We start from the raw sequence: 72,089 nt of genomic DNA, 5'->3' as shown, positions 1-72,089 counted from the left end.
GCTTCGTTCACTGATTGGTACTTTGCCAGGAGACCTTTGAGCTCAGAAACTTCTTTCTCTAGCTCAGCTACTCGCCTCTCTGCAACCCATCTCTGAAGCTCTTCCGGCTTCAACTGCTCCTTTATCAGCAGAATTTTCTCAGACCTCTCTGTCTCCAATGCGCCCACTCGGCTCTCGACAGCCAGTCTCTCAAGCTTCTCTTGCTTCAAATGGGCTTGTAACGTCTCCTTGAGCTCCTTGATCTCGGCTCTTACATCCACCGAATCATCCAAGCTGGCATTATTCGAAGAGGCATTTGCTTCATACCTCCCTTCTCCGATAGACTCCTCCATCCTGCAGATTCTATCCTTAAGGAACGTCTCTGTCCTCTGGAGATCACCACAGAAAGTCTGCAGCGCCTTCACCTGAGCTTCCAAACCTGGGATCTTTTTCTGCGGAGATCATCATTCTCATCACAGGTGTCCTGTAGAGTAGTCTCAATCACTTGGTGTATGTGCTCTGCATCAGTTTTATCATCCTCTAGTTTTTCCTTAACCTTGAGGAGATCCTCATAGCCTCTCTTGATTTGTTGCAGTTCCCTATTGAACTTTCCATGCCTCTTTTCTGCCTCATGGTCGTGACCAGACACTTCATCTTTTATTGCCTCTTTCAGGGCAGATAGCTCCCGGTCTCGCTGGTACAGAGAGTCCACCAGCCGCTCCTTCTCCTGCATTAGAGGCTTTACTTGGTCCTGGAATTGCTGCATCTCCCTCATGAGTTCACCATACTCCTTCTTGGAGTCACACAGCTCCCGGTTGAACTGTTCGCGCAGTCGTTCTAGGTTTTGGTCACGTCCAGAAACTTCATCCTGCAGCGCCTCTTTTAAGGCAGACAACTCTAACTGTACCAGGGAAAAACGATCTTTCATCTCGCACAGCTCATCTTCAAACTCCGCTTTGTCTAGCTCCAACTGAAAAACCTCCTCTTTATTTTTCTGGAACTTTTCCTTCCAATTGTTGATGTGGCGCCCTTGAGGGTTCGACCGCCACAGGAATTCTGCACCTCTTCAATGGGGTGTGGTGTTCCTCCTTCGAGGTAATAACGGTGCAATGGTCAGGAGCCCACCTCCACATCCAACACCACACTTCACCCACCAGAGAGGGCTAGTAGGCACTAAGTGCTGCCCCTACTGGGAAAATGGGAGACTGGGGAACCAAAAGATAGGGGGAACCATGTAGTGGGTGAGGGTGTAGGACGTACATCTAGTTTACACTTAATATTTCATATTTAATAAACAGCCATCTTGGGCTCATGGTTCTTTGATTGTGATCTCCATCCCTGAACGTGGCTTCTGGGTGAACCTACAGCGGATGGAGACACGGCCCTCGTACCCTGGCCTTGAGTCGAGGGGCAGGTTGGAGTAAACAAATGTCTCAAACCCGGTCAAGGACCATAACCAAGAAGGCCTGGAGCTTAGGAGTGTAGCTCCACCGCAAAATGATCCCAGGGGGATGCAGACGGAGCAGTTTATGCCACCTGTCCTCGCTATTCCGGCCTAGTCAGAGGGATTCCGGCTGCAAGAGGAGTACCGGCCTCCAACACCTGACTTTGCTACTCTACGTCCTAGTCAGGGAAGCCCGGCAGGCCCAGAGGATCCCACCGGGTAACGGAAGGAGCGGAGCTGCCACCCGTACCCTTTTTCTGAGCGTAGTCCAGAGGGAGACCCGGCCTATCTACACACACACAGACAGGAAAGGACTCGGTCTGAAGTCTAGGAACACTCTGGTGCGGGGTCCTGATTAAGCACTTAAATTACTCTGAGGTTGTCGGACCCCTGTGCCTGGTGACCGCAGAACTCCGTGAGGAGCAGGGAGAAGCCTTGCAGCTGTACTCTCCAACGTGAGTAAAAACCCTGGAAGTCAACCCCTATGGCCTCCGGACTCTTTATTTCTGCACTGCACCGCACCATGTAGCACCAGACCTCCTACACTATAACTTCCTCCATCCTTGTCTCTGCCCTGAGGCCCTGCTCCGCCTGTGGGGAGTAGTATCAACGACGGCTGCCACAACATCCCGCCTCAGAGGACTGCAGCAGCGCTGGTGGCCTTCACCAGGTACCACAGGTGGCGTAGTCGATAGCAACCACTCAACCCTGATAGCCCGTACCACCCTTTTTAATGTGACGGCCCTGGGCACGGAGCGGGTCCAGGCCGCGACTGCTCCCCCAACATCTGACCCGGCTCCGAGTACCCCATTTCCCAGGGAGGGCTGTGAGCGTCACATTGACTTCTTCAGGTTTTTTCTTAGTTGCTGCACGTCACTCTGATACTGCTGCCTGACAGGCTCCAGCTCTTGGTCAGGATTGGCCACCTCCTCCTTCAGGGCTGTTGGTTCCTGATCCTTCTGTCTCAGTAGATCATCCTGCTTGTAACTAATCTGCAGAACTGCATCCAACTCTTCCTCCTTATCTTCTGCTTCTGAAGGAGGATCCACACTCGGAATAAAGGCACACAACCTTGCATTTTCTTTATTTTCCCTTTCAGCAAAGTCTACAGGAGCAACTTTTTTGTGGCTCTTGCACCGTCGACGACGAGAGGGGGACTTTCTCACCTCGTCTAGCTCCTCCTGACTGAACCCTCTTTCTACTTTCGTAGTGTCACCATCAGCTATGGGGTCCGTGTCACTCCCCATGGTGTTGTGGACCAACAAGTCACCTCCCACTTTGACGTCAACCCCTTCTACTGGAGCTACCCCATTATCAACGGTCAAATTTTCATTTTTAGGCGGTACCAACCCGCAACCAGTAAGCAATTTTGGTTTTCTATACTCCACGCTCTTTTGAAACTCTGCCCCTTTTGAGACTCCACCCCCTTTTGGACACTCACACATGTAGGGGGATTTTTAAGAAAAACCCACGCGATAGTCTTAGGACCCAGTTCACAACATCTCTTACCACCTCCCCGGGCACTCTGGGACAATACCGGTGCCCCAGGAGAACTCACAGAATGGACCGCTGCCGCCATTCTATACGGTGCCAACAGGTCCTGCCGTTCCTGCACCATGTCCTGTTGCTGTAATTTTAACAGGTACCTTAACTGCTCAGCAGCTTCAGTCTCATCTGCTGCTCCCTTCACAGCCATCTTTATCTGCTCTTGCATTTCTTCAGAACACTCTATTTTGCTGAAGAGTGTTTGCAGCCGGTCATCTAACCACTTCTCCATTCCATCTGGTGATACTGCTCCATTCATAGCCATCACGGTACACTGTTCACACTAGACACTTCACACCGCTCTCCCCGGAAAATTTTTGTGACCCCACCAAGCCACAGCAAACCAGGTTTGAGTGCGACGACAATTTTCGTAACCCCGCCGAGTTACAGCCAGATGCTTTAATCTTCGTGACCCCGCCGAGCCACAGCAAACCACGTTTGAGTGCGACGACAATTTTGGTAACCCTGCCGAGTTACAGCAAGATGCTTTAATCTTCGTGACCCCGCCGAGCCACAGCAAGATGCTTGCATCCACAATCGTCGTCCTGTGCCGTTACCCCTAGCAACCAGGCTGCCATTGCCGCATTCTCCACCACATGTAAGGTAGCGCTATTCATCACGCTGGGGTACTCGCTTCACCGGGTCAATTACAGCACACATGCAACATTTTCCGGTAATATGTAGTCCAGCAGTTTATTACACATCATAAACCGCACATAACATAGTCCATCTCAGTGGCTTGCAGGAATGTTACACATGTATCCTAGAGCCTTTTCAGAGGCAGCTATGACCGCTTGGCTTCAAATACAGACTTCAGCAAGGTACAGCAACAATATTCACTTATAGCGCCGATTTACCTTTGCTGGGTCTCAGCTGCTTCTATCAGCTCGGTTCTGCCACAGCTGTGGCTTTAACCCTCCGTCAGGGGCAATATGTTTCATAACGAGTTTAGGGGCATTGCGCCTGTCAGGCACAGGCTAGAAAATTGGCTATATTTTCCTTTTTTTAAAATTTCAATGCTCTAAAAGTGATCAGTTACCTTAATAGGAATGTAATAAATGGCTTCTCAGGTTTCACACAGCCTTTAAAGTTAGGAAGGTACTGGGAGGAGGGTGTTTCCCAGACAAACCACTGAAAATAGAGAAATGAAACTAAGTGAGCTGTGCCTGTCAGATCAGTTGCCCCTGACGGAGAGTTAAGGCTTCCCCGATGTGGCCTCCGGGCCACGTGCCTTCCAAGGCTACTGGTATCTCAAACACTGGGATCCAGCCTCTGCCTTCCAGGCCTCACCAGGCCTCTCTCTCTCTCTCTCTGTCTGTTTCAAACCATCAGGATTTATATATCCTTCTGTGCACACAGGACCTATGATGATGTCACAGTCATGTGATCAGTCACCTGAGGGGGAGATAAATGGTGAGCCAGAACACACCCCCTGGGCATTTTAGCAATGCAGCAAGCTGCTGCATTACAACACATAGGCGCATATCACACAAGTGCATGTATCAGATCTACAATACCCCTAGAGCAATAATCCAATAATTCATACCAGATAGGACCAGACTTAATACGCCGCTAGACGGCTGGGCACATTGCACAGCACTCCGACACACGTGTCGCTTTGTCAGGGGCTACAGAGAAAGCGGTGACCAAAAAGTTCAAATACACAAAGATGTGTTTCATCCATTAACTATACGAATATTACATGTGTGATTTTCTATACTGTTTATAATGGATTCGAAGACGCCTGATAAATGTATTCACGCACAATGGCTTAATAAAATAACACGATTTACTGGAATTATAATGAAAATTACATGCAAAAGATAATATAAAAAAATAAATAGAATATACCAAAGGATATACAATATATCAAAATATATAATGAACATGACGCGCACCCGGGGCAATGGGGTACTCGGCAGCCGGGCCTATGGATGCTGGTGGGGGTTAGGTCACAGTGGTGGGCCCGGTCCGTGGCCCAGGGCGGTCAACCAAAAAGGGGGATTGTAACTTGGATAGAAAATAAAAATAAAGTAAATAGTACGTGACGCCACCTGTGGTACCTGGTAAGGATTACCAGAGCTGCTGCAGACCTCCGGGGGGGGGTGGTGGGATGGCAGCTGAGGTGTTTCTGCTCCCCACAGGTGGAGTGGGCCCCTGGGACAGTGTGGAGTTAGATGGTGGTGATGCTGGGGCTTGTAGTGCAGGTGGTAGTGATGGCGCAGCTGAAATAAGGGACGGAGGCAGTGCGGTGCAGTCATCCGAGTCTTTACTCACAGTTCTCATGTACGTTCCACTGATACACTGCGCGGGTGCCAGCCTCCCACGTCGCGCTGCGTTCACCAGTCCGGGGGTTCAGCACTTCCTCAGGTAGATTAGGAGCACCTGACGGAACCCCGCTTTCTTATGTTCCTCTCTAGACCGACTTCACGCTGGGTCTTCTCCGTCCTGCCCTGCGCTTCTCCACTCACAGTCCCGTTCGAGTGCTCTGAAGTCCCTCTGGGCAACTTGGAGTTCCCGGACCTGTTTGACCCTCATGGAGACTAAGATGAGGCTGTGGCAACTGCACTATAAAAGCCAGAAGCCTCCGGTTTTTCCAGCCGAGACCTAAAGTAACACGGCTGGTCGAGGGGCCGGTCCCCTTCTTGCGGCCTGATCCCTCTGTCTTCTGACAGATTCGGGGCGTATGTAGCACCCTGAGGATTCGGCTGCTACAGGGGTATTACACCTCAAGCCAGAGGTGTGGTATTCCACTCCCGGGTAAGGATGGAGTGTGGAACTGAGCTCAGTTAGCTGCATGCACTACACACATCCCATTTCCGGGGAACAGACCGACGGTACTCCCACTAGAGAAATGTGCAGGTACGACAGTGTCTGTTCCTGGCTGGAGTGGGAGGGGGGTGGAACATCCCAGTAGTGTAGGGGCAGATAGGGGGAGCAGTCTGGGTAGTGCTAGGAGCTCATTGGGTGCTGGTCACCTGAGCTCACACATAGAGGGAGTATATAAGGTGGGAACCATCTTAGATCAGGGTCAGTCTGTCAGTCTTTGTAGAGGAAGAGAGCAGAGGAGAAGAGCAGCTCCAAGGCCAAGAGAGAGAGAGGAGAAAGAAAGACCCAGAGGGGGAGAAAGAAGGAACTCCAAGAGCCCAAATTAGACCAGAGGGTGAAGAGTTGGCAACAGGGTACCGGATCCCAAGCTGGCAGAGGCTATAGCACACCTTAGCCAGGAACCGGAGGTCGTGGGCAGGATCTGCCACGACCACCCACTAAATCCACCCAGAAGGCAGACCAGGAATAGGGTCAGGGAACCCAGAGACAAGGGTTTACCACCAAGAGGCCCGAGGGAGCCGGACATAGGTGGATCCCTGGTGGGGAAGGCCAGAGAAGAGGACAGGACAGAAAGGGAGCTCAGGACCACGCTCCAGAATCACCTGGGGTTTGGCCGAGTCCAGGACCTGGTGGACACAGCACGGCTCGGGTGGTCACTCAAGGCCGGAGTGACCAGAACAACTGCAGTAAGTAAACAAACCCTGAACTGCACAGCCCGACTCTGAGTCTCATTTCCATCCCCGCTGCACCACCACAACCCCCATCCTCTGCAACTGACCCCCTGAGGCTATACCCCTCCCGTTGGGGGTTATACTACCTGAGCTGCACATACATCACCAGCCTCAGCGGACCCTGCTGCAGCGGCGGCCGTATTGACCGCAATTCAACGGGTGGCGTAGTCGACACAAAAGAACATCTAGTAACATCATAAGGACTGCCACACACTGAGCTTGACACCCTGGGCACGGACCGGGTCACAGCCACTCGGAGACTACAACCCCCATCTGATCCGGCTCCGGGTATCCCTAACAGCACTGGCCCAGGGGGCGCGTCAACTTTGGCGTAGTCGGCAGGATAACGTGCCCGCAACAACCGGGTACTGCGTGCCTGAAGAAAAGTTCATCGTTACCTTAAAAAGAAGTCTCCTGCTGGTTCCGGAGGGTCCCCGCCATCGGGCCCCATCACAGGTCGTTTCCCGCCGGTTGTCCGCCATTTGCAGCTTTTTCCCGCCATCCATGGAGTTTCCCGCCACTGGGAGACGATTCCCGCCATTTCCAAAGATTTCCCGCCTTGGAAGAGCGGACGCCATTATGGGCGTGCCAGAGGGTGGCAAGAGGTCACCTCCCATCGTGGGCCAGGTCGAAGAATGGCGCCAAAAGCGGAAACCGCGCCCACCAACAGAGACTGTGATGCTGGAAGTGTCCATCAGCGTAAGAGAACTGCCCCTGGAACTGAAGTTGCCCCGGGACCACCCTCGATGTGGGCGGAGACAGAAGAAGAGAACGAAGATGGGTGCAGCCTGGAGGAGTCTAGAGAGAGCGCACCCGGAGACAAGACGTCTGGAAGAGAGTCCAGAGAGAGCCTACCCGGAGATGGAGAGAGAGTCAGGCAGCACCGACCCAGTGGTCAGGAGCCTGTTGCAGGTCGCCACTCCAGAAGGCCTGCTGGAGATCCTAGCACAGCTCCCCCGAGACCGGGAGTGTGCACAGACCGCGTTGGAGGGCCTCGCACGGAGGATGGCCCGGGTACAGCGAGAGACGTTGGCGGAGTGGAGCCGAGAGATGGCCCAACAGACCGAAATCCGTCAGCGGAACACGCCACCCGAGACGAGGAGACAGACCGCCTCTGAGGATGGCGCAGGAGGAATGAAGGCAGGAGACGGCGCCGAGAAGGGAGCTGAACGGACGGAGGCAGGTAAAGGGGACGTCTATACCCCGAGCCGGGAAACTGCGTGCCTGCCCCAGCTCCCCGTCGCAGAGCCCGAAATTCCCCCTGCCGTGCCCGTCGCTGCATCGTCACCGCCGCCGACTAGGCCTCAACCGGAAACCGCGGCCGCGACCCCTGTGACGTCACACGCCTCGACCTCGAGCGCGACCAAACAGGAAATACCACCGGCCTGGTCGCAAGGCCTGGTCAACCCGGGCGCCGCTACCATCAACGCGCCCTCAACATCTCGAGAGCCGCACCTGGGTGAAGATCTATTCGCCCAGCATACGTGCCCGGATGGGCAGCCCTTCATATGGCCCCAGGAGTACATTCAGCTGGAACTCCAGAGAGCAAGGCCCATGTGCGAGCCCCTGATTCCGGCTCCGAAGCCCGTAAAGAGGACCTCGCCCCCGCTGGAGGAGGCACAGTTTGAGTGGGACCCCACCGGAGAAGACCTCATGGGGTTCACTCAGGAGACTCGGGCGGCCGCAGCGGAGCGTGCAGAGTGCTGCCGCCAGCAGCTCGAGGTCTTCGAGAGGGAGCGGAGAGAGAGGCGGGTCCGGGAACAGCAAGCGCAGATAAGGAGCGCGGAGCAGAAGGGCCGGACCAGGAGGAATCCCCGTGCAGCTCATGGTCCCCCTTCCACCGGGACTGTGATAAAATTCAACATGCAGCACGGATGGGGCTTTATCAGAGACCATCAGACCCCCGGCGACGTCTTTGTAACCCGCAGAGACGTAGAAAGCCATCTGCCGGAGGGACACAGAGGTCGTGACCTGTACGTAGGGGACGAGGTCACCTTCACCCGGCACAAGTGTGCCAAAGGACCCTACGCCCTCCATGTGCATCGCCTGACGGAGGAGGAGCTGCGGTGTGAGGAGGAGCAAGAGGACCCGGACGGGTCTGAAGAATCTAAAGAAGGAGCAGGAGGACGCCGTCGTTGAAGTACGGTAGAGAGAGACTGTATAAAGTTACCCGTCAGGGTATAAGAACTGTTCTAGTTAAAATATAGTCCCCGTTGGGACCAGCCAAGAGTGAACTGTTAACCCCGTGTGTCCCTATTCCCACTGACCGAGGACTGAGAGCGGTCAATCCTCCCTAATACCTGGCCGAGGACTGAGAGCGGCCATATCCCCTTGTATATAGTTGCGCTTCCTAAAGCGCCCCCTACCGGTTTTAAAGGAAACTGTATTCTTCCAAGAGAGACTGTCGCACTTTACCCGGTCACAAGTTGCACCGTGACCGGAGGAACCAGAAACAAGAATGTTTATATGAAAAGTTTATTGCTGCTGATGATGTTTTATATGTTTTATATGTTTATGTTTTATGAAAAAAAAATGTATGTTTGTGGATGTTTATATCTTACAGCCCGAGGACGTGCTGTGATTTACCAGGGGGGAATGTAGCACCCTGAGGATTCGGCTGCTACAGGGTATTACACCTCAAGCCAGAGGTGTGGTATTCCACTCCCGGGTAAGGATGGAGTGTGGAACTGAGCTCAGTTAGCTGCATGCACTACACACATCCCAGTTCCGGGGAACAGACCGACGGTACTCCCACTAGAGAAATGTGCAGGTACGACAGTGTCTGTTCCTGGCTGGAGTGGGAGGGGGGTGGAACATCCCAGTAGTGTAGGGGCAGATAGGGGGAGCAGTCTGGGTAGTGCTAGGAGCTCATTGGGTGCTGGTCACCTGAGCTCACACATAGAGGGAGTATATAAGGTGGGAACCATCTTAGATCAGGGTCAGTCTGTCAGTCTTTGTAGAGGAAGAGAGCAGAGGAGAAGAGCAGCTCCAAGGCCAAGAGAGAGAGAGGAGAAAGAAAGACCCAGAGGGGGAGAAAGAAGGAACTCCAAGAGCCCAAATTAGACCAGAGGGTGAAGAGTTGGCAACAGGGTACCGGATCCCAAGTTGGCAGAGGCTATAGCACACCTTAGCCAGGAACCGGAGGTCGTGGGCAGGATCTGCCATGACCACCCACTAAATCCACCCAGAAGGCAGACCAGGAATAGGGTCAGGGAACCCAGAGACAAGGGTTTACCACCATGAGGCCCGAGGGAGCCGGACATAGGTGGATCCCTGGTGGGGAAGGCCAGAGAAGAGGACAGGACAGAAAGGGAGCTCAGGACCACGCTCCAGAATCACCTGGGGGTTGGCCGAGTCCAGGACCTGGTGGACGCAGCACGGCTCGGGTGGTCACTCAAGGCCGGAGTGACCAGAACAACTGCAGTAAGTAAACAAACCCTGAACTGCACAGCCCGACTCTGAGTCTCATTTCCATCCCCGCTGCACCACCACAACCCCCATCCTCTGCAACTGACCCCCTGAGGCTATACCCCTCCCGTTGGGGGTTATACTACCTGAGCTGCACATACATCACCAGCCTCAGCGGACCCTGCTGCAGCGGCGGCCGTATTGACCGCAATTCAACGGGTGGCGTAGTCGACACAAAAGAACATCTAGTAACATCATAAGGACTGCCACACACTGAGCTTGACACCCTGGGCACGGACCGGGTCACAGCCACTCGGAGACTACAACCCCCATCTGATCCGGCTCCGGGTATCCCTAACAGCACTGGCCCAGGGGGCGCGTCAGCGTACGGGTGCCGTCCTGCACTCGCCGTACCCCCTGGGATCCCTTTAATAGAACGGAGCCTTCCTCCTCTGCTCCCCTCCTGGGCCTCTAGCACTAGGCCCAACTTGTGGGGCAGAGCTCCTAAGGAGCCTCTGCTCCCAGACTGTCTTCACTCACTGACCTACTGAACTGTCCTCTCCGCCACCCTAAGATGGCTTCCCTTTATATACCTCCTTCTATGGTGCTCCCCTACTCTACTTCCCCTACCCACACCCACTACTGGTTCCCCCTATCTTTGGGTTCCCCCCACTCCAGCCAGGGACAGAGCTCAGCAGCTGCGCTCTGCATGTTGCCCCTCCAGCCGGCCTGGAGCAGTGTAGTGTTGGATGCAGGTGTTGGGGTTCCGGGCAGCACTCCCTCCTTACCTGAGAGAAGGAGACACCACACCTCTGGGTGAGGTGCAGTACCTCTGTGGCGACTGAACCCTCAGGGGCGCCACAAACAGTAATATACAAATCAATAGCAATAAATGTTTATTATAGTGAGCCTCCATATCTACTGCCCCGCAGCTCTGGAGAAAGCCATATTAATGATGGTAGTCTTCTCATCCTGCAGTTTCATTGGAACTCCGCTATTCTTTGTCTAAGCCCACGGCCCCACTATCAGTATTTGATCAGTGTCCGGTCAGTATTTTTTCTCAGGAGTGGGTGATAAATGCAGAATTGGTGACTTGTTTCTATTATACCTTTTCTCTGATTGTTCTTCACCTGGTTTTGGCTCCTGAGAAAAAATACTGACCAAACACTGACCAAATACTGATAGTGGCTCCGTGGCCTACCTCATACTTTTATCCCCTTCTCCCAGGCCCCTTGATGTTGCTGGGTAGAAAGCTATGACTAGTATAGATATTTCTAGAATCAATAAATCAAGTAATCATTCAGGAATGTGATCTAGCACCTTGCCAGTGCCTGGTATCTTTTTTTAAAAAGCTGCATCAAAACTGAAAAAAGGAGTAAACTCAAAGATAACAATGGAATTAAACCTTGCCCATCCCTTCCACCCCTGGTTCTACCACTTTAATACATTATCACCAAAATAGTATAAGCATTTTCACAACATTTATATAGTCTACAAAGCAATATATCAAAGAAATTACACAAATATTTCCAAGTTACCACAAAACCTTTCTCCGAAATTGTCCCCTCACCATTTTTAATGAAACCAATTCTTACTTTACAGGTTCCGAGCAGAAGTAAAACAATCTGGTAAAAATTAGGCTTAAAAAGTGAATAAATACTGAGAATGAAAAATTTTTTTGGTATCTTGGACTAACAAGTTATCTGGAAATGCAAATATATTTTTTTCTCCTGGTTTTCCTATGATATAAAAGTCTCTGGTGTAGATCTTCAGGTCTTCAGGAGAAGCTATGGCGCTTGGCTCTCACTCCCAGGCTCGCAGAATCGCAGGACCCAATCAAGTGGCCACTTCAATAGTCCGTGGACATTGGCCTCCTACCTGCCAGCATTCGCGGCTCTTCTTTTGATTAGCCGGCGTCACGTGTGTCACGCTGCAACGACTTCTCAGCAGATCGGCTAATCAATAGAGGAGCTGGGGATGCCGTCATGTAAGACATAAGTCACCTCAAAGGGCCCCATCCGGTGGCCACAGATTACTTCCAGAAGAGTCCAGCAAATTGGGGTTTGCCTACACTCAACCAAAAGGTGCTGTTTCTATCTTATTTGGTCCATTAAAATCCTAATTACAAGGTTTAAATGTCCCATTTTTACCTATTGAAAAGAGTGCAATATCAGCAGAAAAAGACAAATAAAAGTGTAAATAGCAAGCAGGGTATGAAGTGCATCTGGTCACCAGTTGGGCATGACGCTCGCATGAACGGCATCTGGTTACAAGTTGGCCATTAAGCTTGAATGAAGTGCATCTGGACACAAGTTGGGCATGACGCTCGCGTGAAGTGCATCTGGGCACCAGTTGAGCATGACATTCGCATGAACGGCATCTGTTCACAAGTTGACCATTAAGCTTGAATGAAGTGCATCTGGACACAAGTTGGGCATGACGCTCGCGTGAAGTGCATCTGGTCACCAGTTGGGCATGACGCTCACTTGAAATGCATCTGGTCACAAGTTGGGCATGAAGCTCGCGTGAAGTGCATCTGGTCACAAGTTGGGCATGACGCTCACATGAAATGCATATGGTCACAAGTTGGGCATGACGCTCGCGTGAAGTGCATCTGGTCACCAGTTGGGCATGAAGCTCGCATGAAATGCATCTAGTCACAAGTTGGGCATGACGCTCGCGTGAAATGCATCTGGTCACGAGCTGGGCATGAATCTCACGTGGAGTGCACTTGGTCTCAAGTTTGGGCATGAAGCTTGCATGAAATGCATCTGGTCACAAGTTGGGCATGACGCTCGCGTGAAGTGCATCTGGTCACAAGTTTGGGCATGACGCTCGCATGAAATGCATCTGGTCACAAGTTGGGCATGACGCTCGCGTGAAGTGCATCTGGTCACTAGTTGGGCATGAAGCTTGCATGAAGTGCATCTGGTCACTAGTTGGGCATGAAGCTCGCATGAAGTGCATCTGGTCACAAGTTGGGAATGACGCTCACGTGAAATGCATCTGGTCACGAGCTGGGCATGAATCTCACGTGGAGTGCACTTGGGCTCAAGTTTGGGCATGAAGCTCGCATGAAATGCATCTGATCACAAGTTGGGCATGACGCTCGCATTAAATGCATCTGGTCACGAGTTGGTAAAAATTAGGCTTAAAAGTGAATAAATACAAAGAATGAAAAAAACTTTTGGTATGTTGGACTAACAAGTTATCTGGAAATGCAAATATATTTTTTGCTCCTGGTTTTCCTATGATATAAAAGTCTCTGATGTAGATCTTCAGGTCTTCAGGAGAAGCTATGGTGCTTGGCTTTCGCTCCCAGGCTCGCAGAATAGCAGGACTTGATCAAGTGGCCACATCAGTAGTCCGTGGACATTGGCCTCCTACCTGCCAGCATTCGCGGTCACAAGTTGGGCATGACGCTCGCGTGAAATGCATCTGGTCACGAGCTGGGTATGAATATCACGTGGAGTGCACTTGGTCTCAAGTTTGGGCATGAAGCTCGCATTAAATGCATCTGGTCACAAGTTGGGCATGACGCTTGCGTTAAATGCATCTGGTCACGAGTTGGGCATGAATCTCACGTGGAGTGCATCTGGTCACAAGTTTGAAATGAAGCATGCAGGAAGGGCGTCTTGTCAGATGGGCTTCCAGTCAGACACCTCCACAGGTCTAATTGCAAAGTTTAGTGATTTTCTTCCTCATCAGTGATCAAAACAGCACCCTCCAGTGGCATCACCAGCGATCACACCATGGGTTACAATGTGACTGATTTTAATGGAAGCATTCTGTGGAAGAAACCCATCAGCGCGTTCTCCTCGGGTGACCAAACTACAGTCATCTCCTCTGACTTTTTAGGACTAAAAATCAGTTGTCATCTTTATTTCAGGCACTGCAACGAGAAAAGAAAAATAAACAAATTATCCTCACGAACAATGATAATTTGTAGTAAAGGTGCAAAATATGGCTACAGTCCTTGCTAGACACCAGCAGGGCCTATCGATGGGGGCTTGCCAAGGCAGAAAGCCCCTTTAAATTAAAATTGTGTGAGCAAAATGAGCAGAGATATATAAATTTTCACTTGCCCAGAAACTTATCTTTGGTCCCAGCTGGACTTTTCTGATCTCCTCAGCATCAATAGGTTCCAGTTTATAATATCCACTCTCCAATGGATTTTTGATGATAAGTCTCATATACTTCAATAAACCAGAACATTAAAACCACCTGTCTAACATTTTATCATGGCACCAAACAGCTTTGACCTCTTGAGGCATGGACTCTGCAAGACGTCTTAAGAAGTCCTGTGTCCAACAGCCATGACAGGGCCCAGCACAATATTGCCCAGAGCCTCCACCGACTTATCTTCTTCCCATAAATACATCCTGGTGCCAACCCTTGCCCAGGTAAGTGACGTGCATGCACATGGCTTTATACATGATATAAAACCATATCTCTAAGTTATCAGTCCCCTTGATAAGTTAAAACCCTCAAATAAATGCAGACCCCAAGCCCTCGATCGCCTCGATGCCACCCGAAGAGTCAGCAATACAGTGAGTGACTAGATGCAGTCATCCATCATATTGTGTACCTCAGCCTAAACCCATCTCCTGTGCCATAAGTTTACCTTTCCTGGTGCCATGCTTCTTGTAGAAAAAAAGGAAAAGGCGGGCTACAAATGATGTCACAAGACTCGACAGTCCAATTAGTAGAGTATCTATAACATTTGTGGCCACAGACGTGGCAAAGAGGCTTCTAGGCTGTGTCTGAGTTCAGCACTAAACAGAAACAGGCAGAAGAAGAGGACACTTCATGCAATTAATGGGCAGGACAGGAGTGGGTGTCATTCAACCCGCGGCCTTCTAGAAGATGCATGGTTTGCCTCCATTGGAGGAAGTTCTGATGCTCACGTGACTGTAGGAGCTTTTTGTCTTGGCACGCTGACTGATCTGTGCTTCCGCATCCCCATACACAGCAGGCTGCGATGCACCGTGTGCTCCGACACCCTCTTACACCCATAGCTAGCATTCACCTTTACGGCAATCTGTGCCACAGTAGCTCCTTTGTGGGATTCCTCCAGATGGGCTAGCCTTTCCTCCCCAAGCGCATCAATGAGTCTTGGACGCCCATGACCCTGTCGGCGGTTCACCGGTTCTCCTTCCTTGACCCACTTTTGGTAAGTACTAACAACTGCATACCGGGAACATCCCACAAGACCGGCCGTTTTTAGAGATGCTCTTACCCAGACGTCTGGCCATCACTATCTGACCCTTGTCAAAGTCGCTCAGATCCTTGCGCTTGCCCATTTTTCCGGCTTCCACAAACTGATTCTCAATAAATCTCATTCCATTGTCACCAGATAATCACTTCAGTGCTTTTAATGCTACGTCTGATCAGGGTATATGTTATCTATATCACATGGCCCCCGCAAAAAAAATTGGAAACTGGAGGAAACCACTACATATCTACAGTAGAGTCTTAGTTTTTCAGAAGAACTGGACGTGATCAACAGTAGAAATGCTGCAAAATACAGATATATTGAAATATGGAAATCACAGGATGGATAGACATGTTACTGATCTGGAAATGGGAACAATATATTGAAAATCTGGATTTATTCAGTATGGAGTATGAGCCATGTGCAGAAATCCCTGCACCTGTTATCACTCAGGTTATATATGGGTGTACCTGTGATATAAGGTGCATTCTCTCCTCTTCATGCATCTTCCATAGAGGACACAGACCCCTATACAGAGAGGAGCAGGGCCGGTCACAGGCAGATGCTGGGAAGTACCATTGATGATGTGATGACCATGTGATCTGCTGCGTGTCCTGGAGGCGGCGGCGGCGGTGGCGGCAGCCAGTAGTGCTGGAGGAGCCAGGACCACACTCTCTGCACCGCACAGAACTGCATGAGAAGAGCGCACAGTGTCTACAGCAGGCAGCACCTTGGTGTCTTTCTATGACGCTATTCACATCTGCGTCACTTAGAAAAGAAAAACTGAAAAAAACATTTAAATCCACACGGCCATACGAGCGCTTTGTATTTTTTTGAATGACACCATTAATTTTACCATACAATGTACTAAAAAACGGAGGGAAAAAAACTCAGATTGCAAAAAAAATGCAATTTTGCCATTGTTTTATGGGGTTATTTTAATGGCGCTTATTGTGTAGAAATAATGACCGGGTAACATGATTCTTCAGATCAGCACCACAATGATAATACCAAATTTGTATAATTTTTAATTTCATTTGTTTGTAAAAAAAAAAAGTAAAATTTTGCCTTAAATAAAAAAAATGTCTGGTGTCCCCATTGTCTGAGACCTATAACTTTTTAAAATTTCCTTTGATGGAGCTGTGAGAGGGCTTGTCTTTTTGCTTGGTGAGACGTTTTTATTGATACTATTTTGGGGTTTATACGATGTTTCTGTGATTATTTTATTGTATTTATTCTTTATTTTTTTTTAGGAGGTGCCATGATCAAAAAAGGGCTATTCTGGCATCTTGGCCTTTTTTCTTAACTTTTAGGTAAACTAATGTCACATTTCGATTGTTTGGACTTTTACATTTGCATTGATACCATTTTTTTAATATCTTTATTTTTTTAATGGAGGAAAAAGGAAAGGGTATGATTCAAATTCTTAGTAAACATACAGTGCGGAGTGGGGGGGGTCACATAATTTTGTAGGTTTTTTTTTATTTTCATTTTAGATTTCAATAGATCAGATGTTGTATTTTTTTTTGGTGAAAAAGGTGTATACGTTATTTTTATCCCTTTTTATTTACACCATATTTTTTATTTCCCCTGAGGGGCTTCAATCTGTGATCTTTTTCCAGAAGGAAGAGTGAGTACAAAGAGTTTCTCTCTGTCTGAACATCCCTTTGATATGAATGGGCACCATGTAATGCCTCTTTTCCCCTGTGGAGGCACTATAAGGAAACTGAACACTTACGGTCAAGTTTCACCATAGCTGATTCCATTATCTTTCTCTGTGATTGAGGCCTTACATCCAATAGATGCATTAGATCCTCATGCACTTGGATGGACGGCTGGGCACATTGCACAGCACTCCGACACACGTGTCGCTTTGTCAGGGGCTACAGAGAAAGCGGTGACCAAAAAGTTCAAATACACAAAGATGTGTTTCATCCATTAACTATACGAATATTACATGTGTGATTTTCTATACTGTTTATAATGGATTCGAAGACGCCTGATAAATGTATTCACGCACAATGGCTTAATAAAATAACACGATTTACTGGAATTATAATGAAAATTACATGCAAAAGATAATATAAAAAAATAAATAGAATATACCAAAGGATATACAATATATCAAAATATATAATGAACATGACGCGCACCCGGGGCAATGGGGTACTCGGCAGCCGGGCCTATGGATGCTGGTGGGGGTTAGGTCACAGTGGTGGGCCCGGTCCGTGGCCCAGGGCGGTCAACCAAAAAGGGGGATTGTAACTTGGATAGAAAATAAAAATAAAGTAAATAGTACGTGACGCCACCTGTGGTACCTGGTAAGGATTACCAGAGCTGCTGCAGACCTCCGGGGGGGGGTGGTGGGATGGCAGCTGAGGTGTTTCTGCTCCCCACAGGTGGAGTGGGCCCCTGGGACAGTGTGGAGTTAGATGGTGGTGATGCTGGGGCTTGTAGTGCAGGTGGTAGTGATGGCGCAGCTGAAATAAGGGACGGAGGCAGTGCGGTGCAGTCATCCGAGTCTTTACTCACAGTTCTCATGTACGTTCCACTGATACACTGCGCGGGTGCCAGCCTCCCACGTCGCGCTGCGTTCACCAGTCCGGGGGTTCAGCACTTCCTCAGGTAGATTAGGAGCACCTGACGGAACCCCGCTTTCTTATGTTCCTCTCTAGACCGACTTCACGCTGGGTCTTCTCCGTCCTGCCCTGCGCTTCTCCACTCACAGTCCCGCTCGAGTGCTCTGAAGTCCCTCTGGGCAACTTGGAGTTCCCGGACCTGTTTGACCCTCATGGAGACTAAGATGAGGCTGTGGCAACTGCACTATAAAAGCCAGAAGCCTCCGGTTTTTCCAGCCGAGACCTAAAGTAACACGGCTGGTCGAGGGGCCGGTCCCCTTCTTGCGGCCTGATCCCTCTGTCTTCTGACAGATTCGGGGCGTACGGGTGCCGTCCTGCACTCGCCGTACCCCCTGGGATCCCTTTAATAGAACGGAGCCTTCCTCCTCTGCTCCCCTCCTGGGCCTCTAGCACTAGGCCCAACTTGTGGGGCAGAGCTCCTAAGGAGCCTCTGCTCCCAGACTGTCTTCACTCACTGACCTACTGAACTGTCCTCTCCGCCACCCTAAGATGGCTTCCCTTTATATACCTCCTTTTATGGTGCTCCCCTACTCTACTTCCCCTACCCACACCCACTACTGGTTCCCCCTATCTTTGGGTTCCCCCCACTCCAGCCAGGGACAGAGCTCAGCAGCTGCGCTCTGCATGTTGCCCCTCCAGCCGGCCTGGAGCAGTGTAGTGTTGGATGCAGGTGTTGGGGTTCCGGGCAGCACTCCCTCCTTACCTGAGAGAAGGAGACACCACACCTCTGGGTGAGGTGCAGTACCTCTGTGGCGACTGAACCCTCAGGGGCGCCACAAACAGTAATATACAAATCAATAGCAATAAATGTTTATTATAGTGAGCCTCCATATCTACTGCCCCGCAGCTCTGGAGAAAGCCATATTAATGATGGTAGTCTTCTCATCCTGCAGTTTCATTGGAACTCCGCTATTCTTTGTCTAAGCCCACGGCCCCACTATCAGTATTTGATCAGTGTCCGGTCAGTATTTTTTCTCAGGAGTGGGTGATAAATGCAGAATTGGTGACTTGTTTCTATTATACCTTTTCTCTGATTGTTCTTCACCTGGTTTTGGCTCCTGAGAAAAAATACTGACCAAACACTGACCAAATACTGATAGTGGCTCCGTGGCCTACCTCATACTTTTATCCCCTTCTCCCAGGCCCCTTGATGTTGCTGGGTAGAAAGCTATGACTAGTATAGATATTTCTAGAATCAATAAATCAAGTAATCATTCAGGAATGTGATCTAGCACCTTGCCAGTGCCTGGTATCTTTTTTTAAAAAGCTGCATCAAAACTGAAAAAAGGAGTAAACTCAAAGATAACAATGGAATTAAACCTTGCCCATCCCTTCCACCCCTGGTTCTACCACTTTAATACATTATCACCAAAATAGTATAAGCATTTTCACAACATTTATATAGTCTACAAAGCAATATATCAAAGAAATTACACAAATATTTCCAAGTTACCACAAAACCTTTCTCCGAAATTGTCCCCTCACCATTTTTAATGAAACCAATTCTTACTTTACAGGTTCCGAGCAGAAGTAAAACAATCTGGTAAAAATTAGGCTTAAAAAGTGAATAAATACTGAGAATGAAAAATTTTTTTGGTATCTTGGACTAACAAGTTATCTGGAAATGCAAATATATTTTTTTCTCCTGGTTTTCCTATGATATAAAAGTCTCTGGTGTAGATCTTCAGGTCTTCAGGAGAAGCTATGGCGCTTGGCTCTCACTCCCAGGCTCGCAGAATCGCAGGACCCAATCAAGTGGCCACTTCAATAGTCCGTGGACATTGGCCTCCTACCTGCCAGCATTCGCGGCTCTTCTTTTGATTAGCCGGCGTCACGTGTGTCACGCTGCAACGACTTCTCAGCAGATCGGCTAATCAATAGAGGAGCTGGGGATGCCGTCATGTAAGACATAAGTCACCTCAAAGGGCCCCATCCGGTGGCCACAGATTACTTCCAGAAGAGTCCAGCAAATTGGGGTTTGCCTACACTCAACCAAAAGGTGCTGTTTCTATCTTATTTGGTCCATTAAAATCCTAATTACAAGGTTTAAATGTCCCATTTTTACCTATTGAAAAGAGTGCAATATCAGCAGAAAAAGACAAATAAAAGTGTAAATAGCAAGCAGGGTATGAAGTGCATCTGGTCACCAGTTGGGCATGACGCTCGCATGAACGGCATCTGGTTACAAGTTGGCCATTAAGCTTGAATGAAGTGCATCTGGACACAAGTTGGGCATGACGCTCGCGTGAAGTGCATCTGGGCACCAGTTGAGCATGACATTCGCATGAACGGCATCTGTTCACAAGTTGACCATTAAGCTTGAATGAAGTGCATCTGGACACAAGTTGGGCATGACGCTCGCGTGAAGTGCATCTGGTCACCAGTTGGGCATGACGCTCACTTGAAATGCATCTGGTCACAAGTTGGGCATGAAGCTCGCATGAAGTGCATCTGGTCACAAGTTGGGCATGACGCTCACATGAAATGCATATGGTCACAAGTTGGGCATGACGCTCGCGTGAAGTGCATCTGGTCACCAGTTGGGCATGAAGCTCGCATGAAATGCATCTAGTCACAAGTTGGGCATGACGCTCGCGTGAAATGCATCTGGTCACGAGCTGGGCATGAATCTCACGTGGAGTGCACTTGGTCTCAAGTTTGGGCATGAAGCTTGCATGAAATGCATCTGGTCACAAGTTGGGCATGACGCTCGCGTGAAGTGCATCTGGTCACAAGTTTGGGCATGACGCTCGCATGAAATGCATCTGGTCACAAGTTGGGCATGACGCTCGCGTGAAGTGCATCTGGTCACTAGTTGGGCATGAAGCTTGCATGAAGTGCATCTGGTCACTAGTTGGGCATGAAGCTCGCATGAAGTGCATCTGGTCACAAGTTGGGAATGACGCTCACGTGAAATGCATCTGGTCACGAGCTGGGCATGAATCTCACGTGGAGTGCACTTGGGCTCAAGTTTGGGCATGAAGCTCGCATGAAATGCATCTGATCACAAGTTGGGCATGACGCTCGCATTAAATGCATCTGGTCACGAGTTGGTAAAAATTAGGCTTAAAAGTGAATAAATACAAAGAATGAAAAAAACTTTTGGTATGTTGGACTAACAAGTTATCTGGAAATGCAAATATATTTTTTGCTCCTGGATTTCCTATGATATAAAAGTCTCTGATGTAGATCTTCAGGTCTTCAGGAGAAGCTATGGTGCTTGGCTTTCGCTCCCAGGCTCGCAGAATAGCAGGACTTGATCAAGTGGCCACATCAGTAGTCCGTGGACATTGGCCTCCTACCTGCCAGCATTCGCGGTCACAAGTTGGGCATGACGCTCGCGTGAAATGCATCTGGTCACGAGCTGGGTATGAATATCACGTGGAGTGCACTTGGTCTCAAGTTTTGGGCATGAAGCTCGCATTAAATGCATCTGGTCACAAGTTGGGCATGACGCTTGCGTTAAATGCATCTGGTCACGAGTTGGGCATGAATCTCACGTGGAGTGCATCTGGTCACAAGTTGGAAATGAAGCATGCAGGAAGGGCGTCTTGTCAGATGGGCTTCCAGTCAGACACCTCCACAGGTCTAATTGCAAAGTTTAGTGATTTTCTTCCTCATCAGTGATCAAAACAGCACCCTCCAGTGGCATCACCAGCGATCACACCATGGGTTACAATGTGACTGATTTTAATGGAAGCATTCTGTGGAAGAAACCCATCAGCGCGTTCTCCTTGGGTGACCAAACTACAGTCATCTCCTCTGACTTTTTAGGACTAAAAATCAGTTGTCATCTTTATTTCAGGCACTGCAACGAGAAAAGAAAAATAAACAAATTATCCTCACGAACAATGATAATTTGTAGTAAAGGTGCAAAATATGGCTACAGTCCTTGCTAGACACCAGCAGGGCCTATCGATGGGGGCTTGCCAAGGCAGAAAGCCCCTTTAAATTAAAATTGTGTGAGCAAAATGAGCAGAGATATATAAATTTTCACTTGCCCAGAAACTTATCTTTGGTCCCAGCTGGACTTTTCTGATCTCCTCAGCATCAATAGGTTCCAGTTTATAATATCCACTCTCCAATGGATTTTTGATGATAAGTCTCATATACTTCAATAAACCAGAACATTAAAACCACCTGTCTAACATTTTATCATGGCACCAAACAGCTTTGACCTCTTGAGGCATGGACTCTGCAAGACGTCTTAAGAAGTCCTGTGTCCAACAGCCATGACAGGGCCCAGCACAATATTGCCCAGAGCCTCCACCGACTTATCTTCTTCCCATAAATACATCCTGGTGCCAACCCTTGCCCAGGTAAGTGACGTGCATGCACATGGCTTTATACATGATATAAAACCATATCTCTAAGTTATCAGTCCCCTTGATAAGTTAAGACCCTCAAATAAATGCAGACCCCAAGCCCTCGATCGCCTCGATGCCACCCGAAGAGTCAGCAATACAGTGAGTGACTAGATGCAGTCATCCATCATATTGTGTACCTCAGCCTAAACCCATCTCCTGTGCCATAAGTTTACCTTTCCTGGTGCCATGCTTCTTGTAGAAAAAAGGAAAAGGCGGGCTACAAATGATGTCACAAGACTCGACAGTCCAATTAGTAGAGTATCTATAACATTTGTGGCCACAGACGTGGCAAAGAGGCTTCTAGACTGTGTCTGAGTTCAGCACTAAACAGAAACAGGCAGAAGAAGAGGACACTTCATGCAATTAATGGGCAGGACAGGAGTGGGTGTCATTCAACCCGCGGCCTTCTAGAAGATGCATGGTTTGCCTCCATTGGAGGAAGTTCTGATGCTCACGTGACTGTAGGAGCTTTTTGTCTTGGCACGCTGACTGATCTGTGCTTCCGCATCCCCATACACAGCAGGCTGCGATGCACCGTGTGCTCCGACACCCTCTTACACCCATAGCTAGCATTCACCTTTACGGCAATCTGTGCCACAGTAGCTCCTTTGTGGGATTCCTCCAGATGGGCTAGCCTTTCCTCCCCAAGCGCATCAATGAGTCTTGGACGCCCATGACCCTGTCGGCGGTTCACCGGTTCTCCTTCCTTGACCCACTTTTGGTAAGTACTAACAACTGCATACCGGGAACATCCCACAAGACCGGCCGTTTTAGAGATGCTCTTACCCAGACGTCTGGCCATCACTATCTGACCCTTGTCAAAGTCGCTCAGATCCTTGCGCTTGCCCATTTTTCCGGCTTCCACAAACTGATTCTCAATAAATCTCATTCCATTGTCACCAGATAATCACTTCAGTGCTTTTAATGCTACGTCTGATCAGGGTATATGTTATCTATATCACATGGCCCCCGCAAAAAAAATTGGAAACTGGAGGAAACCACTACATATCTACAGTAGAGTCTTAGTTTTTCAGAAGAACTGGACGTGATCAACAGTAGAAACGCTGCAAAATACAGATATATTGAAATATGGAAATCACAGGATGGGAACAATATATTGAAAATCTGGATTTATTCAGTATGGAGTATGAGCCATGTGCAGAAATCCCTGCACCTGTTATCACTCAGGTTATATATGGGTGTACCTGTGATATAAGGTGCATTCTCTCCTCTTCATGCATCTTCCATAGAGGACACAGACCCCTATACAGAGAGGAGCAGGGCCGGTCACAGGCAGATGCTGGGAAGTACCATTGATGATGTGATGACCATGTGATCTGCTGCGTGTCCTGGAGGCGGCGGCGGCGGTGGCGGCAGCCAGTAGTGCTGGAGGAGCCAGGACCACACTCTCTGCACCGCACAGAACTGCATGAGAAGAGCGCACAGTGTCTACAGCAGGCAGCACCTTGGTGTCTTTCTATGACGCTATTCACATCTGCGTCACTTAGAAAAGAAAAACTGAAAAAAAAATTTAAATCCACACGGCCATACGAGCGCTTTGTATTTTTTGAATGACACCATTCATTTTACCATACAATGTACTAAAAAACGGAGGGAAAAAAACTCAGATTGCAAAAAAAATGCAATTTTGCCATTGTTTTATGGGGTTATTTTAATGGCGCTTATTGTGTAGAAATAATGACCGGGTAACATGATTCTTCAGATCAGCACCACAATGATAATACCAAATTTGTATAATTTTTAATTTCATTTGTTTGTAAAAAAAAAAGAAGTAAAATTTTGCCTTAAATAAAAAAAAATGTCTGGTGTCCCCATTGTCTGAGACCTATAACTTTTTAAAATTTCCTTTGATGGAGCTGTGAGAGGGCTTGTCTTTTTGCTTGGTGAGACGTTTTTATTGATACTATTTTGGGGTTTATACGATGTTTCTGTGATTATTTTATTGTATTTATTCTTTATTTTTTTTAGGAGGTGCCATGATCAAAAAAGGGCTATTCTGGCATCTTGGCCTTTTTTCTTAACTTTTAGGTAAACTAATGTCACATTTCGATTGTTTGGACTTTTACATTTGCATTGATACCATTTTTTTAATATCTTTATTTTTTTAATGGAGGAAAAAGGAAAGGGTATGATTCAAATTCTTAGTAAACATACAGTGCGGAGTGGGGGGGGGTCACATAATTTTGTAGGTTTTTTTTTATTTTCATTTTAGATTTCAATAGATCAGATGTTGTATTTTTTTTTGGTGAAAAAGGTGTATACGTTATTTTTATCCCTTTTTATTTACACCATATTTTTTTATTTCCCCTGAGGGGCTTCAATCTGTGATCTTTTTCCAGAAGGAAGAGTGAGTACAAAGAGTTTCTCTCTGTCTGAACATCCCTTTGATATGAATGGGCACCATGTAATGCCTCTTTTCCCCTGTGGAGGCACTATAAGGAAACTGAACACTTACGGTCAAGTTTCACCATAGCTGATTCCATTATCTTTCTCTGTGATTGAGGCCTTACATCCAATAGATGCATTAGATCCTCATGCACTTGGATGGACATTTTCATCATAACGATCCTCAAAGCTACATGAGGAACCCATCACTAGATCTGGGACCACCAAACTACTGGCAAGTCAATAAGACTATGTTTTTTTAGAAGATTTTCTATGAGTTTTTAGATGTGATCCACTCCAAAATCCTTCTCAAAAATTGCTTGGAAAACTCTTCCTACTCATTTCTATGGGAAATCCACTTTGCTGTTCACATGAGATTTTATTTTTAGCCTTCTTTTCCTTAAAGCGGCTTTGAATAACAATTGATGGAAAAAAAATTAAACCACCTATCACTTTTTTAAAGTGGATCCTGATGGAATCCGATCCATGATAAGCGCTTTCAATCAAAAAATGCCGCAAGATCGGCTTCAGGAAGAAAAAAAATCTGTTCCAAAAATATAACTCGGAAAGGCTATGTGCACATGGAGGGTTTTTTTAAGTTGTTTTGGAGCATGATGTAGATATAAAATGTCAGTTATTGACACTGGGCATGTATATGGACTTAGTCTCAAGCCCAGTGGTTTGTACTGAGCATGGCTTTGGACTTGGTCTTAATCACAGTAGCTTGTACTGAGCATGGCTTGGGACTTAGTCTCAATCCCAGTGGTTTGTACTGAGTAAGTCTTGGGACTTAGTCTCAATCCCATGTCTTTGGATTTAGTCTCAATCACAGTGGTTGATGTGTATGTGGGTGCCGGACAACTGATTGACAGGAATGATGTCGATCAGGGACGTCCAAATTCATATTGATCACATTGTTCTCCCTGAGATAAGTCGCCACCAACTTGTGACTTAAGTGTCCATAGAAGTATAAAGATGTAATAATAATAATGGCATTTGCATCCCCTACTATATAGTGATCTATAGGTTCTGTATATATTTCATCTCCTTTTAGCCAATCTTTCTTGTGAGACTCCCCAGCGCCTACAGCTAGTGATACTGCTGCGTATCAATGTGGGAGGACCCTATCCGGTTGTAAAAGTCTTTGCAAACTGTTGGTCTATGCTATAGCCATATAGTCCAATAACGATGCTGCTGGTGCAGTGAAACATGTCGAGGGAGGGGGCCTCTGCTCTTTTGTTTTATACCCAAAAGAATAAAACAAAAAAAACTTTATTTACAGTCAATGGCTAAACATGGCACTGTGAACCGAAGTGCACACGGATAAAAACATAAAAGCAACTTATACAGATGTATAAAGGCATATATCTCACAAGATCACCATGAGAACCGGGCACACCGGTAAAAAATGATTGATATTAGGACTAAATAATAGTAATCATAATAAATGAAAATACACAAGTTTATCTACTAATCACCATATATTGACACAGGATGAGCATGTAAAAACCATTTCAGGGATGCAAGGGGAAAGCAGTCCAAAAACGTATATAAGCTCCCAGAGACTGAATCTAAGTCCCTGCCTAATCATATTTGGCATACGGCATACGTATAGAAGCCTATAAGATCATGTGATCAGTCATAACATAAATGTAACATATGCACATATGTCAGACAATTAATGATGGAGTCATATGCATAAGAATAACATGAAAAGCTGTCACCAGTCTGACTAAAGAGGAAGATATAATAATTGACCTCTTACAACCCTGCTAATAGGTCATATCAAGCTGCCTAATCCTCAGCAATAGTAGTGTGTCATAAGGTTATATTAATCCTGCCACCTCATCAATAAGGAGTGATAGAATCATAAAGGAGGAGACACTGAGGAGTACAATATACGGTGGTCCGTAGAGCCATGTGCTGCACGCGGACCCCGACGCGCGTTTCGGAACTTCCTTTGTCAGGGGGTCTATGCTATAGCCATATAGTCCCTTAATAACGCTGTTGGTGCAGTGAAATATGTCGAGGGACAGGACCTCTGCTCTTTTGTTTTATCTGCAGTCAAGTGCACATTATTTGACGCCCAGGCATCTTTTTGATCATTTTTTACTTAAAAAACAATTTTTTTTTCTTTATTGAATGAAGTTTAAAAAAAATTACCTTGAAAGCGCAGTAAATGAAAATAGGCTAAAATAGGAGTCCAGCGCGTGCACATTATGGAGAATACACCAGGACCTTATGCTTATTTTCATAGTACACACCTAATGTCGACATATCCAATTTTGGCCTAATTCTGGTGAAATGTGCCCAGCTGGCAGCGTTGGCATGAGGACGTTAAGATTAGTGCAAATTCATAAAGAAATAAATCACAGGTGTTTTTCATTTTCTGGTTCACATTTTAATGAAAAAAACAAATACAAAAGAAAAGCAGCAAATATAAGTTGAGGCAGTCCGTACAGCAGAGCATTATTCACAACAATAAATTACAACAAAGTGCAGCTTCAGCTAATATCTGAAAGGATGTAACGGGGACAATGTGGCCTGTGGGTCACTCAATGAGGTAGTCAGGACGAAACGTGGGGTCAGTACAAAGGACTAGCACATGACTTATACCCTCCAAAGACCATACTTAGGACCAGGGGCACTCATTACAGGTGGAAGAAGGGTGATTCCGGCACCTAAACAGGAAAGGGTTCTTTACAGTCAGAGCAGTCAGACTGTGGAACACAGACTACAAGAGGCAGTAATGGCCGACACTATAACAGCTTTATACAAGGGCTGGACGATTTCCTCCATACACATAACATTGTGGGTTTCAGTTAAATTAGTGACAAAATGTACAATTGGGGGAGAAAGGTTGAACTTGATGGACCGAGGTCTTTATTCATCCTACGATACTGTGTATGATGTTCAGGGATATCCTATGTGTCAATGAAAATTACAGCTGACCAATTAAAAAAAAAAAAAATCTGCAGATCCTCGGTCTGACGTCCATAGTAAGCGGCAGCAGGCCCAGGGCACCCAGAATGGCAGCGTTCAGAGCAAGGGGAGAAATGTGCATGTCCAGCACTCACAGACTACAGGTATGGACGGCAGGCCAAGGTCCTGCAAATCGTTTTATTCCTCTCTAATCACAAACAATAAAAAACACAAAAAGGCAGAACATTGTACCAGTAACGCAGCTCTCACTTCGTCCATGTGGAATGTTTCGTTTTCGCCTTTTACTAACCATCGTACAATAATTAATCTTTCACCGTCCAGTTGATGCCATCACTTCATTAATAGTCAATTAATTATTATTTATAATTTAGTTTAAAAGGGTTAAAAAGTGCGAAAGTTTTGTAGTTATACCCTCTTCACAGGGGGTCCAGCTTCTCCATTGCTGAGGGTCTAATTGTTGGGAACCCAGAGATCCTGAAGTTATCTACCCCAAACCGGCAGAAAGGGGAAAACTTCCAAACCTGGCTCAATCTCCTCAAGCAATACTACAATTAGAAGTTATACTTTATCCAGTAGATGGGGGATAGCTTCATAATCGCTGGGGACCCCAGGGAATAATTTCTAAACTTGGTATAAATTACTTGAATAATTTGTTTTGGCTGGACAATCCCTGTAACTGTATTATGTCTTTGGGGTGCGGCAAAGAAGAATCCTAAAGCTTCGCACACTTATTAATGGCATGTAGGACAATTTTGGTGCAAAATGTTGGCATAAAATAGAGCAACCAAGATGTAGTGTAGTGTAATAGTATTACACATAATTACTGTAATAAAATTATAATATAGCAAGCAGGAGGAGAACTTGGGACTTAGGGGTTGACCCCTGACACCACCCCTATGTGCAGAGAATAAAGCTCAATCGATGGTCATAATTAGATCTGAGTCGTTTGCCCAGAGCGATCAATGTCGTTTGCTGTAGGATCATCACCAGCGGTCTCATCAATGGAAAGCTTCTCCGGGTCTTTAGATGGGATGACCCGTTCCTGGTGACCCGTTCCCGCTGACCCATTTTCCTCCGGAGAACCATTTGATATAGACATCAACATGGAAACCCTCTCGTTTTTATGATTTTCTTCCACATGTCCATCTTGTGCAATCTGTTTCCTGCATTTGTTGCTTTTCTTGCACTGATGAGAGAATAGGAAAAAAACAAAACGAATCTCAAAGTTAATAAATGTTAAGCCTTTGAATATCAGACCAATTTTCATTTTTGTGCTTTTATTTTCTCCTACCAATTTTCCAAGAGTCACAAGTGTTAACAAGAGATTATTTTTGCTTTCATAGAAATATCCGTATGACGGCTTCTTTTTTTGTGTGCTGAACGATAGCTTTTTAATCGTACCATTTTGGAGAACAGAATACATTTTGATTGTTTTTTATTGCATTTTTTGTTGTAAATGTGGTGATTAAACAACGACAACTTTGGTCATTTTATGTTGAGGCATAAAGGGGAAAAAAACCTAAACACCAAAGTGTTGAGTCAGCAATGGGCCCCAGACTTTCCCTGCATAGCGGGTGGAATAACAGTGCAGGGACTGCAGCGCTGCAGAAATGTACAATTGGAAATCTGCTGCAGAGAAAAAGGTTGTGTCTTTCCTGTAAACAGGAATTCTGACAACAAATGGACGATGTCTATTTCATCTACCCTCATATGATCACTCCTGCTTGTAAACGGAGAAGATCCATTCATTGGAATCTCAGGAATCTTACATGATAAATAAGCCAAATCCACTAGATGTGATAAAGGCCATAATAACAGTGATATAACTCACCCATACGACCACAAGAATGATGACACACAATATGACCATGGGTACACCAATCAAAACAAAGTGGTTACGACTTCTGGACTGGGGTTCACCCATCTTGTCTGTAACACAAAGAGAAGCCATTACCCTCCAATGTATGGATGTATCTGCAGCACAAGAAATCACAGCACAGAGCGATAACTGTATACATAGTGCACCGACCGCTGCAGGCACGTACTACCGCCCGGCTACCCGGACATATACAGGGGCCGTATATGTCAGATCTGATGGGTGGCATAATATATAGTAAGTGCTATAGACAGAGGAGGAGGTGAGCTGTGACATCACCTATGGTGAATGGTGAATCCTATGTTGCAGTGGAGGAAATAAGTATTTGATCTCTTCCTGTTTTTGTAAGTTTGCCCACTGACAAAGACATGAACAGTCTATAATTTTAAGGGTAGGTTAATTTTAACACTGAGAGATAGAATATCCCCCCCCCCCCCCAAAAAAAAACAAGAAAATCACATTGTATAAATTAGATACCTTTATTTGCATTTTGCAGTGAGAAATAAGTATTTGATCCCCTACAAATAAGTATTTGATCCTCGTTCTGTCTCCTCCACACAAGTTAAACGCTCCTAATCAACTAGTTACCTGCATTAAAGACAGTTGTCTTACATAGTCACCTGTATAAAAGACTCCTGTCCCCAAACTCAATTAATCAGTCAGACTCTAACCGCTACAACATGGGCAAGACCAAAGAGCTTTCTAAGGATGTCAGGGACAAGATCATAGACCTGCACAAAGCTGGAATGGGCTACACAACCATAAGTAAGACGCTGGGTGAGAAGGAGACAACTGTTGGTGCAATAGTAAGAAAATGGAAGAAATACAAAATGACTGTCAATCGACATCGATCTGAGGCACCATGCAAAATCTCACCTTGTGGGGTATCCTTAATCATGAGGAAGGTGAGAGATCAGCCTAAACTACACGGGGGAACTTGTTTTTGATCTCAAGACAGCTGGGACCACAGTCACCAAGAAAACCATTGGTAACACATTACTCCTTAAAGGTTTAAAATCCTGCAGTGCCCGCAAGGTCCCCCTGCTCAAGAAGGCACATGTGCAGGCCCATCTGAAGTTTGCCAATGAACACCTGGATACTTCTGTGAGTTATTGGGAGAAGGTGCTGTGGTCAGATGAGACAACAATTGAGTTCTTTGGCATTACCTCGTGTTTGGAGGAAAAGAAATGCTGCCTATGACCCAAAGAACACCGTCCCCACTGTCAAGCATGGAGGTGGACTACTAACGGCACAGGACTACTTCACTGCATCAATGGGAGAATGGATGGAGCCATGTACCGTAAAATCCTGAGTGACAACCTCCTTCCCTCCACCAGGACATTAAAAATGGGTCGTGGCTGGGTCTTCCAGCAAGACAATGACCCAAAACATACAGCCAAGACAACAAAGGAGTGGCTCAAAAAGAAACACATTAAGGTGTATCTACTGTATATAGAGGTGTTATCAGTTATTGTACAGGAAGAGGAGGTGAGCTGTGACATCCCCTATTGTGAATGGTGGATCCTGTGTTATCTACTGTATATAGAGGTGTTATCAGTCATTGTACAGGAGGAGGAGGTGAGCTGTGACATCACCTATTGTGAATGGTGGATCTTGTGTTATCAGCTGTATATAGAGGTGTTATCAGTCATTGTACAGGAGGAGGTGAGCTGTGATATCACCTATTGTGAATGGTGGATCTTGTGTTATCAGCTGTATATAGAGGTGTTATCAGTCCGCACCTCTAAGGATAATGGTGACCCATATGTAAAACGATATAAATCTATCACCTCTGTACTGCAGTCTATAGGAGTATCCATAAAAGCTATGGAAGCAATGCGGCTCCCGTCCGTGACATGGGCACAGATGGACCACTGTGATACATTTCCATCCAGTATACAAGCACATGTGCTGAATGTTACAGTAGAGGTTGTGGAATGACGTGTGGTCACACGCTCCTCATCTGCGGCCATGTTATGGGGCCTCATGTGGTTGGAAGCTGTGGCTGTCATAACAAGGGGAGACGGTTCCTGGAGGAGGAAAAACGGCGCAGAACTTTGCAGAAGACATAATAGAAAGTTTAATAACATAATATTTCCAGTGCATTCCTATAGCAGCCCACCCTTTAAGGTTGCTATGGTGACAGATTTGTTTTTCAAAACACCAAAAAATTTAAAAAAATGCGCGACCCATAACAATATATAAAATACCTTATATCCTCACTGGGGAACGCAGAGAAAAAAAGAAAAGACAGGTGACACGAGGAAAGCAAAGCAGTATTATAATATAACAGATGTGTTGGATTTTCTGGTCGCACGCGACTCACTTGTCATAGACTTCAAAGGAAATCACATACGACTGCGACTCGAGCACGACTCATATGCAATGTGGCCATTTTTTTTACAACAAAATCGCAGCTCTAAAATAGTCACATGACAGCGAGTCACAGACGAGCTGCATAGATGTTTTTGGCTGTGTGCGGTGTCTGACAATTGCTGTAATGTAACACATGTTTCTGGGTAGCCCCAGCCTAACGCCGGGTATAACTGCAGTATTCTGGGTGTAGCACATCATTTAATTTACATGATACACCCCAAATGTTGGGGCAGAAGCATAAAAACTTCTACTTTCTAGTTCTTTGTTTCTGTGGGAATCACAGTCATCTCTCTCTCTGTACAAAACATAACAATATATATCAAACCAATTTATAACCAGAGATGTCAGGGAAATACAGGAACTCTTCCTCCTGGTATCATCCCCCTTCCTCAAGAACTTTACCTCTTGTTATAATCCAACCCTACCCCTATGTACTTTTCCTCATGTTATCTCCTCCCCTGAGAAATTTTTTCCTCTCATTATCACTCACCCTCCACCCCCAGGAACTTTTCCTCTCATTATCATTCCCTCGAGGAACATTTCCTCTTTTTATCATCTCCTCCCTAGGAACTTTTCCACTTGTTATCACTCCCCCAAACGCAGGCAGGACCATTTACTTTCATTATCACACCCTTCCAAAAAACTGTTCTTGTTATCACACACCTTTCAACCGCCACATGAAACTTTTCCTCTTGTTATCACCCCCCTCCCTCCCCCTTAGAAACTTTTCCTTATGTTAAAGGCGGACACTGATGACCAAGGAAATCCTATATAGCACATTCCTACCTGACGGGATCAGGACACATATGTCAGTGGTGTTTCTCGGGAGAATGAGCGTCCAATTACCAGTATGGTTTCCAGCTTCATCCCAAATTAATCTGGTCATATTCGGGTACATTATGTGACACAAAGGACTGAAATTTCCATTACGATCTAGAAAGGAAGCAGAAATAGATATTTTAGAAAGTCCTTTAATAATAGAAGAAGCCAAAGCAGACAGGGGTGGGTACCAGTACTCGGATATTGTATGGGCAATCAAGCGATCACTAGTTTAAGTTCCCAATGGGAATTAATAAAAATCTAGAAAAAAAACAAACATGAAACTATTTTTTTAAATATATATATAAAAAATATAGCAAAATGTAAAGAATAAAAAAAATAACATATTCGGTATTGCCGCAAACTAATAAAATATTCATCCCATATGGTGAGAAAAGACACTGAAAAAAATCTAATAGAAAATGTCAAAATTACTGTTTTTTTCTCAGTTTGCCTCCCCTCATCCAGTAGCGTACCGCCAATGACGGAAGGCCGCGCCACTGCTATGGGGCCCGTGACAGAGGGGGGCCCGTGAGCCAGGAGGGCCCCAAGCAGCGGAGGGGGCAACGAGGATAGATGAGTATATTGGTGGATGGTTGTGGGAGGGGAGGTTGCAGTTGCTGCAGAGGAGCGGGCACACGCAGTAGCCGGCCACTGCAGCTACCACGTGTTCCCGCTGCTAAAGGAACATGAATATTCCCTTTTCTCCACTCCCATGGGCGTGGAGAAGAGGGAATTTTCATTCTCTTTAGTAGCGGGCAAGGAGGAGCGCTGACCCGCAGCTCCTGCTGACAGTGCCCGCTACTAAAGAGAATGCATATTCATTCTTCTCCACTCCCATAGTCCTGGCGTGGAGAGGAGTGAATATGCCGGCACCAGCTCACATCAGCATCTGAGAGCGTACGCTGCTCAGATGCTGACATGAACTGTTGACAGGCGGGACACAGCGCTGGAGCAGAGGGGAGGAAGGAAGGGGAGTATAAGTGTTTATTTTTTTGTGTAAACAGTGATTGGGGGATGAGGGGGCCACACATACCAGGATTGGGGGATGAAGAGGCCAGACATACCAGGATTTGGGGGATGAGGAGGCCACACATACCATGATTGGGGGGGATGAGGAGGCCATACATACCATGATTGGGGGGGTGAGGAGGCCATACATACCATGATTGGGGGGGGATGAGGAGGCCATACATACCATGATTGGGGGGTGAGGAGGCCATACACACCAGAATTGGGGGGGGGGGATGAGGAAGCCATACACACCAGGATTGGGGGGAGGATGAGGAAGCCATACACACCAGGATTGGAGGGAGGATGAGGAGGCCACACACACCAGGATTGGGGGAGGGATGAGGAGGCCATACACACCAGGATTGGGGGAGGGATGAGGAGGCCATACACACCTGGATTGGGGGAAGGATGAGGAGGCCATGCACACCAGAATTGGGGGGAGGATGAGGAGGCCATACACACCAGAATTGGGGGGGGGGGGATGAGGAGGCCATACACATTAGAATTGGGGGGGGGGATGAGGAGGCCATACACACCAGGATTGGGGGGAGGATGAGGAGGCCATTCATACCAGGATTGGGGGGGGGATGAGGAGACCATTCATACCAGAATTGGGGGGGGGGTGAGGAGGCCATACATACCAGGATTGTGGGGGGGGGTGAGGAGGCCACACATACCAGGATTGGGGGGGGATGAGGAGGCCATACATACCAGGATTGGGGGGGTGAGGAGGCCACACATACCAGGATTGGGGGATTGAGGGGGCCACACATACCAGGATGGGGAAATTTACCAGTAGCTGCTGAATTTCCCACCCTCAACTTATACTCGAGTCAATACGTTTTGGCAGTTTTTTGTGGTAAATATTAAGGGCCTTGGCTTATACTCGGGTCGGCTTATTTAAAATATACGGTATTTTAAAATCAGTGAGTACTGCCCATAATACTGCAGGACTGTGGGGTGCATTATATTATATGCGGGCTGCATTGTACCCTATGGGGTGTGCAATATACAGTATGGAGGACTAAGGGGAGTGCATTATATTCTATGGAGGACCATGGGAAGTTCATCATACTATATGGTGTATTATGGGGCGCATTATACTATATGGAGGATTATGGGGGACGCATTATACTATATGGAGGATTATCTGTGGTGTATTATACTATATGGAAGGCTATGTGGGGCCATTATAATATTTTAAAGGGCTATATGGGGGGCCATTATACTGTATGAAAGAAATTATACAGTGTGAAGGTTTGTGTGGGGTCCATGATACTGTTTGGAGGGCTAGTGTGGGCCTTTATACTGTATGTAGGCCCATTATAGTGTATGGGGGGGGTCACAATTGGGGGATCAGACTGTGTTGGGGTCACCATACTTTGCCTTGGGAGTTGAGCTGGGGCACAGTAGGGTCATTATACTGTGAATGTGAAGGCTAATGTGGAGGAATGCACCAAGGGGGTATCATAATGTGTTTGGGGAGCACTTTTGTTGGCCTCATACTTTATGGGGGCAATGAAAAAGAAATCTAGGACTTCAACAGGAGGAAAATTGCTATGTAAAGGCTGGAAAGTTGTGAGATCTGCTCTTCTGTGACACAGACAAATATATATATATATTTTTTTTGGGGGGGTGCAATTAGAGCTTCTGCTATGGGGCCCCATAATTTCTATGTACGCCCCTGCCCCCACCAAAAAAAATAAAGCCTTCATATATGTATGAAGGCAGAAAACAAAAGACATTGGATCTTGAAAGGCACAAAGGAAAAATAGAAGCAAAAAATAAATAAAATAAATAATGTCTGTGACTCTAAGGGATGAAGTAATAACCACGATTACACAGTGTGGAGTTCCTCCCTCGGCCTCACCTCTTACTACAGTAATAGATTTACTGTCTGCACTGACAACATTAGAGACGTTAACCGTGATGGTGCCAGTATGATTGTACACAATAGTCAGTGTCCGGTTATCAGGGCTCCGCCAGGGTCCGGCCAGCAGCTCTTCTCCATCTATCTTCCAGTGGATTGTCCTCAGGTCTGCAGCATTGTCCAAAGTGAAGGATATGGTCCTGTCTGTCTCATTATGGAGTAATTCATGGATCCAGACAAGATCTAGAGGGAGGAAAACGTTTTTGTTTTTTTTCATGGTGAACATGGGGAATTATAGAAAAAGCACGTAGTATTGACCCAGAGTTGGCCCAAAATCCAACCCAAACCCAGATGGAGCCCACAAAATCCATTCTGACACCAAAGAGCCATTCCAACCCCAAACCTGCACCCACACAATTCAAACTCGGGACACAAAATCAATTCAGGATCCTAAACATCTACTAGACCTCTGAGACCTACACTTCTCTCCGGAACAGCTGGTCCATCTGATCCTCCATGTCTACAGATGGCGCAGTGAGAGGGGAGGTGGCCCTTGCTCGGTGGTGTTCACAGTGGTTATGGAGCTAAGCATGCAAAGCCACCTCTTCTCTCACTGCATTTATGTCACTAGATTAAGGAAGGGATTGAGGGTACTTCTTACTGACAATAGGCGAGAGGCCCAAAGATGGGTCTCACAACTATTAGACATTTATGGCATATTCTGTGAATGTGTGATACATTTCTTTCATAAGACAGCCCCTACAGATGGGTAATGGACAGTGAATGAAGCAGTGGTTGCACATGCCCACTGATGCTCCAGCGACATGGAGAACTTTGAGACCCCTGTTCTCATGATCTTTTGGAGGTCCCAGTAGTTGGGTCCCCCTCTATTATACAATGATTATCTACCCTGTGGATAGGTGATATGTTATTTATAGGAAAACCCCTCTAAAGTGTTATTCCCATCGTCATAGCTGGATATTGCTAGATGTTGCTTGTTTTTACAAGTTCTTTTACAATTATTGCTAAGTAAAATGTTCAGTCATTACTGAGATAAACACAAACCAGGGATTGAAGCTTGAAGAGGACAATTTGCATATTTCAGGTGCCTTCTGGGAAAAGCGAAGAGTCTCCCTCAGCTAGAAGATCGTTGGGTACAGCCGGGACCAGCTGCTTGGAGAGCATCGCCAAACCGCACGCCTAACGGCGCGCAAATTTGTTTATCCTAGGGTATCACAAGAAAGAAGACAGACATCAAGTCAGCAGGGACAAGGAGCAGCATGGCAGATGTGACAACCTACATGGTGAGCTGCAACATGTGCTACATGTTCACAGATCGACCAGAAGATGAAACCAACTTCACCTGCCAGAAGTGTAGACTACTGGCTCTTTTAGAAGAAAAGGTGCGGGTACTGGAAGAAAGAATTGCGACATTAAAACTCATCAAGGAAAATGAAGACTTCCTGGACAGAACAGAAGCGTCACTACTGGTCACGGAAAGTGAAGGAAGCGTCAGAGAACATCCAGAGGCAGACAAGTGGAGGCAAGTGACCAAAAGAAGCAAGAAGACCATGGAGACACCACCAACCACACAACTGAGAAACAGATTCCAAGGACTTGTACAGGACAAAGATGGCACACCTAAGGATGCGGCACTACCAGCAAGCAAAGAAGAAAAGAGCACCCAGAAACACCCAGAAGCGACAAGAAAAAGGACAGCCAAGAAGGGAAGAAGAGTGGTGGTGGTGGGAGACTCACTACTGAGAGGAACAGAAGCAGCTATCTGCAGACCGGACATAACCGCAAGAGAAGTATGCTGCCTCCCAGGTGCGAAGATCAAGGATGTTACCGATAGGATACCGAAGCTCATCAGTTCCAAGGATGTCCACCCATTTCTTCTGATACATGTTGGCACCAATGACACGGCAAAGAAGGACCTACCGACAATCTGCAAGGACTTTGAAGCATTGGGGAAGAAAGTAAAAGAACTGGATGCGCAGGTAGTTTTTTCTTCTATCCTTCCAGTAGATGGGCATGGCGTCAGGAGATGGAACAGGATCCTTGATGTGAACAACTGGCTGAGACGATGGTGCAGACAACAAGGATTTGGATTCCTGGACCACGGTGTGAATTACCTCTATGACGGACTCCTTGCCAGAGATGGACTACACCTCAACAAACCCGGGAAACACACATTCGCCAGGAGACTCGCAACACTCATCAGGAGGGCGTTAAACTAGAAGAAGAGGGGATGGGAAGAAAAAACGCCGGACACGAACATGCAACCAGAGAACATACTAATGAAAGATATGAAGTGCGACAAAGAAGGTCCAAGACAAGATACTTGGAAGGGAGATAAGAAAATTTCTAATACAATCCACAGGGAGAAGATTGGAACAAAACAAAATCGTGTAAACTGCGTGCTAGCAAATGCCAGGAGCCTGACAAACAAGATGGATGAACTGGAAGCAGAAATATCTACAGGTGACTATGACATAGTGGGAATAACCGAGACATGGTTAGATGAAAGCTATGACTGGGCAGCTAACTTACAGGGTTACAGTCTGTTTAGAAGGGATCGAAGAAATCGGAAAGGGGCTGGAGTCTGTCTATATGTAAAGACGTGTCTAAAGCCTAAAATACGGGAGGATGTATGGGAGGGAAATGAGGAGGTCGAGTCCTTATGGGTGGAGATACATGGGGCAAAAAACAATAATAAAATTATCATAGGAGTCTGTTATAAACCACCAAATATAGCAGAAGCCACGGAAAGTCTATTAATGAGACAAATAGACGAAGTAGCAAAAAATAACGAGGTGATTATTATGGGGGACTTCAACTACCCCGATATAGACTGGGAAACCGAAAGCTGTAGATCTCAGAAAGGAAACAGGTTTCTGTCAATTATCAAAGACAATTATTTGTCACAACTTGTGCAGGAACCAACTAGAGGGACGGCCCTTTTAGACTTAATATTAACTAACAGGCCAGACAGAATAACTGAGGTGCAGGTCGGGGGGCACCTGGGAAATAGTGACCACAACATTATACAATTCCACATGTGCTTCAGTAGGTGCCCAGCAAGGGAGTCACAATAACACTGAACTTCAGGAGGGCAAAGTTTGATCAGCTAAGAGATGCCCTTCACCTTATAGACTGGGATAGGATCTTCAGTAATAGGAGCACGGATAGAAAATGGGAAATTTTCAAAACAGTCCTACATAGTCACTGTAGAAGGTACATACCTTATGGGAATAAAAGGGCTAGGAATAGGAGGAAGCCAATGTGGCTAAATAAGGAAGTCAAGAGGGCAATGAAAAACAAAAAAAGGGCTTTCGGTAAACTTAAACAAGAAGGCAGCGAGGAAGCGCTAATATCTTATAGGGAAAAAAACAAAATCTGTAAGAAACAAATAAGAATAGCAAAAGAGGAGACAGAGAGACTAATTGCCAAGGAAAGTAAAACCAATCCCAAACTGTTCTTTATATAAACAGTAAAAGGATTAAAACTGATGGCGTTGGCCCATTGAAAAATAACCTGGGTAAAATCATAGAGGGCGATGAGGGTAAAGCAAACCTACTCAATAGCTTCTTCTCCACTGTTTTCACAAAAGAAAACAATTTATCGGAGGAAATGCAGAGTGATAAAGTAAACCCTCCGCTAAATATCACCCACCTAACCCAGGAGGAAGTCCAGAAACGCCTAAATAATATCAAAATAGACAAGTCACCAGGCCCAGATGGCATACACCCCCGGGTACTAAAAGAATTAAGTAATGTGATAGACAGGCCGCTGTATCTTATATTCAAGCACTCTTTATTGACAGGGACTGTCCCACTAGACTGGCGCCAAGCAAATGTGGTACCAATATTTAAAAAGGGGTCTAAAAGTGACCCTGGGAACTATAGACCAGTCAGCTTAACGTCTGTTGTGGGTAAATTGTTTGAAGGATTTCTTAGAGATGCTATTGTAGAATATCTTAATGATAATAACTGTCTAACTCCATATCAACATGGATTCATGAGGGATCGCTCCTGATGGCCTTCTACGAGGAGGTGAGCTCACAGCTGGACCGGGGAGAGTCAGTGGATGTTGTATACCTTGACTTCTCCAAAGCGTTTGATACCGTGCCACACAAAAGGTTGGTATATAAAATGAGAATGCTTGGTCTGGGGGATAATGTGTGCAAGTGGGTAAATAGCTGGCTGAGTGATAGAAAGCAGAGGGTGGTTATCAATGGAGTAAGCTCAGGGGGTGTCAGGGTTACTAGCGGGGGGCCTCAAGGGTCTGTCTTGGGCCCTATATTATTTAATATATTTATTAATGATCTAGTGGAAGGGTTGCATAGTAAAATAGCAATATTTGCAGATGATGCTAAACTTTGTAAAGTAGTTAATACAGATGAGGACAGGGCACAGCTACAGGAGGATTTAGATAAATTGGGGAGTTGGGCCAAAAAATGGCAAATGGGGTTCAATGCCGATAAATGTAAGGTCATGCACATGGGAAAGAAAAACAGCAGTCACCCATACATATTAAATGGGAAACCGTTGGGGAAATCTGACATGGAGAAGGACCTGGGCGTCTTGGTTAACAGCAAATTAAATTGGAGTGCCCAGAGTCAGGCAGCAGCTGCGAAGGCAAATAGAGTCATGGCATGCATCAGAAGAGGAATAGAGGCATATGATGAGAACATTGTTCTTCCTCTGTATAAAGCGCTGGTAAGGCCGCACTTAGAATATTGTGCACAGTTCTGGGCTCCGGTGCTAAGGAACAGGGGTGGATTAAGAGTAGCAAGGGCCCCTGGCAGTTTAGAAGGCGCGGGCCCCCCACCCCACACACACACCTGATGTATCACGTGACATGTCATATGATCCCCTGTGATAGATCATGTGATAGTTCACGTGAAATTACTTTGGCACAATATTAATTATAATATTTTTTTTAGGCTGTGTGCCCACTATGCATTTTTTAAGCGTTTCCGCAGTGGCAGTTTGGTAACTGCTTGGTAGAAGGCCTGCCATGTTCCCCAATGATAATCCCCATATGCTGTGCACATGCTGAGGAAATTTCCGCTGCGGATTATCATTGCGGAAAAATCCGCAGCATTACCAATTATTTTGCAGAAGCGCGGCGTTTTCGTCGCCATTGACTTGCATTAGAACGCATGGAATCCGCATCACTGCATCTGTACGTGCAGATTCCATGCGTTTCAATGTGCGGATGGTACCCGGGTGTGGAGGACAGGACACTCTCCTCCGGACCCGGGTACCATAGAACCTGTAAAAAAAAGAATAAAATAAAAAATAAATATTATACTTACCTTCTGATGGCCCCCGGTGTCTTTATCCGATGCGTCCTGGCTTGCCGGCAGCTCACGATGGTCTGAAAAGGACCTGCCGTGACGTCATTTAGTCATGTGACGGGTCACGCGACCTCTGACGTTGGCAGGCCATCAGAAGGTAAGTATATATTTTTTATTTTTTACCATTCTTTTACGGTCACACTATATAAATCCATGCCGGTTGTATGGATTTATATAGTGTAACCAAGTTGTCAAGCACTTTCCAAGTGATGCTAAAATCACCTAGAAATCGCTTGTCAACCCGCATGCGGAAATGCATGTGAAGAGCGCTTCACATCCGCATGTCCCTGGCAGGAAAAACGCATGTATAATCCGCATGTACAATCCGCATGTAAAATCCAGATTGGAGTCGGGAAGTGAATTTTTCCTCAATGATGTAAATTGGCCTATACCGCATGGGTTTTTTTTTGCCTTCCCCTGGATCAGGGAATAGCTGCAGTGCACAAGAAATAGGCTGAACTGGATGGACACTTGTCTTTTTTCGGCCTTATAAACTATGTAACTTTTCTTTTGCTTACAAATGGTTACCTAAGAGACCGACCACTGCTGCAAGACATCAGAACATGTGTAGTTCTTACAAGCTGTTTACTTTTGGGCTTACAGTCACTGTATTGAAGCGGGCCAGGATGGCTGGAGTGTGCAGTTACCCCTAATCCTGGCCAGATTCAGCACAGTCCTCATAAGCTACAGAGCAGCGGTGGTCGGTCTCCCAGGCAATGAGCTGTAAACAAGAGAAAAAGTGTTAATATCTCAAGAACAGCTGAAAATTTTATTAAACAGTAAATTGCGAAAGTGCTTGTTTTAACAAGATCTATCAGAAAATATCCATCTATGAAGAAGGGGAAAAAAACCCTTTGAGGCAGTATACAAAGGACTCTCCTATATTCATGAGCCATACATTCACTTTACAGAGGAACAGCCGCATTTTCCATATACTAACCACAGAGAAGACTCTTGTCATAGTTCTTAATGGTGATGTATTGATTCTCACTTACCCAGAACCCGGACTTCAATCGTCTGTTTATACTTTTCCCCGTTGCCATTCGTGCGTTCCAGTGTATAATACCCGGCGTCGCTCTTGGTCACATTGTGCAGGGTGATGAATCTGCTGGTTTTGTTCAGTCTTAACTTGTCCTGAAGCTTGTGTGGTATCACTGGGGTAGTATCACAGGGGATATGGGCGGTGACACCTTCACGAGTGATCTTAAATACTACGTTGGGTTCACACCGGCCAAATGTCACATGTGAGGACATGGCTACATTCTTGATTTCTTGGCTTTGAGTCAATATGGCCCAGATGGAAAGGAGAAGCGCTGCAAGATAAAGAGCAAATATCTATATATATATATATAATTGTCTTATCCCGTCTGTCTGTCTGTCTGTCTGTCTGTCTGTCCAGGAAATCCCGCGTCGCTCATTGGTCCGGCAGCGGCCAATCAGCGCCGCGGGATTTCTGAAAAAAGATGGCGGCCGTTAGCGGCTCATCTGCGGGACGGAGTTCAGCGGTGATGCAGCCGGGAGATGACCGGCGCAAGGAGCTCATCTCCCGACCGGTACCAGCAGAAGGACCTCGACCACTGGACCCATCTGCGGGACGGAGATGCAGCCGGGAGATGAGCGGCGCGAGGCACTCATCTCCCGGCCGGTAGCAGCGGAAGGACCGCCGGCGTCGCTGACCTCCATGCGGAAGGGAGGACCGGGGAGCGGCGCTGCGGGTCGGGATACTTCTGCTGCCAGCGCCCGCTCATGTCCCGGGTTCTCGCAGCGGAAGTACCCGCACAGGCAGCGCCGCTCCCCGGTCCTCACCAAGACGATTCGATGATTGGTCGCGGTCTTCGGACCCGACCAATCACTCATCTTACCGCAAAAGTTAAACACCGCTGTGCTGATTGGTCGCAGACGCTGCCCGCGACCAATCACCGATTTGGGCGCCAAATTTAAATATCGGCCGTGACCAATCAGCACAGCGGTGTTTAAATGTGGAGCCAAAATCGGTGATTGGTCGCGGTCAGCGTCCGCGACCAATCAGCACAATAGTGTTTAACTTTGGCGGCAAGATCAGTGATTGGTCGTGGGCCAAGACAGCGACCAATCACCGATTTGTGCGGCAGATTTAAATAACGGCTGTGACCAATTGGATGTCAGCGCCGCTCCCCGGTCCTCCCTTTACACCCTAGCCGCATGGATGTCAGCGGCGCTGCCTGTGCGGATACTTCCGCTCCGAGAACCCAGGACATGAGCGGGCGCTCGGAGCAGAAGTATCCCGACCCGCAGCGCCGCTCCCCGTTCCTCCCTTCACACCCTAGCCGCTGATGTCCCCACAGTATCCGCATGGTGTTACAAAGGTCCGGACATTTGTGTTAAAAATCGCTGATTGGTATCTGGCGCTGCCCGCGACCAATCACCGATTTGGGCGCCAAATTTAAATATCGGCCGCGACCAATCACCGATCTTGGCTCCACATTTAAACACCGGTGTACTGATTGGTCGCGGACGCTATTTAAATGTGGCGCCAAAATCGGTGACTGGTCGCGCCCAGCGTCGGCGACCAATCAGCACAGCAGTGTTTAAATGTGGAGCCAAGATCGGTGATTGGTCACGGCCGATATTTAAATTTGGCGCCCAAATCGGTGATTGGTCGCGGGGAGCGCCAGCGACCAATCAGCGATTTTTAACACAAATGTCCGGACCTTTGTAACAGCATGTGGATACTGTGGGGACATCAGCGGCTAGGGTGTGAAGGGAGGACCGGGGAGCGGCGCTGCGGGTCGGGATACTTCTGCTCCAAGCGCCCGCTCATGTCCCGGGTTCTCGCAGCGGAAGTACCCGCACAGGCAGCGGCGCTCCCAAGTCCTCACTAATACGATTCCGCTCCCCGCTCCTCACCAATACGATTCGCTGATTGGTCGCGCTCTCCGCACGCGACCAATCAGTGATCTTAGCGCTAAAGTTAAACACCGCTCTGCTGATTGGTCGCGGCCGCTGCCCGCGACCAATCACCGATTTGGGCGCCACATTTAAATAGCGGCCGCGACCAATCACCGATCTTGCCGCCACATTTAAACACTGCTGTGCTAATTGGTCGCGGACGCCAGCCGCGACCAATCAGCGAGCTTGGCGCCAAATTTTAACAACGCTCTGCTGATTGGTCGCGGACTCCAGCCGCGACCAATCAACGAGATTGGCGCCAAATTTAAGCAACGCTCTGCTGATTGATTGCGGTCGCTGGCCGAGATCAATCAGCAGTATTGGCGCAAAATTTAAACACCGCTCTGCTGATTGATCACGGCCAACAACCGCGACCAATCAGCAGAGCGGTGTTTAAATTTGGCGCCAATACTGCTGATTGGTCACGGCCAACAACCGCGACCAATCAGCAGTATTGGCGCCAAATTTAAACCTCACTCTGCTGATTGGTCGCAACCACCGCTTTTTGTGCCAAATTTAAACAACGCTCTGCTGATTGGTCGCGGCCGGCGACCGCAACCCATCAGCATTATTGGGGCCAAATTTAAACCCTGCTCTGCTGATTGGTTGAGGCCGCCAGCCGCGACCAATCAGCGATTTTGGCGTCAAATTTAAACCCCGCTCTGCATCGCTCTGCTGATTGGTCGCTGTCGCCGGCCGCGACCAATCAGCAGTATTGTTGCCAAATTTAAACACCTCTTTGCTGATTGGTCGCGGTCGCGACTAATCAGCGATTTTGGTGCCAAATTTAAACACGCTCTCCAGTCCTCACTAACACGGTTCGCTGATTGGTCACGGCCGCCGCCCGCAACCAATCAGCGATTTTGGCACAAAATTTAAACACCGCTCTGCTGATTGGTCGTGGCCGCCATCCGCGACCAATCAGCGAGATTGGTGCCAAATTTAAAACAACGCTCTGCTGATTGGTTGCGGTCGCCGGCCTCGACCAATCAGCGATTTTGGCGCCAAATTTAAACACCGCTCTGCTGATTGGTCGCCGGCCGCTACCAATCAGCGATTTTGGCGCCAAATTTAAGCCCCGCTCTGCATCGCTCTGCTGATTGGTCGCGGTCAGCCGCCGTGACCAATCAGCAGTATTGGCGCCAAATTTAAACACCGCTCTGCTGATTGGTCGTGACTAATCAGCGATTTTGGTGCCAAATTTAAACACGCTCTCCAGTCCTCACTAACACGGTTCGTTGATTGGTCGCGGCTGCCGCCCACGACCAATCACCGATATTGCCGCCAAATTTAAACACCGCTTTGCTGATTGGTCGCGGTTGCCGAACGCGACCAATCAGCGATTTTGGCGCCAAATTTAAACACCGCTCTGCTAATTGCGCCCGGTCGGCCGCATACATATTCTAGAATACCCGATGCGTTAGAATCGGGCCACCATCTAGTATATATATATATATATTACCACATGCTGACATGTAATTATCAGGGTGCATGACAATTTCACTGAACTATCACTAGCATACAGCCTAACCATTCAGGCTCGGACTGGCCTACAGGAGAGCAGGAGAAATCACCGGTAGGCCTCTAGGGCAAAAGTGAGCAGTGGATGGCGCAGTACAGACAAGGCAGCAGGTCATCATTCATTTACTAATCTACCCAGATTATTATATAGAAGTGACGCGCCCCCTGGGCCGAGTGTACACGTGTGGGTGGGTTACCCGGAGCTGGGTCTCTGGGGATTGTAGTCTCCGTGGCGGCGACCCGGTCCTGTGGCTCAGGGTGGTCAAACTAGTGGCGGTCTTGTATAAGTTTTAGGTTAATTGTCCGACTACGCCACCCGTGGATCGCGGTCAAGGTGTACCGCCGCTGCGAGGCAGACCGCTGAGGCTGGTGTTGTGTGAGCAGCGGAGAATGGGATAACTCCCCACGGGAGGAGTATAGCCTCAGGGCAGTTAGTGTGGATGATGGGAGTGATGGTGCACGGGTGCAGCAGGAACGACTCAGAGGCTTTGCAGTGCAGTTCAGGGTCTTTACTGGTGATGAAAAGGCAGACCCTCCCGGGAGTACTGGCTAGCATAAGGGGCCTGGTCAGTCTGTGAGCAAGCAGGAGCTCCCCTGGCCAGGTGGAGTTGTAGGCCTCCCCGTCTGTCTGCACCCTTCCTGGCTACCTTGTTGTAAGCGAGTGGAAGTAGCCCACGTCCCTGAGTGTACCGTGTGGTGCTCACCCGTATGGCTGGTGACTTGGGGCCTTCTGTTAGCCTCCGCTCCTCGATGGCGGTACTGGTCCCTTGCTCGTGACTGAGCCTCTGGGCTTCTATGGCCAGAGGACCTGGAATCCCCTGCCGGCTGGTTTCTGCTGCTGGTCTTAGAGGTTCCCACAGCCTCGGACTCCGTTGTCCGGTTCTTAGATTCTTCTGCCAGGGCCAGCTCTGCTTAGCTCCAGCCCCTGGCACTCAGCTCCTGCTCCTACAGAGCTCCTATCTGTTTCTTGCCCTGTGTCTGGAACTGCTCTCCAGGCTCTCACTCTGACTAACTAACCCCACCCCAGATCCAGTTTATATAGGGCAGGTTCCTCCCCTATCTGGTCTGGGACAGGAGGTGTTGCATGTTTAAGGGCTCCTGACCAGGGAACCTCCCACTTGCTCTCAGACGTGATATTTCTATCACTGTGGCAACCAGACCCCTGGGGTGCCACAGAAGCATCAGCAAAGCTGTGAACAGGGGTCAGGTGACATTAAATGGAAATGAACAGTGGGCCCCCAGAAACAATGTCAGGTGTAATTAAGTAATTATTCATTTTAGTGGGACTTGTAAAGGACATGTCTCACTTTTTACTCCCGCTGCAGCCAGTTTTGACTTTTGCTACAGGACCCCATTTTATGTGTATATATACAGATACTGAGAATTACACCCAGTATACAGGACAGGAGAAGTGGTACTGTGCAGTGTATGTATGTATGTATGTATGTATGTATGTATGTATGTATGTAATATATATATATATATATATATATAGATATATATATATATATATATATATATTAGTCCTTCACTGTCTACTAACCCCCTTAATCCCTACATCTAGTAAGGAACTCTAAATGTCTCCCTCCATCCTCCCCATTCATCTCACCTCCTCAGAACTATTCCTCAATATTCACTTCTGTGTCTCCTAACACAGACAGCCACCTCACGGCCCCTCCTACTCCTACCTGTTAACACTTTCCCTGCTCCTTCTGACTGCTGGCGATATTTCTTCTAATCCTGGTCCTCCTCACCACATCCCCACAGTCACTTCCACCTCCTATCCACGATCTGTTACAAACTCTCGCAACCTTTCTAAACTTATAACTATAAGTTACTACAGACTCTCTCTTCTCTTGGCATCAAAGACTTGGCCGTATCTTGTATCTCCTAACCTAACTTGGATACCTAACAGACAGGACATTCAGTGTCTCCCACTCACACATCACCTCCTCATCTCGCCTCCTATCTGTCGGTGTCCCGAAAGGTTCACTTCTAGGGTCCCTGCTCTTCTCCATTTACACCTTCGGCCTGGGACAGCTCATAGTCTCACGGCTTTCATTATCACCTCTATGCTGATGACACACAGATCTACCTCTCTGGACCGGATATCTCCTCCCTACTGACCAAAATCCCACAATGTCTGTCCGCTATCTCATCCTTCATATCTGACAGATTTCTAAAACTTAACATGGACAAAACTGAATTCATCATCTTTCCATCGTCTCACTCAACCCCCTCAACTGACCTATCCATCAAAGTCAAAATCAATGGCTGCCCACTCTCCCAGGTCCAGCAAGCCCGCTGCCTCGGAATAACCCTGGACTCTAACCTCTCCTTTAAACCACATATCCAAGCCCTTTCCACTTCCTGCTGACTCAAACTCAAAAATATCCGCACATTCCTCAACCATGAATCTGCAAAAACACTAGTGCATGCCCTCATCATCTCCCGCAACCTCCTGCTCTGTGGCCTCCCTTCTAACACTTTCGCACCCCTCTAATCTATCCTAAACTCTGCTGCCCGACTAATCCACCTGTCCCCCCCACTATTCCCTGGCCTCTCCTCTGTCAATACCTTCACTGGCTCCCCATTGCCCAGAGACTCCATGTTGGAATCCTCCTGTTTGTTTTTTCCATCTTGTATTTTGCGGTCACGTGACCATCTGCCTTTATATTCCAGCTCCGCCCTTCTGGCTGTGCTGGACTTCAGTGTTTGACTGTTTCTCTAGCCAGGTGCTTCTGTGCCTTTCTCTGTCAGTACGTTTGGTCCTTCTGGGACCTCTAGTACTTTGTCTGTTTGTCTTTTTGTGTTCTGCAACAACTTCTCTGTTTAGGAGGTGTCCCATTTTTGTCCCAGTCCTTAGTTCTTTTAGGGACCCCTCTCCTTATGCTATAGGTCTTCGTTCAGACTAGCCAAGGACTAAGGCGGGTCTGTTCGCTAGGAACAGGCAGCCCGCTACATCGTAGGGATTCAGCTTAGTTTTACTGTAGGGACAGTTTTCCCTTATTTTTCCTTACTTCATGTTGCAGATCATAACAGTAAGTCCAGCCCAAAAAACTAAAAGGAAAGAAATTCGGGGATCAGTATGGTTTCCATCTAGGATTTGGCTCAAAGCTTGCAGGGATTGTCTCTGGAGGTGGCCGAGCTCCAGCAACACGTGAGTAGCTGTTCTGAAGCGCATTTTGTGGAACCCAAGGTAGGACTGCCTGATGTTTTTTATGGTAAACAGCAAGATTTTTTTTCCTTTAAAAATGCTTGTTTGTTATTTTTTCGTTTGAGACCAAGGTCCTCTGGGAATGAATCACAGCGCATTGGTTTTATTATGTCACTTTTGCACAAAGAACCACAGGGGTGGGCCTTTTCTCTCCAACCTAATGATCCATGTTTAAGGTCTGTAGAATAATTTTTTTCTGCTATGGGGCTATTATATGACGATCCTGATCGAATCTCATCTGCTGAGGCATTTGAATCAGGGATCAGGTGATGTTGAAAATTATTGCACACACTTCAGAAGATGGGCATCAGAAGTTAAATGGAATGATCCAGCTCTGAAATGTCTATTTCTTGCTGGTCTGAGTGAAAGGGTTAAGGATTTGCTAATTGCATTCCCCGCACCTGAGACTCTGCAGGATGCCATGCAATTAGCTGTTTGTGTGGATAGGAGACTGAGATTTAGACAGAATGAGGTAAAGACTCCTGTAATGCCAGGTCCTAGTCCCCAGAAAATCTGCTCTGACGGCGGAGAACCGATGGAGGTTGGGGCAAAGTCGCTCCCCTCTCAGGAAAGAGACCGGAGGTTCGCCGAGGGATAGTGTCTTTATTGTGGTAAAGCTGACCATTTGATTAAGTATTGTGAGCTTCGTTTAAGTAAAGAAAAAAAAAAGGTCAGTTACGCCCGTATAGCTTGTTTACGCTCTGCAGGAGTATTTCTTTCTCGGAGTACTACTTTACAGGAAAATTTGATTGAATTTCAGCCATTTGTGGATTGTGGTTCAACAATTAATGTGATTGATAAAGGGTTTTTGGAAAACCTTAAATTGAAATCCAAACCTTTGTCATCACCTTTTTTTGCGATTGCAATTGATAACACTCCCCTGAAATGTATGTGAAGTTTTGCAGTTATTGAGTGATAATTCACTCTTTGCTAAGCTGGAGAAATGTGAGTTCGCCGTGCAGAAAATTAGATTTTTGGGCTACATTGTCTCCAGCGAGGACTTTGAGATGGACCCTGTGAAGGTTCAGGCTGTGCAGGAATGGCCTAGGCCTATTGGTTTGAAATCTATGCAGAGATTTTTGGGTTTTGCCAATTATTACAGGAAATTCATTAAGAATTTTTCTGTAATTGTTAAGCCTCTGACCGATCTCAGCCGGAAAGGTGTGAATACGGCCCAGTGGACTACTGAGGCCATTGAAGCGTTTGAGTATCTCAAAGAGAGGTTCAGTTCTGCCCCTATCCTTATGCAGCCTGATGAGACCAAGCCTTTTTTGGTCGAGGTCGATGCTTCATCGGTGGGGGTCGGAGCAGTTTTGTCTCAGGAGAACAGGGATGGAGTACATCCTTGTGCCTTCTTTTCGAAAAAAATTTCAGAAACCGAACTGAATTATGATGTTGGAAATCGGGAGTTGCTGGTTGCTGGCTATTAAACGCGTGTTGAGGCGCGCTATCAGCTCCCTCCCGGCAGAGCCTGCACACCGCATGCAACATGTCACACGGTACAATGTTATTGTCATACTTATGAACAGCACTAAAGCTATGTGGTTTTAGCACATGCACTGAACATGCACCACATAATAGCTCTTTACTGATTGCTCACTTTGAATGGTTTCCATCTTGGCTATATAAAGGGACCTGGTTGCAGACATTTGATCAGCAGAGTATATGTGCCTGCTTATTTGCAGGCTCTGCTATGAACTCAGGTGCACCCTGTATATATGGCATTATAACCTGACCATACTATAGTATATGGTTAATACTGATCTGAATGAGATTATATCCGATTATCAGACTACCACTCTTTTTGCAATCTTTATTTAGATATACACTGGTGCTATCGTATACATCTACTTGCAAGTGTTGCAGTGTTCTGTCCATGGGGGATACGGTCTCCTTCACTGGGTTTTTTCATCTGCCTAACCTGGTCGTGCTTCTCATACTAGCCATCACTAATGTAATGTAACTTTTTATGGTTCTTCTATCTATAGAATAATAAATACATATTTTCATTAAGAGCTCCCTCTCTGGCTCCTCTTTTGGAAATTCATGCTAACTACAAATATAGTTGATATTTTGGATACAAATCTCTCCCCTCTTTGGTAATAATTAAAAACTGTTATTTATTGAAGAACCTAGGTTTCTGAGGTTTCATTTTTAGCATGTTTTAGTTTTTTCTTCAATAAAGAACAATTTTTAATTATTTCCTGTTGGATGTGCCGGTGGATTTCCCTTTTCATTTGCTTGTGATCACCAATGGGTGCGGCACCCTCAGGATGGATTCCGGCTGACAGATGGTTTTGAAATCGACAACGTGGTAAGCTTTCTACAATTCCTCTCCCCTCTCCCTTCTATACCTGTCTTATTCAGTGTCTGTGGCTGGAGGTCTGGAGACCTCCAGAGTGTTTGAGGGTAAAAAGACACTGACTGACCATGAGCTGGTGGACCCGCCATATTGGATGGACTGTTTACTTTCTGTTTTGTTACACTGTGCAGCACAAGGCTTTCTTTTGTTTACTTCTGGAAGTGCAGTTTATGCAGCATAATAAACCGGCCTTGGACATTTTTAAAGAGACAGTAAGTGAGTACCGAACCCTACAGTATATATACAGGACAGGAAGAGTGGTACTGTGCAGTGTATATATACAGGACAGGAGGAGTGGTACTGTGCAGTGTATATATACAGGACAGGAAGAGTGGTACTGTACAGTGTATATATATACAGGACAGGAAGAGTGGTACTGTGCAGTGTATATATACAGGACAGGAAGAGTGGTACTGTGCAGTGTATATATACAGGACAGGAAGAGTGGTACTGTGCAGTGTATATATACAGGACAGGAAGAGTGGTACTGTGCAGTGTATATATACAGGACAGGAGGAGTGGTACTGTGCAGTGTATATATACAGGACAGGAGGAGTGGTACTGTGCAGTGTATATATACAGGACAGGAAGAGTGGTACTGTGCAGTGTATATATACAGGACAGGAAGAGTGGTACTGTGCAGTGTATATATACAGGACAGGAAGAGTGGTACTGTGCAGTGTATATATACAGGACAGGAGGAGTGGTACTGTGCAGTGTATATATACAGGACAGGAGGAGTGGTACTGTGCAGTGTATATATACAGGACAGGAGGAGTGGTACTGTGCAGTGTATATATACAGGACAGGAGGAGTGGTACTGTGCAGTGTATATATACAGGACAGGAAGAGTGGTACTGTGCAGTGTATATATATACAGGACAGGAAGAGTGGTACTGTGCAGTGTATATATACAGGACAGGAAGAGTGGTACTGTGCAGTGTATATATACAGGACAGGAAGAGTGGTACTGTGCAGTGTATATATACAGGACAGGAAGAGTGGTACTGTGCAGTGTATATATACAGGACAGGAGGAGTGGTACTGTGCAGTGTATATATACAGGACAGGAGGAGTGGTACTGTGCAGTGTATATATACAGGACAGGAAGAGTGGTACTGTGCAGTGTATATATACAGGACAGGAAGAGTGGTACTGTGCAGTGTATATATACAAGACAGGAAGAGTGGTACTGTGCAGTGTATATATACAGGACAGGAAGAGTGGTACTGTGCAGTGTATATATACAGGACAGGAGGAGTGGTACTGTGCAGTGTATATATACAGGACAGGAGCAATGGTACTGTGCAGTGTATATATACAGGACAGGAGGAGTGGTGCTGTGCAGTGTATATATACAGAATAATACAGGTACTGAGAATTACACCCAGTATACAGGACAGGAGAAGTGGTACTGTGCAGTGTATATACAGAATAATACAGGTACTGAGAATTACACCCAGTATACAGGACAGGAGAAGTGGTACTGTGCAGTGTATATATACAGGACATGAGAAGTGGTACTGTGCAGTGTATATATACAGGACATGAGAAGTGGTACTGTGCAGTGTATATATACAGGACAGGAGGAGTGGTACTGTGCAGTGTATATATATACAGGACAGGAAGAGTGGTACTGTGCAGTGTATATATACAGGACAGGAGGAGTGGTACTGTGCAGTGTATATATATACAGGACAGGAAGAGTGGTACTGTGCAGTGTATATATACAGGACAGGAAGAGTGGTACTGTGCAGTGTATATATATACAGGACAGGAAGAGTGGTACTGTGCAGTGTATATATACAGGACAGGAAGAGTGGTACTGTGCAGTGTATATATACAGGACAGGAGGAGTGGTACTGTGCAGTGTATATATACAGGACAGGAGGAGTGGTACTGTGCAGTGTATATATACAGGACAGGAAGAGTGGTACTGTGCAGTGTATATATACAGGACAGGAAGAGTGGTACTGTGCAGTGTATATATACAGGACAGGAAGAGTGGTACTGTGCAGTGTATATATACAGAATAATACAGGTACTGAGAATTACACCCAGTATACAGGACAGGAGAAGTGGTACTGTGCAGTGTATATACAGAATAATACAGATACTGAGAATTACACCCAGTATACAAGACAGGAGAAGTGGTACTGTGCAGTGTATATATACAGGACAGGAGGAGTGGTACTGTGCAGTGTATATATACAGGACAGGAGGAGTGGTACTGTGCAGTGTATATATACAGGACAGGAAGAGTGGTACTGTGCAGTGTATATATACAGGACAGGAAGAGTGGTACTGTGCAGTGTATATATACAGGACAGGAAGAGTGGTACTGTGCAGTGTATATATACAGGACAGGAAGAGTGGTACCGTGCAGTGTATATATACAGGACAGGAGGAGTGGTACTGTGCAGTGTATATATACAGGACAGGAGCAATGGTACTGTGCAGTGTATATATACAGGACAGGAGGAGTGGTGCTGTGCAGTGTATATATACAGAATAATACAGGTACTGAGAATTACACCCAGTATACAGGACAGGAGAAGTGGTACTGTGCAGTGTATATACAGAATAATACAGGTACTGAGAATTACACCCAGTATACAGGACAGGAGAAGTGGTACTGTGCAGTGTATATATACAGGACATGAGAAGTGGTACTGTGCAGTGTATATATACAGGACAGGAGGAGTGGTACTGTGCAGTGTATATATATACAGGACAGGAAGAGTGGTACTGTGCAGTGTATATATACAGGACAGGAGGAGTGGTACTGTGCAGTGTATATATATACAGGACAGGAAGAGTGGTACTGTGCAGTGTATATATACAGGACAGGAAGAGTGGTACCGTGCAGTGTATATATACAGGACAGGAAGAGTGGTACTGTGCAGTGTATATATACAGGACAGGAAGAGTGGTACTGTGCAGTGTATATATACAGGACAGGAAGAGTGGTACTGTACAGTGTATATATACAGGACAGGAAGAGTGGTACTGTACAGTGTATATATACAGGACAGGAGCAATGGTACTGTGCAGTGTATATATACAGGACAGGAAGAGTGGTACTGTGCAGTGTATATATACAGGACAGGAGGAGTGGTACTGTGCAGTGTATATATATACAGGACAGGAAAAGTGGTACTGTGCAGTGTATATATACAGGACAGGAGGAGTGGTACTGTGCAGTGTATATATATACAGGACAGGAAGAGTGGTACTGTGCAGTGTATATATACAGGACAGGAAGAGTGGTACTGTGCAGTGTATATATACAGGACAGGAGGAGTGGTACTGTGCAGTGTATATATATACAGGACAGGAAGAGTGGTACTGTGCAGTGTATATATACAGGACAGGAGGAGTGGTACTGTGCAGTGTATATATACAGGACAGGAAGAGTGGTACTGTGCAGTGTATATATACAGGACAGGAAGAGTGGTACTGTGCAGTGTATATATACAGGACAGGAAGAGTGGTACTGTGCAGTGTATATATACAGGACAGGAAGAGTGGTACTGTGCAGTGTATATATACAGGACAGGAAGAGTGGTACTGTGCAGTGTATATATACAGGACAGGAGGAGTGGTACTGTGCAGTGTATATATACAGGACAGGAGGAGTGGTACTGTGCAGTGTATATATACAGGACAGGAAGAGTGGTACTGTGCAGTGTATATATACAGGACAGGAAGAGTGGTACTGTGCAGTGTATATATACAGGACAGGAAGAGTGGTACTGTGCAGTGTATATATACAGGACAGGAAGAGTGGTACCGTGCAGTGTATATATACAGGACAGGAAGAGTGGTACTGTACAGTGTATATATACAGGACAGGAGGAGTGGTACTGTGCAGTGTATATATACAGGACAGGAGCAATGGTACTGTGCAGTGTATATATACAGGACAGGAGGAGTGGTGCTGTGCAGTGTATATATACAGAATAATACAGGTACTGAGAATTACACCCAGTATACAGGACAGGAGAAGTGGTACTGTGCAGTGTATATACAGAATAATACAGGTACTGAGAATTACACCCAGTATACAGGACAGGAGAAGTGGTACTGTGCAGTGTATATATACAGGACATGAGAAGTGGTACTGTGCAGTGTATATATACAGGACATGAGAAGTGGTACTGTGCAGTGTATATATACAGGACAGGAGGAGTGGTACTGTGCAGTGTATATATATACAGGACAGGAAGAGTGGTACTGTGCAGTGTATATATACAGGACAGGAGGAGTGGTACTGTGCAGTGTATATATATACAGGACAGGAAGAGTGGTACTGTGCAGTGTATATATACAGGACAGGAAGAGTGGTACCGTGCAGTGTATATATACAGGACAGGAAGAGTGGTACTGTGCAGTGTATATATACAGGACAGGAAGAGTGGTACTGTGCAGTGTATATATACAGGACAGGAAGAGTGGTACTGTACAGTGTATATATACAGGACAGGAAGAGTGGTACTGTACAGTGTATATATACAGGACAGGAGCAATGGTACTGTGCAGTGTATATATACAGGACAGGAAGAGTGGTACTGTGCAGTGTATATATACAGGACAGGAGGAGTGGTACTGTGCAGTGTATATATATACAGGACAGGAAGAGTGGTAGTGTGCAGTGTATATATACAGGACAGGAGGAGTGGTACTGTGCAGTGTATATATATATACAGGACAGGAAGAGTGGTACTGTGCAGTGTATATATACAGGACAGGAAGAGTGGTACTGTGCAGTGTATATATACAGGACAGGAGGAGTGGTACTGTGCAGTGTATATATATACAGGACAGGAAGAGTGGTACTGTGCAGTGTATATATACAGGACAGGAGGAGTGGTACTGTGCAGTGTATATATACAGGACAGGAAGAGTGGTACTGTGCAGTGTATATATACAGGACAGGAAGAGTGGTACTGTGCAGTGTATATATACAGGACAGGAAGAGTGGTACTGTGCAGTGTATATATACAGGACAGGAAGAGTGGTACTGTGCAGTGTATATATACAGGACAGGAAGAGTGGTACTGTGCAGTGTATATATACAGGACAGGAAGAGTGGTACTGTGTAGTGTATATATACAGGACAGGAAGAGCGGTACTGTACAGTGTATATATACAGGACAGGAGGAGCGGTACTGTGCAGTGTATATATACAGGACAGGAAGAGTGGTACTGTGCAGTGTATATATACAGGACAGGAAGAGTGGTACTGTGCAGTGTATATATACAGGACAGGAGGAGTGGTACTGTGCAGTGTATATATACAGGACAGGAAGAGTGGTACTGTGCAGTGTATATATATACAGGACAGGAAGAGTGGTACTGTGCAGTGTATATATACAGGACAGGAAGAGTGGTACTGTGCAGTGTATATATACAGGACAGGAGCAGTGGTACTGTGCAGTGTATATATACAGGACAGGAGGAGTGGTACTGTGCAGTGTATATATACAGGACAGGAGGAGTAGTACTGTGCAGTGTATATATACAGGACAGGAAGAGTGGTACTGTGCAGTGTATATATACAGGACAGGAAGAGTGGTACTGTGCAGTGTATATATACAGGACAGGAAGAGTGGTACTGTGCAGTGTATATATACAGGACAGGAAGAGTGGTACTGTGCAGTGTATATATACAGGACAGGAAGAGTGGTACTGTGCAGTGTATATATACAGGACAGGAGGAGTGGTACCGTGCAGTGTATATATACAGGACAGGAAGAGTGGTACTGTGCAGTGTATATATACAGGACAGGAAGAGTGGTACTGTGCAGTGTATATATACAGGACAGGAAGAGTGGTACTGTACAGTGTATATATACAGGACAGGAGGAGCGGTACTGTGCAGTGTATATATACAGGACAGGAAGAGTGGTACTGTGCAGTGTATATATATACAGGACAGGAAGAGTGGTACTGTGCAGTGTATATATACAGGACAGGAAGAGTGGTACTGTGCAGTGTATATATACAGGACAGGAGCAGTGGTACTGTGCAGTGTATATATACAGGACAGGAGGAGTGGTACTGTGCAGTGTATATATACAGGACAGGAGGAGTAGTACTGTGCAGTGTATATATACAGGACAGGAAGAGTGGTACTGTGCAGTGTATATATACAGGACAGGAGGAGTGGTACTGTGCAGTGTATATATACAGGACAGGAGGAGTGGTACTGTGCAGTGTATATATACAGGAGGAGTGGTACTGTGCAGTGTATATATACAGGACAGGAAGAGTGGTACTGTGCAGTGTATATATATACAGGACAGGAAGAGTGGTACTGTGCAGTGTATATATATACAGGACAGGAAGAGTGGTACTGTGCAGTGTATATATACAGGACAGGAAGAGTGGTACTGTGCAGTGTATATATACAGGACAGGAAGAGTGGTACTGTGCAGTGTATATATACAGGACAGGAGCAGTGGTACTGTGCAGTGTATATATACAGGACAGGAGGAGTGGTACTGTGCAGTGTATATATACAGGACAGGAGGAGTGGTACTGTGCAGTGTATATATACAGGACAGGAAGAGTGGTACTGTGCAGTGTATATATACAGGACAGGAGGAGTGGTACTGTGCAGTGTATATATACAGGAGGAGTGGTACTGTGCAGTGTATATATATAGGACAGGAGCAGTGGTACTGTGCAGTGTATATATACAGGACAGGAGGAGTGGTACTGTGCAGTGTATATATACAGGACAGGAGGAGTGGTACTGTGCAGTGTATATATACAGGACAGGAGGAGTGGTGCTGAGAGTAGCAGCTGTCTGTGGAGCTCAAGCACTTCCAGGAGGAGGGTTGTCGTCTGCCTCTCTTCTCCCCAGGGAGAGGCAGGCTTACTGGGAGGCCGGCATGGCTTCCCAGCCTCCTATCCCCCGGTCTATGCCGGCGGGGGAGAAGGAGCCTCAACAACCAGCCCAGGAAGGAGTGAGGAGATCGGGAAGGGTGAGGAAGAATACATCCACCTGCTCCAACCCCGAGACTGTTCACCGCCAGCCCAGAGAGGGAGACCGGGGCACCCCCCAGGCCCCAGGAACAAGAGCCCAGCAAGATCCTGGGGGGAGATGAGCTCCAGCGAGTCCACAAGTTCCTTCTCCTCCCGAGTGGTCGCCACGTTGCGAGAGTACGAGGACGCCGGCAAAGCACTAACCCAGCTGAAAGAGGAGCTGAGGGAGGCCCGGGTCCTGAACACCCGGGCGTCCAACAAGGAGAGACCCGCGACCTCCCAGAGGGTTAAAGCCCTCAGAGACGAGGTGGTCAGGATAGTGCTCCTCCGGGAGGGGATTGAGAAAAGCGCAGGTCCCTTCCTGGAGAGGTTTAAGAACCAGCGGCGGTTCTCAGAAATGAAGGGGTTAAACACCTCAGGAGAATCGCCAGCCGGCGTCCTTAGTGAAGAGGAGGAGGAGGATGAAGAGGTGACTGGAGTCTCAGTTGCTGGAGCCAGTGAGGGGCAGAGCCGGAGCTCAAGTGGTCTCCCTGCAGGGCAGAGGACTCCCACAGCAGAGGCTGGAGTGTCGGGGGAGGAGGAGGAAGGAGGACTGCTGAGGGAGATCCGACTGCTGGAGTCTCCAGTGGACCTGACGCGGTTTTCCTTCGGTGAGGACAAACCAGTGGAGGAGACAGGGAAGAGGAAGAAGAAGAAGACCGGAGGAGCTGCACAGGAGGTGGTGAGTTATAAGTATGTACCAATGTCTGATGTTGCACCTGCCACCTTCTGTTTAAACCCCACCAAACCTAAAGGCACGGGCTCTGCAGTGGGCTCGAGGCAGAGGCAAGGTGGGGAGAGGAGGCGGACGTCCGGCGATGCTGCCATCTGTGCGGGGAACAGTGCAGGGGGCGAGGCTGTGGAGGTACTCACAGCGCCGGACATAGGGAGTTCTGTGGAGTTTCCCACCCTGCCCTCTGCGGCTAAGCCGGTTATCACCGGGGCTGGGGGGGCAGGGAAGGATGTGAAAAACACATCAGCAAAGAACACTGGGCACACTGCTGCGACAGGTGGGCAGTGTGCCCCAGCGCCCAAAAAGGACACTAAGACCCCAAAGTCTGTGGGTGCAGGGCGGGCAGAGGTGCCGAGAAAACAGTCTGGCCAGAACAAGGACCAAAATGCTGCAGTAGGGGGGCGGGGCGCTCCAGCAGACGACCTGCAGAAAGCCAGCAGCAACCAAAGGGAAACGGGTGTGGTGCTGCAGGGAAAGGAGTCTCTGGAAGTGCTCCCCTCCCCCGGCCCAGCAGGTGTGAGTGCAGAGACACCAGACACAAGGGAGAAAGGAATGGAGGTGACTGTGGAAGGTGCAGAGAACAGCAGAGGAAATGGGGTGACAAGTAAAGAGAATAGAAATAGTGGTGTAGTGAATGATGGGAGTAATGGTGGAGCAGATGGTGAGAGTAATGGTGGAGCAGATGATGAGAGTAGTAGGAATGGTGGAATTAGTGGTACAGTGAATGATGATGCAGCAAATGGTGGGGGTAGTGGTGCAGTGAATGATGATGTAGCAAATGGTGGGGGTAGTGGTGGAATGAATGCTGGGAGTTGTGGGAATGGTGGCAGTTGTGGTGTAGCAAATGTTGGGGGTAGTGGTGTAATGAATGGTGGGAGTAATGGTCCTGCGAATGGTGTGAGTAGTAGTGGAGTGAACGATGGGAGTAATGGTCCTGCGAATGGTGTGAATAGTACTGGAGTGAATGGTGGGAGCAGCACTGGTGTTGGTGGGGGGGAAGTAGGTGCTGGTCCCGCTGCCCCCCCAGCATTGGCGGGGGCTTCAGCCCAAAGCTATTCAGAAGCTGTCAGTGCTGGGGGTAGTAGTGCGCCCTCGTCTGGTGGCCCTGGGGATGGTGACTTGCAACAGCAGCTCCTGGACGCCCTGAGGAGAGGGGAGAGCTCCATCACTGTAGAGGGGAGGGAGGTTGATCTGTCTTTCTGGATAGAGAGACATGGTCTTTCAGCCTTCCGAGATAGAGGGGCAGAGACTGTCTGGTCTCTGCCGACAACGGGGCAGAGGAGTAACCGTAGGAACGTGGTCCGTCTCCAGTGGGTAAGCAAGGATGCCTGTCCTGATAGGTCGAAGGTGGTTGAGCTCCTGCTGGGGATGGGCTTTGCGGCATATGACATCTTTGCCTTGATCCATCCCTATGGGACCTCCTACTTCAATGTCAGCTTCGTGAGACCGGAGGGCCTTGAGCTTTTCTGGTCTCGCCATGAGCTGGCTCGGAGTCGCCCCGAATGGCATGGTCTCTTTCCCCTGGCAATAACTCGCCAAGATTCAGTCAGGAAAGTGACCGTTCTGACTAGTAACGAGTCGCTTTCCTGTATGGACATTACCACCTGGGTGAGTAGATACGGAGAGGTCACCAATATTCCCGAAAAGAATCTGGATGACCATGGTATCTGGTCAGGGGCCTGGACCTTCATGGTGAGATTGAAGGTTTCGGGAAACACTGTTACCCATATCCCCTCCTCAACCTTTTTGGGGAGGGATAGGATCTTGATTTTCTACCGGGGGCAGCCTAAGGTCTGTCACAGGTGCGGTAGCCCCACACACTTCAGTGCGCAGTGTACCACCCAGAAATGCGCACTGTGTGGGGACCTCGGTCATCTTGCTGCTGCCTGTCGCAGGATTAGGTGTAACTTGTGTGGTGACCTCGGTCACCCGTTCAGTCGCTGTCCGCGTTCCTTCGCCAATGCGGTCCTGAAAGCGGCAAGTGTGGAACAGGCGCAAGCCGGGACTAATCTTGCCGGTGAAGGGACCAGTAGGGGCGGGGGAGGCAGGGATCCGGTGAGGAGCAAGCTGCCGCCATCCACCATCAGGCGGCAGGAGAAGCGCCGTGGGGACAGGGGGCAGGGAGTAATGTCCCTAAACTCTGACCCAGGTACTTCACTTGCAGCTGAGGATCCTAAAGACAGTGAATTGAGCGAGGAAGTCAAGAGACTTGAAAGGGAAGAGCGAGAGGACGCCACGTCTTCCCAGGAACCCTCTTCTGGTGACAGTCTAGATGAGGGAGAGGGGGAGTGGTCACAGAAAAAGAAAAAGGGTAACAGGAAAACGGCCAGAGGTAGGAGGGGGACCAGGTCTCGAGCTGCCTCTTTGGAGTGCGACCCCTCTGACTCTCTGGCCATGATCCAAGCGCCATTGGAGGGTTCAGCCGCCCCCCCTCTGGTGGATCTCTCCAACCGGTTCGGGGCTCTCCAGGACCTCCCTCTGGAGGGGGGAAGTGGGGACCCGGGGCCGGAGGTTGCGGACAAGGTGGTTGGGGCTCAGGAGATGGCTGGGTCTTCCTCTCGGGGGGCAAATACAAAGCCCTCTGGGGGGATGACTAACCCAGGACCACCAGACGAGGGCAAGAATCTATGTAAGGAGAGAATGGATGAATCTGTTTGTCTTAAGCGCACTAAAAACCCGTCATTATCAGAGGAAGAGGTTGGGACTGTCAGTGGTGGGAAGAAAAAGGCTATCTAATTCAATCAATCATGATGGCGGCACCCACCCCGTTGACGCTGGCAACTATTAATGTTTGCAGCATAAAGTCAGATGCGGCAAGGTACACGGCCTTTCATTTTCTCGGCCAACTTGACGCCGACATTTTGTTTTTGCAGGAGACCAGGTTGACCGATATATCAACCTTGCATAAAGCAAGGCGGGAGTGGAGGCATGGGCCCTCCTACTGGTCTCTTGCGGCCGAGCCGTATAGCGGGGTGGCGGTCCTTTTTAAGACCGCAGCGGTTGAATGCAGACGAGTGATCGAATTAGAAATGGGGAGATGCTTGATCCTAGATGTCTCCATGGGGGGACAAGAGCTTCGGCTCATTAACATCTATGGTTCCTAGTCCAAGTGGGACCGCAAATGTCTCTTCCTGAAGATCAAACCTTTTTTATTTTCGAGTCGGCAGGTGGTCTTCGGAGGGGATTTCAACAATGTCACGAGATCCTGTGATAGAGGAGGTTCCGGAGACCGGCTGGCTTATGACTGCGTCGCGTTAAACAGGATAGTGAGTGAGGCTCGCCTGGTGGATGTCCACATCCGGCACAACCCGGGCGACACGGGATTCACCTTTTTTAGAGGTAGTCAGTGCAGGTCTAGGCTAGATAGGTTTTATTTGAAGGAGGAGGCCGTCTCTTCGCCGTTGTCGGTTGTGGAGGTGGAGTTCTCCGATCACTGTTTGATTATGTTTTCTCTCAACGTTACAGAGACTCCTCGGATGGGAAGAGGCTATTGGAAGCTGAATTCATCACTCCTTGAGGAAGAAGCTGTAAGACGGTCTTTTGAGGAATTCTTTCAGAGCCAGGTACCATTGCTGGGCCTAAGTAACACTAAGTCGGAGTGGTGGGAGATGTTCAAACATCGGGTGGCGAGATTCTTCCGGCAGCTCTCGAACCTCAGAAGCCTGAACAGGGATCGCCTGTATCAGAGCCTGAGGAGGAAACTCGAGCATCTTGTCTCGACTGGAGATAGCCGCGAGGAGATCTCCAGAGTGAAGTCCTTGCTGAAGAGGTGTCAGTACAATAGGCACGCATCTTTGGTTTTCGAGAGGGACTACGGGAAGTACTGCTCGCCCGACCCTTACAGAAACTGTAAGATGTCAGTGAATAGTAAGATAGTGACGGGGCTGGTGGACAGTACGGGGTCCCTGAGAAGGTCCAGATCAGGGATCTTGGAGGTTGTCAGTTCCTACTACTCGCACCTCTTGGGAAGGAGGGAGCTTGATCGTGACGGGATGTCGGCTTTCCTGGCTGAATCTGTTCCTGAGCCAGGGGCTGACCTCTCGCTGGGCGATTTGGCAGAAGCGATCAAAGAAGAGGAAGTGAGACTGGCGATCGATGGGCTTAGGCCCAAAAAGTCGCCAGGTCCGGATGGCTTAACATCCGAGTTCTTTAGGACCTTTAGGGACTCTTTGGTCCCCCTCTTGACTCAGGTGTTTAACGAGTGTCTCTCCTCGGGCACTCTGCCGAGATCATTAAGGAGGTCAGCTTTGATCATTTTGTCAAAGGGTAAGGATCCGTCACGCATTGAGAACTGGCGTCCCATAGCACTTCTCAATGTGGACAGGAAGATTTTGGCTAAGATACTTTTCAACAGGCTGGTGAAGTTTGCACCCCGGCTCCTTTCGGAGGTTCAGCACTGTTGCGTTCCTGGCCGTAGCACTTTTAGTGCTGTTCTAGGTGTCCGAGAGGCCGTGGAGCAAGGCAGGGCGGGCCTCTGGAAGGGGTTCTTGCTGACCCTGGATCAGGCAAAAGCCTTTGATCGGGTTAACCACGAGTACCTCTGGTCCACTCTTTTGAGGTATGGTCTGCCTGGAGGGTTTGTGGACTGGCTTAAGACCTTGTATGCAGGGGCTGAGACTTTCCCTCTGGTGAATGGGTGGATTGGACGACCTTTTGGGGTAGGATCCGGTGTCCGTCAGGGCTGTCCTCTTAGCCCTTTGCTTTACGCGTTTGCGATCGATCCCTTCCTCAGAAGGATCGATTGTAGACCGTTGGCGGGGGTGCGGATGGGCGGGGCGGCGCCGGAGACTATCCTGAGGGTGGTGGCCTACGCGGACGATGTCACCGTCTTTGTTTCTTCGCAAGAGGAGGCAGCAGCGGTGATGTCAGAAGTGGAGCGCTACTCGGAGGCATCCGGGTCCAAGGTCAGCCAGGATAAGTGTGAGAGTCTCTGGCTGGGAGGCGGAGATCCCGGGTTTGATCTTCCGGACACCCTCCCCGAACCCCAAGAACATGCCAAAGTCCTGGGCATCGAATTCGGCCAGGGTGATTACCCCACGAAAAACTGGGAAGGCAGAATCAAAGGTGTCGCCCAAAGAGTGGACCAATGGAGGGGTTGGTCTTTGACCCTGAGGGAAAGGGTTGGCCTGTGCAAAGCTTTCCTGCTCCCCTTGCTAATCTACCTGGGCAGCGTCTGTGTCTTGCCAGAGCCTCTCTGGACACGGGTCTACAGTCTGTTCTTCCAGATGTTATGGGGGAACAGACTGAACCTAGTCAAGCGGGAGGTCACTTACCGCACGAGGAGACTAGGGGGTTTGAATATGGTGAACCCCGTGGTGTTCCTAGTGAACACTTTCTTGAAGGTGAACGTGGCAAACCTCTGGAAAGAGAGGGCTCCTCCGTGGGTATTCTCCTGCAAGGGATGGTTTCAGCCTTTCTTCCAGGAATGGGAGACAGGGGGAAGATTGAAGGATCTTCGCACACCACACGGGCATCTCCCGGCTTATGTTACCCCGGTTCTGAAAATGATCCGCCGGTGGGGTCTGGGAATGTGGGAGGTGAGGTCCCTCCCGAGGAAACTCCTCGATATGAGGGTCTTGCTTTCTCATTTTCAGAGTCCATTGGCCCTCAAAGACTGCCCAAGTCGGGATCTGGAGGTTGGGTTGAGTTTGTTAAATTCTACCAGGATCCCCGAGAAGTACTGGGACTTGACTTGGCGCTGCTTCCATGGTAAGCTGTATGTGAGGTATAATTTGAAGTACAGGAGCTCCGAGGACAGGAATTGCCCCCGTGAGGCTTGTGCTAACGTGCTGGAAAGCATGGAGCACTTCCTGCTTCATTGTCCCTTTAATACAGAGGTGTACAACAGGGTGGGGGCTTCCATTGGTTGGCCGCGGCTGGCTACTCTGTCCTACGCCGGGTGGGCCTATGGAGCGTTCGGAGACCTTGGGAGAAGGGACCGAGACACTTTATTCATAGTCAGCGCAGTGGTGAGGTATTTCACGTGGAACGCACGAGTTTTAGTCTCGACGCAGAGTAAAATCCTCCATGTAGATGAAGTCTGTAGGAACATCCTAGGTGACCTGGTGAAGGTACGTTCTCTGGAGTATGAAAGACTGGGTGCCCGGAGGGCGGCCCGTCTCTGGAGGGGCTTTTCCTTCAGGGTGCCTTAGTCCGGTAGTACTCCTATATCCTGGTGGTGGGCCGATGTCTTTTCACCCTAGATTTTTGTTTTGTATTTCTGTCTCCTGAATAGAAGGTTTGCCGGCATCGAACTTGAGCCTTGGATGGTGAGTGTGTAGGTTGTGTTCTGTATATATTGTATATAATGTATAATAGGGGGTTTTAGTTAGGTTGGGTGGGGGATTTGGGGGGGTTTTCATCGGCGGTGATAAGAGGACTGATCTGGCCTGGTCCAGGCCCCGCCTGGGGAAAAACTTTGGGGCCTGATCCTAGCTCGGAGTAATCCTGAACTTTGTGGCCAGAGCTGGATCAGGGGTGGTGGGATAGTTAGTGTAGGTCTGTGTTTTATGTATATATATTAAAAATTACAAAAAAAATATAAAATATAAAAAAAAAAAAAAAAAAAAAAAAAAAATTGTTCATGTCACTATTGTATATATTGTTATTTTTGTTTTTCTGTGGTGTGAATGAGGTGCGGTAAGGGGGTGACTAAGGTCAGGCAGTGGGACCAGTAGGTTAGTGTTAGTTTCTGGTTGTATATACGTTATATTAGGTTTAGTGTTTTATTGTATATAATCTTGTATATAGGACGGTGTTTTATGTGTATATAGGACGGTGTGAGCGTTGTGTGGGATTGTATATAGTAGTATGAATGAAGCTGGGCCAGGGGTTTTATAGGTTTTATAATATTTATTTCCTGTATATATATATATATATTCCTGCGGTGATTTATTTTGTTTCTATTTTCTGTGATTTGTCGTCTTGTTTTGTTCTTATGTTCGGTGTCCTGTAATGTATTATTGTTCTGTCATGTACTGTACTTATTCTATCAATAAAAAAAAGACCTGCAGTGTATATATACAGAATAATACAGATACTGAGAATTACACCCAGTATACAGGACAGGAGAAGTGGTACTGTGCACTGTATATACAGAATAATACAGATACTGAGAATTACACCCAGTATACAGGACAGGAGAAGTGGTACTGTGCAGTGTATATATACAGAATAATACAGGTACTGAGAATTACACCCAGTATCCAGGACAGGAGAAGTGATACTGTGCAGTGTATATACAGAATAATACAGGTACTGAGAATTACACCCAGTATCCAGGACAGGAGAAGTGGTACTGTGCAGTGTATATATACAGAATAATACAGGTACTGAGAATTACACCCAGTATACAGGACAGGAGAAGTGGTACTGTGCAGTGTATATATACAGAATAATACAGATACTGAGAATTACACCCAGTATACAGGACAGGAGAAGTGGTACTGTGCAGTGAGTATATATACAGGACAGGAGAAGTGGTACTGTGCAGTGTATATATACAGAATAATACAGGTACTGAGAATTACACCCAGTATACAGGACAGGAGAAGTGGTACTGTGCAGTGTATATATACAGAATAATACAGATACTGAGAATTACACCCAGTATACAGGACAGGAGAAGTGGTACTGTGCAGTGAGTATATATACAGGACAGGGGAAGTGGTACTGTGCAGTGTATATATACAGGACAGGAGAAGTGGTACTGTGCAGTGAGTATATATACAGGACAGGAGAAGTGGTACTGTGCAGTGTATATATACAGGACAGGAGAAGTGGTACTGTGCAGTGAGTATATATACAGGATTGTGCAGAGTATATACAGGACAGGACACGTACTACTGTGGAGGAAATTTCTGAGAGCCGTCTTTTTAGTAGTAGTGACCAGGCAGCTTTGTATTATGATCATTTTTGCTTATTATTAAATTTGCTAAAAAATATGTCAAATCAGAAGCCAATTGCAGAGAGATGGGAGAGGAGTGCAGATCCATTCTTTTCTGCGGTGCGGTCATTCATGTACTTCTAGAAGAATCACCCCATAGAGATCAGTGCTTACCTGTGAAGGTGGGCGGCATCCTGTAGACCCCACAGCTCCTCGTGTCTGTTTAGTGCTTGGTACTGAGAGTGATCACAGTCACTTTTCTGAGGTTGGATCCGCCCTCGTTTTCCCAAAGTTGTCCCTAAGCTCAGTTAGTCACTCACGGGATCTGGGGCAGCGACTCATTCATCTCGCGATACCTATCCTACGCTACAGTAGGTGCAGCGGTTTCACCATTCACTGCCGCAAGCTCCGGATTTATCTAGTATTAGTGTGTACTGCTATACACTGAGCTACTGTATCCTGTACTGAGGAGCCGGTGTATTCCTCGCAATCCTATGGATTTTAATGAAGGTCCAGATAAAGGACCAAAACGTTAAAATCATCTATTTTTTTGTATTTTAGCTATTAATTACCTTTACTGCTCATCTCGTCGACTGCTGAGTTTCGCGTTTGGATTTATATATGGTTTGGAACCATGAAACATACCTGGAGAGCCGCACGCTAGAAACAGCGCCACCCATGGTTTGCGTTAGGCACTGCAGCTGGCTATTGCATTCACATACAAATGCAATCTTTCTACAAGCCACCAGGGGGCAGCATTTCTATTCTCTGCAACAGGCATATCCAGAAACCATCAGTCCTGACTACATGTAAAGTTCCTGTCACCTGAAAAAGTAAGTACCGTAATTCTTTTTTTGGGCTCAAATCAAACAGAAACATCTTTCTATCTATCCAAAATGTGTTAATTACATGTTAACAATTCTGACATCAGTAAGCCTTCTTATTTTAACACAGTGAAAATATTAACGATAGCAATCATTAGAAACAGCCAGCATCATCAATGACTTCAGATCAATATTCGACTAGAACGAATGAACAACTAAAGAATGGTGTCCGCTCAATACACAACACCCAAATATTAGCCTTTATCTTTAAAGACCCCTATTGACACCTTCAATACGCCAACGTGGTAAATCGTTTCAAGATTAAAAGTGATTTTATATAATAAAAAATGTAAAAAAAAAAAAAAAAAGGCCATTGTACATGGAAAAATAGAGTAGTTGGGAGAAACTACTGACTCAGAAATGTTGGTGATCGGTAGGAGTGGGGGGGGCAGGATGGGTTGGATGAGTAAGGAGGGAAGGGGTTGAAAAAAAGTTGTCTGGAGTAGACATAGTTTTCTTACCTCATTCTGGAGACGCCTCTCGGTGCTGGATAGCATGTGATTGCTGAGAAGCCGGAAGTCATCTGATACTTTTTTATACTGTGCAACAAGTCAAAGTCTAGAGAAACTCCTCCTCCCTGTCACTATGCTGTAATGTGCTCTGTCAATTGGTTACAGCTAGAAATAAGTGGAGGATCCTGCATCCCTATAGGGGAAAGTCTTCTTGCACAGCCAAATCGGATCGCCTGCTTTACACTGAGAAGGGGCAGAACCCAAAACACTTAGATTGTGGTTTGGCTTCTTATCACAAGTCATGTGGCAAGGCTTGTTAAAAAGTGACGTTTTTTAAGGTTTTTACCCCCATTAAGTGGTGCTAGAGTTTAAGTTTATTTTACTCACTTATATAGTACCATTAATTCCACGGCACTTTACAGACATTATCGTCACTGTCCCTATTGAAGCTCACAATCTATATTCCCTATCAGTATGTCTTTGGAGTGTGGGAGGAAACCGGAGAACCCAGAGGAAACCCACACAAACACAGGGAGAACATACAAGATCCTTGCAGATGTTGTCCTTGGTGGGATTTGTACCCAGGACCCCAGCGCTGCAAGGCTGCAGTGCTAACCACTGAGCCACCATACAGTGCTAACCACTGAGCCACCATACAGTGCTAACCACTGAACCACCATACAGTGCTATCCATTGAGCCACCATACAGTGCTAACCACTGAGCCACCATGCAGTGCTAACCACTGTGCCACTGTGCAGTGCTAACCACTGAGCCACCGTACAGTGCTAACTACTGAGCCACCATGCAGTGCTAACCACTGAGCCACCATACAGTGCTAACCACTGAGCCACCATACAGTGCTAACCACTGAACCACCATACAGTGCTAACCACTGAGCCACCATACAGTGCTAACCAATGAGCCACCATGCAGTGCTAACCACTGTGCCACTGTGCAGTGCTAACTACTGAGCCACCGTACAGTGCTAACTACTGAGCCACCGTGCAGTGCTAACCATTGAGCCACCGTGCAGTGCTAACCATTGAGCCACCATACAGTGCTAACCACTGTGCCACCGTGCTGCCCTCTCTGAAGAGGCTATTTTCATGGTTTATTTTAACTTTATAGGAGCCCATACACCTTCAATAACCGACTACCAAAAGTTCTCGTTCAGCCTCCAGCTGTATATAATGTATCCGCAAGACATAGACAATGAATGGACTGCACACTCCCCATATGTATACTGCACATGGGGAAAAAAACTCAATTTTGTCAACAAATTTTTAGTTTGTTTTGCCATTCAGAGCAATATAGGCTCTACCCACAAGGCTCGTTGGGAGTTGCGTTTCGCCTGGTATCCATTTTTTCCTTGTCATCCTTCAGCAGCAGCACCAATGGGGATGTTATCCTCCTGGAACAAAGGACAGGTGATAGCAATTAGGTTACATTGTCTTCCGTCTATATTTACACCTACTGTTTCCCCTCCTTCTCTTGTTTTTTTCTTCTGTCTTCCTGAAGGGGCAGGTGGTAATGTTGGGGAGTATCTCTTTTTTTCTCATTTTCTATAGATCCTTTCTTTGGGGCGCTCCTGTCTGTGTGGGTCCACATGGATGGCAGTGCTGATCATTGTCTTTTGTTTATATATAAATATGTTTGGGGCAGTGCTGACCCATCACAGGGTTAATATTTTGAGCCTGCAGGGACTACACCCTCCTGGTCATATCATGTTGCTAGAGATTAACCACCATTTCTCAGCAGGGCTGCTGCCAGGCTGATCTGGATTAAAGGTATAGGGGGCTTTTTTCCCTATAGAGAGCTGTGTTTTTCTCTCTGCCCTGCAGAGATGAGGTATGCCTATATAGTTCACATTTAGTATAGCGGACTCTCTTCTCTATCCTCAGAGGTCTCAGGGCTCAGCGGATCGAGGTTCTGGGAGAAGAAAGGCTTCAGGAAAACTGACGCACCTGTCAAGCCGATCTTGCAATATTCCACTTCCAGATGGCAGTGAATATTATTTTTGCGCAGATTGCAGACAGTAGGATTACCCTATAGAGGAGCAAGACCCCTCTAACAGGAAACTTATCCTGTGGATGAAGGACTTTGTACATGATACATTCAGACAATATAACCAAGCTTCATCCTAAAACAGACTGGGATATGATGAAACTCCCCGAGTCCATCTCACCCAGATCAGGGACCCTGAGAAGGTCTCTCCTCCCAGATAATCATAGGATAAAGGCCCCGTCACACTTAGCGACGCTGCAACGATCCCGACAACGATACGACCTGTCAGGGATCGTTGCTGCGTCGCTATGTGGTCGCTGGTGAGCTGTCAAAGAGGCAGGCTCACCAACGATCAGGGGAGCAGCGACATCGTGGAAAGAATCTTTCCACGATGTCCTGCTCCTGGTTACCAGCCTGCTGAAGCAGGAGCAGGCTGGTAACTATGGTAAACATCGGGTTACTAGGGGCACACGCGCTCCTAGTAACCCGTTGTTTATCATGGTTACCACTCTGCTACAGTGAGCGGGAGGTTACCGCTCACTTTAGCAGGCTCGTAACCATGATAAACAACGGGTTACTAGGAGCGCGTGTGCCCCTAGTAACCCGATGTTTACCATAGTTACCAGCCTGATCGCTGCTCCCGCTGGTCACACACAGCGATGTGTGCTGACCAGCGGGAGAGCAACGGCCAAAAAATGGTCCAGGACACTTTGCAGCGATCAGCGACCTCACAGCAGGGGCCTGATCGTTGCAAAGTGTCACACACAGCGACATCGCTGGTGAGGTCACCAAAACCGTGACACAGCAGCGATCTCGCTAGCGATCTCGCTATGTGAGACGGGGGCTTAAAGAACAGTTCACTCTCTGAGAGCCACCAGGAGATTAATTTGTTCCCACTAGAGAAGATGTTTACGATGGTTAAAAATCTGGATCCTGAGAATGTTCTGTATGCAGAGATTATGGGAATTGTGAATGAGTGAAAAAACCCTGATAAAGGTCCTTTCCTAAATAAGAGATTTAAATCAATGCATGTGATTGATCCAGAACAGGAGAACATGTTGGGTGAACCCCCAAAGGTTGACACAGCTGTGATAAATATGTTCAAACACACAGTCGTGCCATTGAGGATGGTTCCAATTTTTCAGATCCTATCCATCTATAGTGTAGTACGCACAAGTTATTTACCTGCTGCGGCACAGGCTAAAGCCTCCATTTCCTCTTACTCTGTGGCCAGAGATCTCAAGTCTTGGCTCCTCCAGATGGAGGGTGACATCTACAAAGGAGACTCTAGAGATAAGATTCTGACATATTTCAAACAAGTGGTGTTACCATCGAATTTCCTGTTTGACACCACAGTGCAACAATTCAGGCTATCCACCCGTACCATGGCATTATCTACCACAGGCAGAAGGGCACTCTGGATAAAACCATGGGGGGCAGATGTCCCTTCTAAGAGTGCCCTCTGCTCCATGGAATTTGAGCCCGTATGTCTTTTCTCAGGAGTCCACTAGTAGGGGAAACGTTGTCTCTTTTCTTCCACCAATGTAGGGTCTAGTAAGGATCTTTGGGTCCTAGATATAATGAAAAAACAATTCCTTTTGCAAGAGATCTATCAGGGAATTTATTGAGATGGCCAGAGGGCAAAAGCCCACTTTACAACTGGAGATACTGCAAAAAGGGGACAGAAACTTACGTTCTCTGGACAAGTTGACGTTCCACGCCGGAGAAATGATATCCTCCCTGAGATGGTGGCTTCATTTCAAGAACGGCAGACCCTTTGCTCCCACTGTGTAGACAGTAACGAATGCATCTCTTAACAGGATAGGTACCCACATGAAGGGCAAGAAAGTGAGTGGGACAGGGTCTCCAAGAGATAAACTCCTGTCGTCCAAACTCAGAGAAATGAGAGCAGTTCAGAGAGCTCTCTTTCACGTTTATCCAACCATCCAATGGAAAGCCGTAAGGATCAGGTCCAACAATCTGACGACAGTATCCTATATAAACCACCAAGGAGGCACAAGATTCATACCATTCTCACTGGAGGTGGCACCGATCTTTATCTGGGCAGAGACCCGAATGAAATGCTTGACAGCCATACATATCAAGGAAAGCTGAAATGTCTTAGCAGACATACTTAGTTGTGATCTATCCCTTCCAGAGGATTGGTCTTTGGACCAAAGCATTTTCCATCAAATTATGAAATTATGGGGGAGCCCTCAAATTGACTTGATGGCTACCTGTCAA

General features: G+C 47.1%; 1 protein-coding gene across 2 annotated transcripts; it reads right to left on the bottom strand.

Annotated features, from left to right (window-relative positions):
* Window positions 1-26,941: 26,941 nt before the first annotated feature.
* Window positions 26,942-68,001, bottom strand: LOC141154111 (uncharacterized). Of its 2 annotated transcripts, XM_073639579.1 has the most exons (6): window positions 67,850-68,001; window positions 41,822-42,139; window positions 35,462-35,704; window positions 32,545-32,691; window positions 29,338-29,435; window positions 26,942-28,692 (listed from the first exon to the last, which is right to left on the bottom strand). In XM_073639579.1, the coding sequence occupies exons 2-6, from the start codon at window positions 42,078-42,080 to the stop codon at window positions 28,438-28,440; spliced, it is 1,002 nt and encodes a 333-aa protein (XP_073495680.1). In that variant the 5' UTR covers window positions 42,081-42,139; window positions 67,850-68,001; the 3' UTR covers window positions 26,942-28,437. The 2 variants fall into 2 exon arrangements, with proteins under 2 accessions (XP_073495680.1, XP_073495681.1); XM_073639580.1 differs by lacking the exon at window positions 35,462-35,704.
* Between the last annotated feature and the right edge of the window lie 4,088 nt (window positions 68,002-72,089).

The sequence above is a fragment of the Phyllobates terribilis genome, unplaced genomic scaffold (assembly GCF_046119375.1).
Source record: "Phyllobates terribilis strain yellow unplaced genomic scaffold, ASM4611937v1 Scaffold_7__3_contigs__length_470593459, whole genome shotgun sequence".
NCBI classification, from domain to species: domain Eukaryota; kingdom Metazoa; phylum Chordata; class Amphibia; order Anura; family Dendrobatidae; genus Phyllobates; species Phyllobates terribilis.
Note: the sequence above shows the minus strand (reverse complement) of the source record. Positions and strands in the feature narration are given on the sequence as shown.

Coding starts and splice junctions, on each gene's coding strand:
- LOC141154111 (XM_073639579.1), bottom strand. CDS start 42,080: ATGTCCTCACATGTGACATTTGGCCGGTGTGAACCCAACGTAGTATTT. Junction 35,705..41,821: donor GATTGAAGTCCGGGTTCTGG/GTAAGTGAGAAT, acceptor TCCTCCCTCTAG/ATCTTGTCTGGATCCATGAA. Junction 28,693..29,337: donor TCATTCTTGTGGTCGTATGG/GTGAGTTATATC, acceptor TTCTCTCATCAG/TGCAAGAAAAGCAACAAATG.